This window comes from Homo sapiens, chromosome 14 (assembly GCF_000001405.40).
Source record: "Homo sapiens chromosome 14, GRCh38.p14 Primary Assembly".
Lineage (NCBI taxonomy): Eukaryota > Metazoa > Chordata > Mammalia > Primates > Hominidae > Homo > Homo sapiens.
The window spans coordinates 86882253-86954341 of NC_000014.9; the positions used below are offsets into that span (position 1 = coordinate 86882253).

At 37.1% G+C, this 72089-nt stretch overlaps 1 long non-coding RNA gene across 1 annotated transcript; it reads left to right on the forward strand.

Moving 5' to 3' along the window:
• Positions 1-23525: 23525 nt before the first annotated feature.
• Positions 23526-40503, forward strand: LINC01148 (long intergenic non-protein coding RNA 1148). The gene is made up of 5 exons (NR_038445.1): positions 23526-23797; positions 31224-31307; positions 32390-32431; positions 38009-38082; positions 39213-40503. It is a non-coding gene; the product is annotated as a long intergenic non-protein coding RNA 1148 (long non-coding RNA).
• The last annotated feature ends 31586 nt before the right edge of the window (positions 40504-72089 follow it).

Below are 72089 nucleotides of genomic sequence, written 5' to 3' on the forward strand. Positions count from 1 at the left end.
TCTGGTTGTCTCAGTGTTTTTTGGCATAATCTATGTTATGTCTGCCCACTCTCTCTTTATCATATAGTAAACCTAAGTTCTATATCAGTGATCAGCTTTCTTATGCCTTAAATTCCTCAGTCTCTTTGGATCTCCCAATTTCCACAGCCTAGAAAAGTCTGAAAACCTCTTCTAATTTCAGATTGTCCCAACCAATCAACAGTGTCAGGACAGCCTCTGCGCCCAACTCACTGGGTCTATGTGCATTGTTTTCTTATGTCCTGGATTTGCCTGTCATCAACTACTCAGCCTATTCTCCAGGTCACATAGAAATCCACTCACAACCATCATTTCATGGTTTTGGAAATCTCACTGAAAATTTTGAGTGGTGTGCAGAAGACAAATTCTCATGAAATTCTCATGTGCTCAACAAATGTTAGTTTCATTCCCCTCCTAGCTCCATGTTAAAATCATTCAAAGAAAAATGAATGGGTTAATGGTGGATAACTGCTTTCATAAATAAAACACAAATACAATTGTTTGTACTGTGTTTTATGGTGAGCAATTTGGGGATTATTTACTTCTGTGCTTTAGTAGCTATGTTTCTAACCCATTCACCCGCTTTAAGGTTGCTTTCTTTCAAAGTCTCTGGCTTTCTAACACTAGTGTATCCCCAGAGTGCAGCTGTCAGTCACAACCTTGCTGGTGGCTGAGATTGATCCATGAGTTAGCAGAGTGTCACTGAGCGACTTGGTTCTCCTCTTATCTTGCACCTCATGCTTGCAGAGGTGCTAGGAATGTCACTTTCAGCCCATACCCACAGCTACTCCAATTGTCAATTTCTTATCTGACATGTTTGCAAATCTCTCATCATGTATTTCTTGTCCCCTGAGTTATAGACCTCGGATGGTGATGTACCCACTGAATGTCATTGTAAGGTACCAGAAGCATAACTTGGACTTCATTTCCTTCTCAGTTATATTTTAGATGAAACTGTAAAATCAATCGAGGAAATACCTTTTGTTTTTTTTCAGGACCCACCTCAAACTTACAATCATTTCTTTTTCTTCCAGTTTTACATTTGAGGTTTCAGTGTACTCTTTTCATTGCATTTATTTTCTATAGCATATATTTTTCTTATTCTTTGTCTTCTATTGTTTCTGTGTTCTAAATACACAAACAAACAACAAATAATTTTGATCCTCAGAAGTTGGATTATACTTGGATAACTCAATGTTGCCAGAAATTTGAACAATTGTGTTGGGATTTCTTCGTTTTAAGGCTCAAAGCCACAGAAATTCTTATAATCTATTTTTAACAGCACAAAACTGATTCTTTATTCCATCAGCTCATCCCACTGCCGTACCTGTCATTCAGATCCATGTTGGCATTTGCTAGACCTCACCTCACTGAGCAAAACTCCAACCCCCATTCATCCTCCTGGATTTATCTTTCTAAAATATTCTATTATGTTATGGCCCTGGCCACTGAATAAAACCTTCATCATCCCACATTTTCTACAATTTGTCCCCAAAAGTTTTCTTTCTTTTTTTTTTTTTTTGAGACGAAGTTTCGCTCTTGTTGCCCAGGCTGGAGTGCGATGTCGCGATCTCGGCTCACCACAACCTCCGCCTCCCAGATTCAAGTGATTCTCCTGCCTCGGCCTCCCGAATAGCTGGGATTACAGGGGTGTGGCACCACACCCAGCTAATTTTTTATTTTCAGTAGAGACAGGGTTTCTCCATGTTGATCAGGCTGGTCTCGAACTCCTGACCTCAGGCAATCTGCCCACCTTGGCCTCCCATAGTGCTGGGATTACAAGCATGAGCCATGGTGCCAGGCCCAAAAGTTTTCATAATAGACCCAATGGAAACATTGGTCCTTACTGTTCCTGAATTTCTGGTCACCTTGAACCCTATTAATTTCTCCAACTCAGTTTTTCTTCTAAAAACAGTGGAGACTCTCTAACTGGTACATTTTAGACCTACCATTCTCTTCCATATAACATTTCCAAGATTCTGTAAGCAGAGCACATTATGTGTTCAGGATGATGCACCAGGGGTCTCACTGCACAGTGCTGCTTATCTCTACCTGATTCTCACCCAGTCTTTGCCATTGTTCCAAGAAGGATGAAGTGAAATATTTCAAACTCCCCTTCCTGCAGCTCTGGCCCTTAACATGCATGTGCTGTGTCCACTCCCTTTGTCCTTCATACATACTCACATACACACACCACATACATCACACAAACTACACACAGATACAAGCATGCATGTACACATGCCACATACATACACATACCATACACACATATGCAAATACCACAAAATACACCACACACATAAAGCACATATGTATACATGCCACACACATACACATATACACACACCATGCACATATATACACACATCACAACACACCACACACATATACAAGCACATGAATACACACACATACACACATCACACACACCACACACATACACAAGCACACACATACACATGCCACCCACACACATACACACACCACACACATACACACACATTTATCACACACATATACACATCACAGCACAACAAAGTCATCAAACACACATCACATGCATACACACATATCACACATCTACACACACCACACACACCACATATATACACAAATAATACACACATACACACACTACACACACCACACATACATGCACACCACACACACACAGACACACACACCAAACACCCCCGTACACACACACACACACCTCACCTGCATTAGGACACGTGCCCTTTTAGGTCAGGGTTACTGTGTGTTTTTGTCATTATTTATCCAACATCTCAGATGATGTCTAGGACAGCACCAGTACCTGGTAAACATTAAAGACTCAAGTATTCACATGAACGAATGTGGTGGAAAAGAGAGTAATTCCCACTGCTCTAATTCCACATCTGCCAACTCATTCCTTAGTTCTCCATGCTGAACTTCCAGACTCTGCAAAGAAAATTGTTCCCTCTTCCAAACAGATCTCACCCTGAAACTCCTCTGTGTTGATATACATGCTGCTCCCTTTTTCTCTAATGAACTCTCACTTGTCTCCATCTGGAAAATTCCTGCTCAGCCTTCAAGACTCGGCATGAATGCCATCTCCACTGTGAATCCTTCCTGCCAACTCCAGCAGCTACCTCCCTTATATCCCATAGCATGTCACATGTGTGATAGCACTTGTTTTATTTTCCTGACTTGTACACGTGTCTTTTATATGATCACATGTGTGTGTGTGTGTGTGTGTATGTGTTCTCATAGCGTATCCAATTCCTCAAAACCGTACTGGGAACATGTTAGGTGTTGAGTAAGTAATTGATCAATGGATATAAACCAATTTTGGATGGTTCCTGACCTGAGACCAAGATTCAAACTTAATAGAATTTTATCTATATGTCTAACTCTCCTCAGATGATATAGGAGTTACTCTTGACTCGTTAGCATTGAACATCTTCAACTTAGCTATTTAAAATAATCTGATTCTGAGAAGAATGTCAATGACAGCTTAATGGGAATACCATTGAATCCATAAATTACTTTGGGCAATATGGCCATTTTCATAATATTGATTCTTCCTATCCATGAGCATGGAATATTTTTTCCATTTGTTTGTGTCCTCTCTGGTTTCCTTGAGCAGAGGTTTGTAGTTCTCCTTGAAGAGGTCCTTCACTTCCCTTGTTAACTGTATTCCTAGGTATTTTATTCTCTTTGTAGCAATTGTGAGTGGGAATTTACTCATTATTTGACTCTCTGCTTGCCTGGTGTTGGTGTATAGAAATGCTTGTGACTTCTGCACATTAATTTTGTATCCTGAGATTTTGCAGAAGTTGCTTATCAGCTTAAGAAGCTTTTGGGCTGAGATGATGGGGTTTTCCAGATATAGGATCATGTCATCTGCAAACAAAGAAATGTTGACTTCCTCCCTTCCTATTTGAATACGCTTTATTTCTTTCTCTTGCCTGATTGCCCTGCACAGAACTTCCAATACTGTGTTGAATAGGAGTGGTGAGAGAGGGCATCCTTGTCGTGTGCCAGTTTTCAAGGGGAATGCTTCCAACGTCTGCCCATTCTGTATGATATTGGCTGTGGGTTTGTCATAAACAGCTCTTATTATTTTGAGATGTATTCCTTCAATACCTAGTTTACTGAGAGTTTTTAACATGAAAGGATGTTGAATTTTATCAAAGGCCTTTTCTGCATCTATTGAGATAATCATGCAGGTTTTGTCTTTAGATCTGTTTATTTATTGATTTGCATATGTTGAACTGGCCTTGCATCTCTGGAATGAAGCCAACTTGATCCTGGTGGATAAGCTTATTTATTTATTTATTTATTTATTTATTTATTTATTTATTTTTGAGACGGAGTCTTGCTCTGTCGCCCAGGGTGGAGTGCAGTGGCACGATCTCGGCTCACTGCAAGCTCCGCATCCCGGGTTCACGCCATTCTCCTGCCTCAGCCTCTCGAGTAGCTGGGACTGCAGGCGCCCACCATCACGCCCGGCTAATTTTTTTTGTATTTTTAGTAGAGACAGGGCTTCACCGTGTTAGCCAGGATGGTCTTGATCTCCTGACCTCCACCCGCCTGGTGATCCGCCTGCCTCGGCCTCCCAAAGTGCTGGGATTACAGGTGTGAACCACCCTGCCCGGCCTGGATAAGCTTTTTGATGTGCTGCTCGATTCGGTTTGCCAGTATATTATTGAGAAATTTTCCATCAATGTTCATCATGGATATTGGCCTGAAGTTTTCTTTTTCTGTTGTATTTCTGCCAGGTTTTGGTATCAGGATGATGCTGGTCTCATAGGATGACTTAGGAAGGAGTCCCTCCTTCTCAATTGTTTGTAATAGTTTCAGAAGAAATGGCATCAGCTCCTCTTTGTATTTTTGGTAGAAGTCTGCTGTAAATCCATCTGGTACTGGGCTTTTTTTTATTGGTAGGATATGTATTGCTGCCTCAATTTCAGAACTTGTTATGGGTCTATTCGGGGATTCAGCTTCTTCCTGGTTCAGACTTGGGAGGGTGTATGTGTCCAGGAATTTATCTATTTATTCTAGATTTTCTAGCTTATTTGAATATAGCTGTTTAAAGTATTCTCTGATATTAGTTTGTATTTCTGTGAGGCCAGTGGTGATATCCCCTCTATTATTATTTATTTATTTATTTATCATTTTTTATTTTACTTTTTTCTCTTTTCTTCTTTATTAGTCTAGCTAGCAGTCTATCTGTTTTATCAATTTTTTCAAAAAAACAGCCCCTGAATTCTTTGATTTTTTGAAGGGTTTTTTTGTGTCTCTATCTCCTTCAGTTCCACTCTGATTTTGGTTATTTCTTGTATTCTGCAAGCTTTGGGGTTTGTTTGTTCTTGGTTCTCTAGTTCTTTTAGTTGTGATGCTAGGATGTTGAGATTTGAGACCTTTCTAGCATTTTAGCTTTTTAATGTGGGCATTAAGTGCTATAAATTTCCCTCTCAACACTGCTTTAGCTGTGTTCCAGAGGTTCTGGTACATTGTCTCTTTGTTTTCACTGGTTTCAAAGAACTTCTTCATTTCTGCCTTAATTTCATGATTTACCCAGGAGTCATCAGGAGCAGGTCATTCAATTTCCGTGTAGTTGTGTGATTCTGAGCATAGACATACTTCACAGAATTAGAAAAAAACTATTTTAAAATTCAGATGGCAGCAAAGAATAGCTCGTATAGCCAAGACAAACCTAAGCAAAAAGAACAAAGCTGAAGGCATCAATCTACAGACTTCAAATTATGCTATAAGGCTAAAATAACCAAAACAGCATGGTACTGGTACAAAAACAGACACATAGACCAATGAAACAGAATAGAGAACTCAGAAATAAGATTGCACATCCACAACCATCTGATCTTTGACAAACCTGACAAAAACAAGCAATGGGGAAAGGATTCCCTTTACAACAAAATGGTGCTGGGATAACTGGATATCCATTTGCAGAAAATTGAAACTGGACCCATCCCTCACAAGTGATACAAAATTTAACTCAAGATGGATTAAGTACTTACATGGAAAACCCAAAACTATAAAAACCAAAGATGAAAACCTAGGAAAAACAATTCAGGATATAGGCATGGACAAAGATTTCATGACGAAAACACCAAAACCGATTACAACAAAAGTCAAAATTGACAAATGAGATCTAATTAAACTAAAGAGCTTCTGTACAGCAAAATAATTTATCACTGGAGTGAACGGGCCACCTACAGAGTGAGAGAAAATCTTTGCAATCTATTCATATGACAAAGGTCTAATATCAAGAATCTACAAGGAACTCAAGCAAATTTATAAGAAAAAAACAAACAACCTCATTAAAAGGTGGGCAAAGGACATGAACAGACACTTCTCAAAAGAAGACATGTATGCAGCCAACAAACATATGAAAAAAAGCTCAACATCACTGATCATTAGAGAAATGCAAATCAAAACCACAATGAGATATCATCTAATGTCATTCAGAATGGCCATTATTTAAAAGTCAAGAAACAACAGATACTGGTGAGGTTGTGGAGAAATAGGAACACTTTTACACCATTAGTTGAAATGTAAATTAGTTCTACCATTGTGGAAGACAGTGTGGCAATTCCTCAAAGATCTAGAAACAGAAATACCATTTGATCCAGTAATCCCATTACTGGGTATATATCCAAAGGGATATAAATCATTCAATTGCAAAGATAAATGCACACGTATGTTCACTGCAACACTATTCACAATAGCAAGGACATGGAATCAACCCAAATGCCCATCAATGATAGACTGGATAAACAAAATGTGGTACACATACACCATGGAATATTATTCAGCCATAAAAAGGAATGAGATTACGTTCTTTGCAGAACATGGATGAAACTGAAAGTCATTATCCTCAGCAAACAAACACAGGAACAGAAAACAAAACACTGCATGTTTTCACTTATAAATGGGAGCTGAATGACGGGATCACATGGACATGGGGAGGGGAACAACACACACTGGGGCCTGTCTGGAGGTAGGGTTGGGGGATGGAGAGTATTAGAAAGGACGGCTAATGCCTGCTGGGCTTAATACCTAGGTGATGGGTTGATAGGTGCACTAAACCACTATGGCACATGTTTACCTATGTAACAATCCTGCATATCCTGCACATGTACCCCAGAACTAAAAATAATTTAAAAATAAATTAATTAAATAAAGTCACCTATGATCATCTAGACACATTATTCCAGTTTTAATGGGCCTACCTCTTATCCTATAGGAATCATTGAAAAAATAATAAGCCACAAATATTTTTCCACATCAATTATATTGCAATGCAGTAATACTCCTACAATGTTTGATACCTACTTTTAATTCCAGACAATTTTATTGGGATTTGGGGATGCATAGACTTCTTTTATTTGGTCATCTTTTCTGACATCCTAGAACCCCAGCACTCTACCTGCCCATTAATTAATTTAGTAAGGATGTTCTAAAAGTATAATATGTGTCAAGTACTATTCTATGTGCTACAGAGTCCTTAATAAATATAACAGGCTAAACCCCTGGCTCTTAGCAACTTATGTTCTAGAAGGAAGAAGTAAACAAGAAAAACAAATAAGTTTGTTTACTAGAAGGTGATAGATGTTATTGCATAAATAAAACTGTGGTAAGGAACAGCAATACAAAAGGGATGGGATGGTAGGTGGTTGGATTTCAAGTGGAAGCACGTGAAATAACTTTCAGCAATGCAAGGATTGAGGTGGGGTCTATGCAGATTCTGTGAAGATGACAAAACAGAAAATAGTGTGCTCGAATGTTGTAAAACAGCAACATATTTGGGCATACGTATTCACCGGGAAAAAGAATAGGACACTGTGGAAAATAATAGAATAGTAAAAAGACCACCATGTCAAGAATAGAACAAGAGAGAGGAAGATTATTAGAAATGGGAAAAGATAAGTAACAGAGAAAATAGGTAATTATCAAAGGTTTTGAATCGAAGATTTATGACTGGGCTTAAGAAATTCACTTGCACTATCAAGTTTGTGATAGACTGTGAGGTAGATGCCAGAAGTCCAGTTAGGGAATGATAATCTAGCCCAGAGATGATGGTTGCTGGGACCATTTTGGTGGAAGTGATGAGAAGTAGTAAGAATCTGGATATGCCTTTCAGGTAAAGCAAATGGAATTTGTTATGAGTTGAATGGGAGGAGTGAGAAAAAGAGAAGGGTCAAGAATGGCTCCAAGTCTGATTTCCCTGAACAATGGAGAAATGGAATTACTGTTTAATGCATGATAAATTGTTTTGGGAAGATGGGAATGTCAGAAATTTGGTTTTTAATTTGGTGAGATTCAGTTGCTTATTGGACATTTAAGTGGAGATGTCAAGTAGGTAGTTTTATATATGAGTCTGGGCCTCAGAGAAGACATACGGAATGGAAATAAATTTCAGATATACAGGTGGTACTTAAGGCCATAAGATTGAGGTAAGAGTGAAGAACTGTGTCTCATCTTACTCGATGAAGGGCAGTTGAAGAAGAACAAGCAGAGTAGACTGGGAAAGAGCAGCCAATGAAAGAAGAAAACCAGAAAAAATTGTCATGTTGCAAAGAGAAGGGAATATAAAATTGTGCCCAAGTGAGAGCTCCAGTGAGATGAGGACTAGAAAATGACCATTGCAATCAGCAGTGAGAAGATTGTTGGTGACTCTGGCAAAACTGTTTAATGAAGGAATAAAGGCAAAGACTGATGATAGTTTGTTCCTGAGATTATTTCATTAGTACTCTGGGAAGTAGTGAATCCTATTCTCAGTGTTTGCTTACATCTTCGGCATTGCTCTACAACGTGCTCCTCAGTTCACAGAAATAACTGTCTGTGCATAAGTAACAAAATGGTTTTGAAAAAATAGTGGTGACAGAACATAAATGAAGCAGGTGGTGAAGAGGTGTTTCTGAGGAGAGAAGACGAGACAAATATAAATACTTGAAGAGCTGCTTTCATCAGATCCAATGAGATTCTTCTGGAGAGTAGGAAGACAGTGTTTTGTTGTACAAGTTGTGTACTGAATATACCCTGGAGGTGTCTTCACATCATAGTTTATGTAAATGCCACCATCTAGGGTTGTATAGTTTATCTATGGAATACACATGGTGGCCCTGCTGTAGAGTGGTTTGGGATAGCAGATATAAATCTATTATTTGCATGTTTTTCATTTTTGCACACTTCTTAGCAGAAAATAAAATTTATTTGTTAAGTAAATGTATTTTTTTCATATAGAAAGTAAACCAACTCCTTTTGGAGCACAAAAACAAATATTTTATTAAAAGCATTTTAATATTTTTAAGAGTGGTTTTTGATTATATACCTTACATGTAGACCTTAGAGTTTAACTTCAAATCAGATGAAATTTTTTTCTTTATCTCAAATCTCCTTATTGCCCAAAGTATTAAAATAGGATGGTTTAATTGCATCTTTCATCTGATGATTCAACAAATGAGACAAATTGTCATATTTTATGCATCTTTCCATCATTCAAGAATCTACTTTTTATCTTTTATTTATGTATTCACATAATAACCTGAAAAATAACTGAACATATACTTATATATTCACTCATAAACCTACAACATATGCCAGACTCTGAACACTAGAATTCCACAAAAATAGGCATGACGCACACTGTTCATGTTGTTTAGATTATCTGTTGTCATGTGTTAAATTCTCCCCAAACCTAGTCATTTCTAAAGAATAATCATTTTACTATACCTTATGATTTTGTAGATAAGGAGTTGTGCAGGGTTTAGCTGGGCAATTCTTCTTATTCATGTAATCACCTAGATATTAAACTGCGACATTTGTTGTTCTGGAGGGTCCAAGACAGCTTTACCAAATTTCTGATGCCTCATGGTTAGGGAATGACTGGAAGGCTGGACTTCAGTGGGACCCTCTCCTCCTCTTCATATGCTCTCAGACCCTCTCTATGTGGTCTGTTCAGCAGATTAGGAGACTCTGCATTATGATTCAAGAGCCAAAGAGTGAATGATTCAAAAGAAAGGAAGTCGAAGCAGCCAATGTCTTAATCCTCAGCCAGGAATCTGCTGTTCATCAATCCCATTGTATTCTATTGGTGAAAGAGTTACCTACCCTTCCTAGACTTAAGTCTATGGTACATAGACTCTCAATAGGTTATGTAGCAAAATATTTGTGGCCATTTTCAACCTCCAACATCCACTAATCTTTTAATGGAAAAAGTGTATTTATTAATAGTGCATTATCATGACTGAGAAAAGAACTACAGACATTCTAAGGCGTGGCTGATAAGATCATTTTCTTCTGCCAAATATATCTGGAAGTCCATGTTAGAGCTTAAATGACAAAATATTTACTTTGCAAGTCAAACATGGATAAGACTTAGGAAACCTGAGCCTTAAATTCTTTCTACTCAATGCTATGCTTGTTAAACAAAATATTTCTGAGAAGACAAAAATGACCACCATGAACAACAAAAATGTGACACTTCACTTTCAAGGTCTCACCCAGCTTTAAATAGTATATGTCTCCTGATATTCTCTTAAAACTGGAGCTGTACAACAATGGCATAGCAAGATAACCACCTGGAAAATTCAGGCATGCAAAACATCCTGTGCATAGTGACCCTAGAGTGGAGTGAGTGTGAGATGGGAAAGAACAAACAAACAAACAAACAAAAACTATTGTTCCCTTTTCCCCCATGTAGAAGAGGAATCATTTTGTGGTCATTGAAGATAATTACACTGTTGTCTTACGTGCTCATCATCTTATGCTGTTTAATGACTCGAAGCCATATTAAAGAGAGATGACTTAGACATGTCAAAGGTTAATAAGGATTCATACAAATCATCCACGATTCTACTCAAGTATTTGTAAAATAACCCATACTGTAAAAGAATGCTAGAAGAAGAGATGTTACATATCTAATATGTAGCCATATGTGAAGCAACTGTCTTTAGCAGAGAGCAGCCTCAGAGGAGAAGATTTATTATTTTACAAATAAATGAGGAACTGCATTCAGAAGGCAACAATTCCAGAATTATCTCTACTCCAAAAGCACCAGGACAAGATTATTTTTTATCTGAGGCATCAACTTCCGTAACCTCCTTTAATACTGACTGAGAATTCTGTATTTTCCTGAAGAATTGAAATAGCAGTAAAGAAAGATTGATTTTTAGACCTCTTCTCAAGTTTTCAGAAGTGACAGAGTAAAAAGAAAAGCAACAATAAAATAAAATCACAGCGTAGGTATCCTAACGGAGTCATGATTTTTCAGGCATTTGGATCCTTATAACATTAACTCTACCTTTCCTATGTTACTGAAAAAAGAAAAAGGGGAAAAAAAGTCATATATCAAAGTGGGAAATAACCCATTAAAACAAGATAGCCATATAAATTATCTTGCAATGAAATAAATTATTTTTAACGAGTTACGCATTTTAAAATATTTTTTCCAAGATGAAGTCTTGTCAAAGTGATCTATTTTTTAGAAACATGATTACATAGAAAAATATATGTTTGTAGCAGTACAAACATCATTTTTAACTAGCTAGTTTTCCAGATTAGAAGTTTGATTATCAATTATTGTATTTATTTTAGTATTTGTACAACAACATAAATTAGAAACTAGGTGTTTTCCTTTGTCATAGAAATATAGTAAACTTCAGTTCAAATGTATCTGATATCTAAACTGTAGTTCTAGCAGACAGCATTCTTTTCACTTTCATAGGAAAGCCACATACAATCCTGAGTGTTTAAGTTACAGAATGCACATAGCATCATCAACATACAGTAATTTATATTTTGAAACAGTTTACATTTTTCAAAGGTTTTCTTAACTCTTTGATTTCATTTACTCTTCACAAAGTGAGTTAGAGTAAGTGCTTTAGTGTGAGCTTCATTTTTTCTGATAAAGACATTAAAGCACTGTGACAGTCAAATTAGCAAAGTCAAGTTTGAACTAAACTCTCTTCTCTGCTGCAAGGGTTCTTACCTATGTAAACTAATTTAACACTTAATCCCTCGCGCTTTTGACCCAATTAGAATGCCACACAAGTGGCCCACTGGCTGTTTTATATTTTAGTACCAGATGTTAAATATATGCCTAAACTTGTTCTAAATTGCATCTTATGATGCTCAACTAGAGTATCAACTGGGTACAAGTTCAGATACTATCAGGACTGAAAAAATCCTCCAGTAGCAAACAGAAACCAATACACTCTTTATTTATATTATAGCCAAAAGTCAGACATAAAGATGTATGTAGCAAAAATTTTTAACACTCATTAAATATCCATGGAATCCTTTACCTTTGGCCATCTCCTTAAAAATTATATAATTTGTAATTATTGTTGGCCAGTGAAACACAAGCCGAATTGGCACATGTTACACTGGATAGAGAGTTAAGGGAGTGAAGATTGTGCCTCCTCTGTTATCTTTCTGCATGTTCCAAGCTGTACAGTTTCAAGAGAGAGGAGCATGGCTTGACCTGCATCAGACTGAAACATGAGCAAGAATAAACCGGTATGACATTAAGCCATTAAATCCTCAGAGGTTTGTCTCTCACAGTAGCTAAACTCAAATATTTTAACTAATATAGTACAGTGCTTTCAAGAAACAGAAAATGGTCTCTGGATTGGGTGCAATCTTCATAATAGTGACTATGAGTTGATTGAACAGCAGCATTTCAGCTACAAAGGACATGTTTCAAGGGCCAAGAACTTTTGTACAGATGGAGCACTTAAGGCACAGACTCATCCTGGAAACCCCCCATTCCCAGCAACAGCCAGAGCACAGAATAAAACTCCTCTGTTGTACAACATGGGACATGTCATAAAATGCTCACATCAGAGAGGACCTGAGAGTCAGGGCAGAATGTGACAATGTGACAGTGTCAGTCAAGACAGATAAATGGTGGTTTAGGAAGAATCACTAAAAGCAAATGTTTTGAGATGTTGGGTAGAAAAAATGAAGGCTTTAAATATGTGTAATTAACAACACAAATAATTAGAGCTTAAAATGTAATAGCAGTGAAATCTCTGGAATGACATATTTTTCACTTGGATCAGTTGAAGATTGAAAGATGAAGCCATCTTCAACCTTATGAATTTTAAATACCCAGGAAAAGTTAATCGCTTTCCCACTGCATACTCACTTGGGCTACTGACAACATGAGATATGTCAAAGAATCCACAGAGAAAACGAGAGTTAAAAGAGACATTTTCTACTTTTTGGAAGGATGCCTGGCTAATAATTTTGCTAGGTCCTAAACATAAGAAAAAGAAGTTAATATCCAAACACACTTCTAGCAGATATGTTCTATTTTGTAGTTCGTAGTCTGTGTGTGTTTAAATGACCTTTTCAGTATTATGTTAGCAGTTCCTATTTCATCTGTGAATTTAGTAGTCTCCAATGTATCATTTTTTAAAAATACAGATTTAGGATTACTTTGAGCATTTTTGTAGTCATAAAACTAATTAGTTGGGTCTCAATTAATAGCTGCAGACAACCGTCTTATGAGCAGAATAGACATTCCAAATACCCAGGTAAGCCTACCCCCTGGGAGAGCACTGCTTTCCTCAAGCTCACTTCATCTGTACAGGGGACCCAGTACAGTGAGAACTAGTAGCTACAATCAAGTCCTCATCAGAAAGTTTCTCAGTCCCACGGTTTGATCTCCATATGATACATGTAATAAAGAAATCAGAAAGCTTTGTTCCTAAAGTGTTTTAAATAAATTAGAACTTTTGCCTGAGTTGAACCAATAATAAAACCCGAAACTGGTTCTAGATTAAAAACCATTCCTTGTTAGAATTAGATGAAGATAATTTTTTATAGTGGGCTTGGTTAAGCTGCAGAAGCTAGGCAGATCTTCCCCGCATTGTTTACCTTGCGGGGTTGGGACAACTGGGATTGAAACACTAATACTCTACCATTTCTAAAATACTCCTAAAAGCCATAGTAAAGTATGCTGGGCACTGTCTTCTGGGAAGAAGAGTTCATAGAGTTTGTTCTTTTTTTTTTTTGAGATGGAGTCTCACTCTATTGCCCACCTTGGAATGCAGTGGCGTGATCTTGACTCACCACAACCTCCGCCTGCTGGGTTCAAGCAATTCTGCTGCTTCAGCCTCCCAAGTAACTGGGATTACAGGCATGCACCGCCATGCCCAGCTAATTCTAATTTTGTACTGTTAGTAGAGATGGGGTTTCACCATGCTGCCCAGTCTAATCTTGAACTCCTGACCTCAGGTGATCCACCCACCTCAGTCTCACAAAGTGCTGGGATTACAGGCATGAGCCACTGTGCCTAGCCCCTAGAGTTTGTTCTTAATCACATTTCAGACTTTAAAGTGAAGACTATCTTTGTTTAATGTGGCAAGAGTCCTAGTTGGAAACCAGCATAAAACATAACTGGTTTCAATAACTTTTTCTGTTTTAATCTTTAAAACATCAACAAAGCAAAGAACTAAGAGTATTCAAATAAAATTTACCTCATTTTAAGCAGTATCTAATGTTACCCTAAGGAGCTCTGTTCTCTGAGATAATTCTGAACACACATGCAGATATGTGCACAAGCCCACCTATTCACACACGAGTGCACACACACACACACATACATACACACACGGCTGAGATAAGAACAAAAGGCTTAGTAACGGCTACGGGAGCTCAGAATAAAAGTGTTAATCACTGGGTTAGCTGGGGACTTTGCATTTTCTTTCTATATCTCTTTAAAATGATGCCTATCCACCTTGCCAATAAATTGCCTGTGCATGTTTTATATTAGGTATTTAAAGCTGTGTTTTTTTAATATATGTACAAAAGAGTTCAAAATCATGACATAAGAATAATCTGGGTAGCAATGGCCAGTTTTACTTGTCAAACGTTATAGCCAGATTCATAGGAAAATGAGTCATGAGTGATATTTAGCTGAATGTGGGAAGCTTTTCTAACATTGAAATACATTTGTAGAATGTTCTCTTTTCTCTTCTCTTCCCTTTTTCTATTATTTGAGTTCTTGCATTGTATATTTATTCCAATCCAGACATTATCATGGTTTTTAACTTTGCACATTCTTTCTCCTTGATAAATGTGTGTTCATTGATTTCTCTTCAAAGTGGCATTTCCAATTTAATGAATGAGACATTTACTGTGTGACCTTTGGAAGAACACTTAACCTCTCTGGGCATTACCTTCTTCCTCTGTAAAATGAAAAAGTGGGAATCACTCAATGATTTCCAAGTTCTATTATTGGATAGCATTTTAATTCTGACCACAAAGGATATTTTCATTTGTTCCAAAAATATTTATAACTGCACACTTATCTTGGTAAATTAAAGTACAATAAAATGAATACATTTTTAACAGTCACCCTAATAATCTCAGATTTTTAAAAAGGATATTTGCTTAAGCTCTGCTTTCCAGACATGCACTTTATCTCATCTACTGATGATTCTTTCCTTTGGGGAAAGGAACTAATGCTTAAAAGAAGTATTTACATAACAGAAGTCACAGTCTCTACTAATGCCTGTCCAAGGACGAGAATATATCAGAAAAGGAGGCTTTGTCCTATGTTGAGGTTAAATACTTACCACTCCTAGGGAAAGCTTACATTTCTTTTGTGCTATGTGTCTGTGAATGTTTTATGAATCCAATTGAGCTTAAGAATCAAGTTTCTCTGACAGACACAGTTTATTCAGAGGAATAAAGATACAGCAGAAAGTTATTGATTTTTGAGGGATCTACGCCTTGTGAAAAATTAACCAGACATTCCTTCAAAATCAATACGATTACCCTTGCTGCTTCAGAACTATTACACTGAGTCTGACTAAAGAATGTCTCCATCACAGAGGGCAGTGGTTGGTTTTGTGGGTCTTTTGAAAACCAAGGGCAGGTGATTTTCCCTTATTTTTTCTCTATTTTCATTCCATATTTTCTAACCCTCTCCTCGTTTCCACAAATGCATGCATGCATAAAAATGTCTTCCAGGGCCAGGTACAGTGGCTCATGCCTGTAATCCCAGCAATTTGGCAAACAGAGGCAGGAGGATTGCTTAAGTCTATGAGTTTGAGACCAGCCTGGGCAATATAGTGAGGCCCCATCTCTACACACACACACACAAATGCCTTCTGTTTTCTCAGGATCCATCTGAGGCTATGCTGCCTTAAGTAGTGATGGCATGGAGGCCTGGAACTACCCACTGAATCCATTTCCAGCCCATATAGTTAGTAAAGCATTGAAATTAAAATCCTATATAAATATCAGTTTTTATTGTTGCTTTTACCACTTTCATCTCTATAACTTATCATTTCTGATATTTCTAATTACCTTTTCTTTTTACAACTGAGAAAAGACTGTTCTTTGCAATCTCTGCTCAGACACAAGAGTTCCTATTGTCTCTACCACTGAATCAATATAAATTAATACATTTATGCGTTCTTATCTAGATCACAGACAAGTAGCTGAAGTCCATTTTCAATATGCATTCACTGCCAATTAAGCACTATACTTGCCGCTAGAATACCCAGAGGAACAAAATATAAACTCTGTCCTCAAGGAGCTTGTTGGCTAACAGCATTTCTTCAAGGGGGAGCTCTTGGCATTCAGGGTAAAGAAACCCTTTATTGTGCAAGACTGCCCTGTGCCTTTGCAGGGCATTTGGCACTGTAGTTTGAACCCATCAAATATCAGTAACAGCCTTCTGTTATTGTGGCAACCAAAAATCTCTCTTCATATTTACAAACAAGCATTGGGGAAGTAGTACTGTCCCTGTTTGAGCCTCTGATGAGCTGCTTAATGTCAGCCTGGATGTCTGGATACAACACATCTATCCTGCCTCTGAAAATAGACTCACGGACTGAACCCTTTACTTTGGTCTTTTGGCTCCCAGACGTTTTGCTTTTTTCAGTCCCTGGTCTTTATGGGAACCCTGGTCTCTGGCATGTCAACAGTGTCTTAGGATCTCTAGTCCATCACTTCCACCCAGGTACGTGCCGCCTAATTCACTAGATTCCCTCTTGATGGACAAGATGTAGCCTAATAACATCTAGCCTTTCACAGTAATGTCTTATTCAACTCTGTACTGGTATCAATAATTTCTCTAGAAGCATATTTGGGATACAGGTATACTCATTTCCAAGGTTTTCTCGAATAACGAGCAGTGTAATGTAATGTATTTGTCAGGGTGAAATTACTAGGAAAAAAATGTTTCCTTCCTTCATTAAGTCATTCATTTAACTGTTTATTGTTAATTGAGCAATTACTAAGTGCCAGGTATTTGATTGATCTTTGAGGATTTAGATGTAATCTTAAATGAATATTGCCCTTTCCCTTGAAGATTTTGCATTCTATTGGCAAAGATACTAATCAAATTATCGATGTATAAATGACATTTAGCATGAAAAAGAGATAGAGAGCTCTGAAAGTATATAATGAGATAATTGTCCTTGTCAGAGAGCACTGTGACAATTATCCAGGGGAACTGTCACTAAAGAATGAAAAGGAATTAACCTGGTGAAAAAGAGATGGAAGAGCATCCTAATCAGAAGAACTAGTGGGGCAAAGGACTTCTCCAGGTGGGAGCAGAGTGAGCGCAAGAGAATAAACAAGGCCAGTGGGTTAGAGCAGAGAGGGGCATGTGCAACAAGGGAGACCAGTGAGGTGGTGCAGCTTACCATGAAGCATCGTAGCTTTAAGCATGGGGAGTTTCATAAATTTCCAAAGAGCATTAAGAAGCCATTGGAATGTTTTAAGCAAGGAGCAGGAATTGGGTTGTCACATATGCCTATTTGTATTTGGAAAATATCACTCAGCAGGTTGTGGATGAACCCTAGTACATAGGGGTGCATAGGTAAGAATGATTTTGAATTAATGCAACAAACAAATAATACTAGTTTGATCCAAGATGCTGACAATTACAAGGAGAGGGTATATACACAATGTATTTAGTGTTGGTTATAGGGGTAATCCAGAGCATGGCGTCTGGTAGTGCTAGTTGAGAAAAGAAAAACAAGAAGAAAAAAAACATTGAAGTGGGTTGAGGAGTAGAGAGCATATGCTCAATTTTGGTAAGTTTTTAAAATGTCTTTGAGACATTAAGAGGAATATGTAAAGTAACTGTTAAGATACATGGCTGGCGTTTGGAGGAGTCATCTCACTGTTTTTCAGATTTTGAAGTCATCTGTATATATGTGGTAACTGCATGGACATGAGTAAGATTGTCTAGGGAGGGTGCAGAAAAAGCAAATGACCAAGGACCAAGAATCAAGCTCTGATGAATGCCATAATGAAGCAGCCCAGGCTAGAAGGCTGGGTGGACAAAGGAGTCAGAGAAGCATGGGCTATACATGCATTATAACAAACGCCAGTAGCATGTCATGGCAGCCAAGTAATGGTAATATTTCAGAAGAAGCCGGTAATCCACAGTTTAAAATCGTGCTGAGAAATAAGGAATAGAGGACTAAAAATGTCAGGCAACATACAGGTCAGAGTGAGTATTGCTTTGATGGACAGACAAGACTACAAGCAAAGGTAAATGGATTGAAAAGTGTGAGGGAAGTGAGGAAGTGGGAAGAAGCAGGTAGAAAAATTTATTTAGAGAGACATGATTCTGCATGGATAACAAGTCAAAGTGATACCTGAAGGAGAGTAAATGTTGACTTATGTTTCTCTACATATTTATTTGAAATATTATATATATGTATGAATGTATGTATTTGAGCATCCTTAAGAACCAATACAAAAGAGAGGTTGAATATACCAAAGGAAGATTACTCTAAAGAGAGGAAGTGAAGAGAGAGAGAGAGAGTTCATTGGATTCCAAAGTACAAGTAGAAGAATGTTTCTGAAACATAAGAGATGGTCAGTATGTTATAATCGTATGGAAGGAGGATAGGGTGTGTCTTGAAGTAGCTGGTTTAGGAAAGAGAATCAATGTTTTTGGATTTTGACTAAGAGAAATGTATTGCTGATCTTAGAAAGGGTGGACTAGAGAGATCTATAGGCAGACTGAACTATTTGTAGATAATTAATATCATGGAACCTAGGCAGAGGTAATGAGAATATGTTGTAATTGGTACCCATGGGCACCAATGACCAATAAGAAACAGGCCAATGAGCCACACCTGTGTGTGCCAGACGGTATCTCTGAGTATACCTAACAATTCTGTAGTCAGTCACAAAGGAGAAAAAAGATTTTTTTACTTTTATGCAAAAATCTTCATTTGAATATTTACATGCAGTAGGAAAGGCACAAATGGAGAGTGAACATATCTAGATTTATGCATATTTTTAAACGAATGAACACAAAAGCAGAACTCTTGAGGCCATTTATGGCTTGGGCCCATAAACAGCAATGTGTCACCTCCCTTGTTGATTATATTGAGCCCCAGAGTTAGCCCTGTTTCAAGGGAAGGGACCACATTCGTGTGTGAACCCCAGGGACCTTGCTTCATTAGAAACCACCAATGCAACAGGCTATCCCGGGAGGTTCTAGTTGAGACAGTTCTAGTATAGGGAAGGCCTCTCTGAGAAAAGACCTGAAGCAAAAGTGGATATAAAAGAGCAAGTCATGAAAAGATGTCGGGGGAAGCTTCTGAGCCAACAGAACAGCAAGTAGAATGGCCTGAAAGTGGGACAGTACTGTATGTACAAGGATTGGAAAGATGACTATGAATACAGTGGAAGGAATAAGTACAAGAGTGATAAGAAATAAGGTCAGAAAGAGAGATAGGTTCATATTATGAAGAGTCTTAACGAGCATGGACAGAAGATTACATTTCATAATTTTTCCAGTAGGAAATAATTAAAGAGTATAGGACAAAGAAGTCACACAATTTGATTTTTTAAAAGTCATTCATCTTCTGTGTGAATTGATTGACTGGGGCAAGAGTGGAAGCAGGGAAGTGAGTTAGGAGTTAATTGTTGCCTTCTTCGTGAGAACAATGCAAGAATTGGTTGTGGTGGTGACAGAGGATTAAGAGATAGATTCTTGGGAATATTTTGCAGGCAAAACTGACAAGACTTGGTAATGAATGTGATATGGATTTTCAGGCAGAGAGAGTCATGATCTGAGCATGAATAACAAAGTCAGGATGATGCCATTTATAGATATGGAGAAGGCCGGAGGCACTGGTTGGTGGGAGCTTGAGAAATCAAGAGATCTATTTTGGACTTGTGAAGTTGAGATGCTTATTCAACATTCAAATGAATGTGAAAACGAATGTTACAACTCAGGGACTGAAGAGAGTCCAAAACATTAATCTGGTCTCTACTGCCATTGGACAATATGATATCCCTTAGGGAAGGAGTATAAATTGGTTAAGACTAACATAGAAGATAGAGATTTTGAGGTCAGAAAGAGGACGAAGGACCCACAAACGAGACTAAGGGAGAGTAGACAGAACTCTTATCCAGTCGCATTAACAAAAACTTTAGCTGCAGGGAGAGCTTGAGTCAGATGAAGGAGGCACCAGTTGCAGGGAGACAAATTAGGAGGCTTTTGTAATGACACAGGGGAGAGATAACAGACTTAAATTTAGGCAGTAGAAGCGGGAGGGGGAGGGAAATTTTGGAATCATTCAGGAAGAGAAATAACAGGATTCTGTGCCTTACAATATATGAAAGTTATGCTGAAGCTTTCCTATTAAATTTTTTTCTGCATTGATTAGGGATTTAAGTCTCTGAGATCAAATAATTCTCTTAACTGAAGATTCAGTCATTTGAAAATTATGAAAATGACATAGAACATGGTTTGTATGGAAACACTGAATGAAAGAGCAGTGGAGTGGCTGCTCTTGTAACACAGAAAGAGACAAAACCATTGAAATACAGTTTCTTTGGTACAGATTAGGATGCATCAGGCAAATCCAGATATCATCCATCTGCTTTCTTTGAAAACAGTCAAAGGTGCTTCAAGACTTTCTTCTAGTCTTATTTTGATTGCTTATAGTCTTCTAAAAACCAATCTGCAAAAGAGAAAAGTCAGTGAGAACTCATTACTACACCTCTATTTTGTTACTGCTAGTATGAACATTGGTACTTTAGAAAATACTTTGATTAGGCCAGGCGCGGTGGCTCACGCCTGTAATCCCAGCACTTTGGGAGGCCGAAGCGGGAGGATCACGAGGTCAGAAATCGAGATCATTCTGCTAACACTGGGAAACACCGTCTCTACTAAAAATACAAAAAATTAGCTGGGCGTGGTGGCGAGCGCCTGTAGTCCCAGCTACTCGGGAGGCTGAGACAGGAGAATGACGTGAACGCGGGAGGTGGAGCTTGCAGTGAGCTGAGATTGTGCCATTGCACTCCAGCCTGGGCAACAGAGCGAGACTCTGTCTCAAAAAGAAAAAAAAAGAGAAAAGAAAAAAATACTTTTGATTTTACTTTGTATTAAATAAACTCCTGCTGCCCCCTAGTGGCAATTTATTGGGGAACAGAATCTCTGGGTCTATTGTCTGTTTTGCGGCAGAAACATGTATTGGCAACACCAATGTGGTACATAGAAGATTATCCCCCACATTAAGGCATTTTATAGACATCACAACAATGACCTTGTATTCATAATTGCATAACACAGTGGTTTGTCTGTTATCATTGCAATTAATGGAACTCAATCTGGGATTGTTCAAATGATGGCACCACAAGCCATTTGGCAATTGGAAGTCAGTCATTTCCTGATATGGCCTAGTAATTAGTTACTCGAATTACTTAAATTCTGAGTCTTTTTACACGCAACCAAGGCATCATCATCATGTGAACACCTGTGTTTACTCGACCTTGAGTAGACATAATAGCAAAAGAGTCTGTCCCCTATGAAGTTTAAAAATCCAGGCCGCGTGTTTCAATTCCTTATTTCCTGTCCCATCTTTGAACTCTTCCCAGGTTTATCGATTGTAGGAAATGCCATTCCCTTCAGGAGAAACCCAACTCCCAATCATACTGTTGGGGTATTCGCCTTTGGCCTAAAGGACACAATCACATCACAACACAATAATCCAAGTTTAGTGTTTGCTCAGTCTAGTTCCTTTTCATAGTCTCTTTAGGGTTGAAATAAAGAACAGCCTTCATCACTTTCCTAAGATTCTTCCATCACAGCTTCTCATTTACAAACAGCTGCTCAAAAACAGCTATATACAACTCCATTAGAAAAGTCTAAAATTTAAAAACAGAAGAAAAGTGTTTTAAATCAAACAAAGGTACTATTTTTCCCAAACAGGCATATAAAATTTGCACTTATTTTATATTGAAAGATACATGCAACTTCATTTACCCGGCAGAACAATAATTTGTATGGCAAACATATCTCTGTGTCTGGAATTGGTTGGTTCTTGGTCTGACTTCAAGAGTGAAGCCACCACCCTTGCGGTGAGTGTTACAGTTCTTAAAGACGGCGTGTCCAGAGTTTGTTCCTTCTGAAGTTCGGATGTGTTCGGAGTTTCTTCCTTCTGGTGGGTTCGTGGTCTCCCCGGCTCAGGAGTGAAGCTGCACACCTTCCCAGTGTGTGTTACAACTCTTAAGACGGCGCGTCTGGAGTTGTTCCTTTCTCCCGGTGGGTTTGTGGTCTCGGTGGCTTCAGGAGTGAAACTGCAGACCTTCGCAGTGAGTGTTCCAGCTCATAAAGGCAGTGTGGACCCAAAGAATGAGCAGCAGCAAGATTTACTGCAGAGTGAGAGAACAACGCTCCCACAATGCAGAAGGAGACCCCAACGGTTGCCACTGCTAGGTCAGGCAGCCTGCTTTTATTCTCTTATCTGGCCTCATCCACATCCTGCTGATTGGTCCATTTTACAGAGAGCCGATTGGTCTGTTTTACAGAGAGCTGATTGGTCCGTTTTGACAGGGTGCTGATTGGTGCATTTACAATCCCTGAGCTAGACACAAAAGTTCTCCACGTCCCCACTAGATTAGCTAGATACAGAGTGCTGACTGGTGTATTTACAAACCCTCAGCTAGACACAAAGTGCTGATTGGTGCATTTACAAACCTTGAGCTAGATACAGAGTGCCAATTGGTGTATTCACAATCCCTTAACTAGACATAAAGATTCTCAAGTCCCCACTTGACTCAGGAGCCCAGCTGGCTTCACCTGGTGGATCTCCCACTGGGGCCCCAGGTGGAGGTGCTTACCAGCCCCGCGCCGTGCGCCCGCACTCCTCAGCCCTTGGGCGGTTGATGGGACCAGGCGCCTTGGAGCAGGAGGCGGCGTTCGTCCGGGAGACTCAGGCCGCGCAGGAGCCCACGGCGTCGTCGGGGCGGGGAGACTCAGGCATGGCAGGCTACAGGTCCCAAGCCCTGCCCCGCGGGGGAGCAGCTAAGGCCCAGCGAGAAATCGAGCGCAGCGCCGGTGGGCCAGCATTGCTGGGGGAACCGGCGCACCCTCCACAGCTGCTGGCCAGGATGCTAAGCCCCTCACTACCAGGGGCCGGCAGGGCCGGCTGGCCGCTCCGAGTGCGCGGCCCGCCAAGCCCACGCCCACCCGGAACTCTAGCTGGCCCGCAAGCGCAGCACGCAGCCCCGGTTCCCGCCCGTGCCTCTCCCTCCACACCTCCCTGCAGGCTGAGGGAGCCGGCTCCGGTCTCGGCCATCCCAGGAAGGGGCTCCCACAGTGCAGCGGCGGGCTGAAGGGCTCCTCAAGCGTGGCCAGAGTGGGCGCCAAGGCCGAGGAGGCGCCAAGAGGGAGCGAGGGCTGTGAGGACTGACAGCACGCTGTCACCTCGTCTCTACTTAGGTGAATGATGCCTTTGGCCTGCTTATGTCTTCCATAGCCACAATGGTGAGTACTTGTTTTCTACTCAGCTAATAAGAAAATAAGTTTTGGCGGTTTTCTGAGAGCAAAAGTATTTATTGCTTGCCCAAGATAAATCGACCTCTAAAGAGACAGAAACTATTTTAAAACAGTTTTAAAAACAACATTTTTCCGTTTACACAGAAAGTTTTAGTGTCAATTTCACCCCCTCCCCAAATACTATACCCTTTATAAATTATGGGTGTTTGTTTTTGTTTTTGTTTTTTGTTGTTGGTGGTGGTTGGTTGGTTGGTTTGTTTTGTGCCTCTTACTCTTAAAGTATGGTCATTTAGGAAGTCTATGTAATTTTGTGTCCCCTGATTGCCCCCTCTTAGAAAATTGAAATTCTTCAAGGTGGAAGAAACAACATATCTATATTTGTAATCCAAGTATCTAGAGATAACCTGGCTTATAGTAGGTGATCAGTAAAAGTTTGTTGAATAGAACCAAAAAAAGAGGAATATAGATGATACTGATATTAAAAATAAAATAAAAATGACATCCACTGAGTGTTAGGATATCACCGAGGGAAACCCCAGAAGATTATTTAGTATTGATTGACAAAAATTAACATTTCTAAATGATGCTTTGAATTAAGGATTCTTGGTCTATTCATGACAAGTCTTCCAATGTGAATTTATATCTCAAAATATTACATAACCTGTAAAGCTGAATCCATGAATGTGAAGTCCAGCTAAATTTGAGACTGATTCTAAATACAGTGGTAGAGTATGCAGTTTGCTATTGTTGTCTTCTGTCTTTCATAACAAAATAATTTATTTTCTTCCTATATTGGTCAGGAATATCCTGTCAAGAAGGGAGGTTATCTAATTGTTGAAATATCAACATTTTAAAAGAAGACTCCAGAAAAGAGGGTAATGCTAAACATAAAGTCATGTTATGATAATGAAGGTACTTCAGGTGCATTATGGAGCACATGTTGAGAAGGGGTTTTTGGCAAATAATGTCCCTCAATTATAAGACGTGGGCATCACTTGATCACATCAAATGAGTCTATAGTTTAAGCCAGTCATAATTATTATACCTTGTAGCACATGCAAAGATTTATCTCAGCGCTTTTATAGTTTAACCCTATGTATATTAAAGGGCTAGAAACTCAATGTCATCTTTCCGAATAAACTTCCTCATGCGTCATATTTTTCATTGAAATCCTTTGTTTGTATTAATATTCTTAAAACCTATGATGTAGCTTTATAAATGAACAAAAATATTGAAGATTTATTTTTAATATTTTAAAAGATACAGATATGAAAAGTTCTTTTAAATCAGGAGATGAGAACTCTTGTGGTATATTCAAATCTCAGTTTTCATGGCAGTGATAATCAATGACATATCTCTATTTATCCCAACAATGAATATAAATAATAATAACAGAATCAATAACTAGTTTCCAGTGGTTTTAACAGAATCCATTTATTTCAAGCTTTAGCACTGATTTTTTTAAGTCCTAAAGGAAATTAATTGCGTTAGTTTTCATTTTAATTGATTTTTAAAGTTCTCTTTCATAAAGGAGCAGTTTGCTTCTCATTTTTCCATAAAGATTCCTCTAAATGGCATTTTTTCCTGCTGTTTTTTATATGGCTGTAGAGGTAATTTCTCCATATCACATTTAACTTGAACTGCCTCAGTCAAAAATGGGTTAAGCCCTAATTCCTACAGAAGAAAAGAACAGCATAAAGTACCACGGAGCACAAACATTTTAAGGCACAGCAAACTAGACAGAAACCTCACTGCTGAAACTGGCTAGATGCATGTGATTGGACAAGTTCCTTCACTTCTTCAATTTTCTTCTTAATGTGTTAAGTTATGTACAACATCTTCTTCCTAGAGCTGTTCTGAAGATTAAATAACACCTATGTAAGTACTTAATGCAAATAAATGCAGAAGAAAGATTAGTTTCCACTATTTCCTATCCAGTTATTTTTTGTGACAGCTACTGTGTCCAGGTCTTATGAAAATATTCTATTAAATGCCTCATTAAAATGAACTTTTGCAGTAAGATAAATAATTTATTTACCATTATGAAGAAAGAGAGTAATTAGACAAATCTTGAAAATGTCTTCAGAGAACTGAAATGTGTATTCCACATTTTGTTATACTTGTTCACCAATAAAACATGGCAAGTGATGAGGAAAAAAAAGTTAAGAACAGGGACAGGAAGCTAAACTACAGCAGTATCCTGGGCCCTATATAATGCGTTAGCAGCAATAAAGAAAAGAGCAGAAAATGAATGTAATTTGCTGCCTCTCTGTAAATAAGTTTTCATATGTAGTGCTAGCCAGGTAAGCTAATGAAAGAAAGAAATTTTAATTACAAGAAAATTATGTCTGTAATACCTTAGTGTCTTAAACATGGCCTTATATAAATATACTTTGTATATCAGTTAATTGCTTAAACATTGAGATTCATTTTACTACTTTTTAGGATAAAGTTTGCCTATCTGCTGCATGAAGTTAGCCAGGGAAAAGTAAGTGTAAACTGAGTGTTTAAAAGGCGGGCAGACATAAAAGAATGTATTAACAAGCTCTGCTGAGGTAATGTTTCAGAAATAATTTAGGCTGTGTGAACTGAATGGAATACTATTAGAAATAAGCAAAAGGGTTCGTCAACATTTGAAGCTTGAAGGAATTTCCCTCTTTTACTGAGTTTTGATATATACACATCATGTCTTTTAGTGAGATCACACCACGTAGACAAAGCATACGGGCATCCCTCCTTCCTTCCAAGTATTTAAAATAATAAATAGCTTCATCAGGTCCAAACACAGCTGGTTATTTTCTAATAATATTTGCAAAATCCAACATCAGGCAGTGTTCATATGCATGCTTTCCCAAATATAAACACAGCATCAATAAAGCATAGTTTCATTTATTTGATGGAACAAGGAGCTGGAAGGATAAAGGCAGATATTTCAATCATCTTGTCATTGGCTTGCTCTGTAACTGTCTGTCAGTCAATAGGCATTTGCTGTTTTCTGTTGCTAAAATGGTCAATGGAAATGCAGTTATCTGTACTCCTCTTTGACTCATTTATTATCAGGCAAATTGAAATATAGCACTTATTAAACAAGTTTTGCCAAGTACTCACACACAGAGAACACCACCAGAAACTGAGTGGGAGAAGGCTTGAAATGTTATCCAAAACAGTTTTCTGAGAGACTATAAGATATCACATGGCAGAAAATTATAGGAAATAATTTTGCTTTGTAAATCATGAAATATGGCATTAATTTGCCATTCTCACATATCATGCTATTCCCATATTCTAAATCCAGTCTTTAATTTGTTCATGCTGCCATGAAAAGACTTGAATTAAAGAATCCCAAGGTTGGAAGCAACCTATAAGAAAGTCTCTCAAAATATCTACGTGATGCTCATATCATCTCTAGAATATCCCTGCCAAGCAGTCACCTGATACAATCCTGAACACACACTCCCTATGGAGGCCACTGATTTTACCTGGGAACAACTTCGATGGTGAGAATGAATTTCTCTATATTAATTCCAAATCTAACCACCTCCAACATCAACCCTAATTGTGTTTTGTGAGGGGATAATAAGCAAGCTTAATCATTTTTTCCACATTCAGGAGGCAATTTAACAAATAATAATTATATGCGTGATACAAACCAGATTCTGTTTTAGATACAGGAAATACAATAATGAATAAAAGAAGGTCCCTAATCACATGGAGTTAGCTGTCTTGCTATGCAATGGCTAGGAAAATGATACACATATAGGCAAGTACAGTATGATAATAAGCTCCAGGGTAAGTGTTTGCGCAGAATGTAATAGAATTGCCCAAGAGGTAGTTGGGATCAGAGGTGATGCCTAAGTGAAGAATAGAAGAATGATTTATCCTTTTCTGCCAGGAAACAATCACACTTTCATTTATAACAATTTTATCAGGTATAAAAAACAAATAATCATGGCTAAGCCAAATTGGGTGACTACGGGAGTCTATTATTACTTCCCTCTTCCAAATGAAGGAACTGAGATTTGGAGAGGTCTAGTTATTTGCACAAGGTCACTTAGTGGGCAAGCTTTTCTGCGCATGGCTTCCTTTTGAGTCCTAAGCGCTGCCTGAGCATCCCACCAGGATGGTGCTGTGAATATAAACTCCACAGCAAAGACAATTGATGAGCGAGTTTCCTTCTTTGCCAACCGTTTCCTCTTTAGAAAACAATAGATCACTACTAGAATTGCAAGATAAAATTTTCAGTTCACAAACCAAATCCTGACAATGTGGAACATTTCACAAGTTAATGGAACAAGGTCTGGTGTCTCTCTGGATTCTACTCTGTGCTCAAGTTCCTAAGTGGCTCCTGCTTTAGGCAAGGTCCCCATGGCCCGACCCCTGCCTTCTTCTAAAAATGCTTCACCTCTAAACACACTTTCACAACCTTATTGGACTGCAGTTCACTGGCTTTGTCTCTACTCCCCAAACACTTCCAAAGACCTTCCCACTCCGGACCTTTGCACTTGCTCTACCCTCTTCCTGAAAAAGTTATTTCTTCATATTTTTCCAATAGCCTTTTAGTTCCTTAGGTCTCAGATCAAATGAAGGAAGCCAGCTTTACCACCTTAGAATTCAATTGTTCTTCAAACTCATGACTGAAAGTTCTCTACATCCTATTAGCCTACGGTATTTTCTTCAGCATACTTACCATTTTAACCTATAGTGCATATTTATTTGCTAAATAATTATCTCTAATATTGTCTGAAATGAAAGTACCAGGAGGTCGGCCAGACGCGGTGGCTTACGCTTGTAATCCCAGCACTTTGGGAGGCCGAGGTGGGTGGATCACCTGAGGTCGGGAGTTCAAGACCAGCCTGACCAACATGGAGAAACCCTGTCTCTACTGAAAATACAAATTAGCCTAGCATGGTGGCATATGCCTGTAATCTCCGCTACTCTGGACGCTGAGGCAGGAGAATCACTTGAACCCAGGAGTCAGAGGTTGCGGTGAGCCCAGATCGTGCCATTGCACTCCAGCCCAGGCAACAAGAGTGAAACTCTATCTCAAAAAATAATAATAATAATAATAAAAAGTACCAGGAGATCAAGAGCTCTGGGTGGTTTAGTTGCTGCATGTTCCTAGCAACTAGAAGAATGCTTGTCATATAGTGAGACTACAAGAGATAAAAGAAGGATGCGTTCAGTTTTCTAATGGATATTTAGTAATGTGGTGGACCCAAATATAATTTTTTTAAAAAAGAAAACTAGCCAATACCAAAATAATGCTATGGAGATAAATCTCATTTTTCCCATCTTAAAATGAAAAAAACTGAGGCTGAGAGGTTAAAAAAAATGTGGTCAGAAAAGCAGCCAGCCAGCCTAGTAGATGTGTGAGATGGAATTCAGATCAAATTCTCTCTAACGCCAAAGCATTTGCTCTTGCTCCTATATTTCGGCAAATATGGCTAGTGCTAAAATAGAAGCGTGTGCAAAGAAGAGAAATCATAGAAGATAGGCAACAGCTGACTGCCTGGGAGTGTCAAGGAAGGTTCTCAGAAGTGACTTTTTCCACTGGATTTTGAAATTTGTAGAGGAGAATTTGACGGGTGGGGAAGAGTGTCAGGGAGGCATTCTCGACAGAAAGGAAGCCATGCGCACAAAAGCTCTGGTGGACAAATAAACAAAGGTCCATTTAACACCTGTCTCCTTGAAAATAGATTCTGCCATGGTAGCATGGGTTTTTACAAATTGCTTGTAAGAATATCTACAAAGCAAGATTTAGCCACTAAAATTCAAACCAAGATGTTGATTGCTATCACCCAGCCCACGGAAAGTGTAACAAATTGGCACCTGGTTCTGTCTACCAAGTACAGACAGACAAATTGAACACTGTGTAGACATCAAATCCTCACTAGAATGAAGAGATGGCATGGCTGAGCACCAGAGGTCATGGGCTTGCCCTGTTAATATGTTAGATTCTTTTAAAGGATGCAGATTACAGTCTGTCACTTTCATATTCTAGTTTATTTGAAACTCACCATCAGATCTACAAAGTTAACTGCCCATTTGACAGAAGCATGAAGTCTCAGAGAATATGAGTATTGATTGTCACGCTTCACGACATGAATCAAAGTTAGAAATTTCTTCTGAGAACCGTATAAATATTTGTATCCTAAGGTCATTGGGAATTTGTTCCTGAGATGTATTTAAGATATAATTCAAGGAATTGTCAAAAATATGTCATTACTGACATAAATATTATAAAGAGTGGAGTTACTGAGGGTTCTTGTCTGTGTATTAGCATTAAAACTTCACTCTGCAGAAAAGTCTATTGCCTGCAAGGAGGCAATTTACCGACAGCTTTCTCGTGGTATGAATGGGTGAATGCATCTCAAAACCAAAGTGTGTTTTACTTTCCTGCCAAAATCATTGTCCCTAAACATTTTTCCTACACTGGGCTTGGAGCAAGTCAGTTTTATTTAAATAACTTCATTACAAATGATCTCTACCACCTAGAAATAGGTGTTTTGATGTGTGTGTGTGTGTGTGTGTGTGTGTGTGTTCAAATAATATTTCATTTTGTTTTCTTTTTATAATTAGAACAAAATAGTAAGTCCCAGTTAAAATAAATCAAACAGTATGAAATTCTGATAAATTCTTGTAGTGTTTCTTTTTTAGAGATGTCCTCTTGAATTGCTTGCATTTTAAACATCTGTAATAAGTTATGTACCATTTCTAACTGTATTAGCACTGAATCATTTACTTTTCCAAGAAATAAAATCTTTTTCTCTGTTTCATCACTTTTTATGTCATGATCATGCACATGTAAATGTCTTAGGTATTTTTTTACCCTGAGGGGCTTTGCATACTTACAAGGAATGAAAATGGGAGGAGAGTTAACTAACCCATCAAACATCTTTCTTGTCAGCAGCCAGTAGAAATGCATTTGGAGGCTAAAAAACTGGTGTGGTTTGAACAAGGGGAGTTGTTAAATGTACCTTTAGAACTCTATGTAGGATATAAAATTCTGGAGATATAGCTCTGCTTCTACTTCATCTCAGCCAGCTTTAATTTCTACACAAAGGGAATATTAAATCTTGAAAAGACCTAAAAAAGGACAAAGAATATGTCTTTGAGAGCACATTAAATATACCAGGCTTCCACTTTGTCATAAAACTTGCATGAACAGATAGAAGACAAGGCAGAGAATGAGGGTCATTGCTTTTTCCAAGCCAAATCCACCAGTTCTTTGCTCAACAAGTCATTACAGATTCTATTAAAATGTGAGTTAAAGAATTAAATGAATTATAGTGCTGAATATTCACTGGCAGCAGGATTTTGTTATGCTTTTTAAAATATCCCTACAAACCAATAATTTTAGAGGGAGAAGGTAAAGAAATGAGTTAATTAACAACAGCTCTGTCAATACTTTCAGAATACAGTTGCAGAAACTCTCACTCTTTATGGAAAATAGAAGGGAATATGTACAAGAAACAATTACTGTATGCAGATAAGGCAGGTAAGTGTTAAACTATACAAAATAATCTCCTGGTTAAATATTCAAAGAAGTGATATTTGTAGAATTAAATTTGTCATTTGAACTACTCTTCCACAAGTCTATAGTAGCAAGAATTTCTTTTCCTTTTTTTTCTTTTCTTTTTTTTTTTTTTTTTTTGAGACAGAGTCTCACTCTGTCACCCAGGCTGTAGCGCAGTGGCACGATCTTGGCCACTGCAACCTCTGCTTCCTGGATTCAAGCAATTGTCCTGCCTCAGCCTCACAAGTAACTGGGATTGCAGGTGCACACCACTATGCCCAGCTACTTTTTGTATTTTTAGTAGAGACAGGGTTTCACCATGTTGGCCAGGCTGGTCTTGAACTCCTGACCTCAGGTGATCTGCCCACCTTGGCCTCCCAAAGTGCTGGGATTACAGGTGTGAGCCACTGTGCCCGGACAAGAGGATTTCTTAAATCTACTCTGGAGGTAATTTATAGTCGAATATAGATATATAATAAATAAATCCAACTGCTGCTGGGTCCCATTACTTTAATTTGGGTGTTGAAGAAAGAGAACCATTTCAGATTTGATGAATAAATAAATTAAGGTCTGTGTACAGCTGTACAGTTGAAGTACATCTCTTTGTTATTAATAATATTAAGCCATCAACATGATTATTCTATGGTCTTCCCAAAAATCTGAGTTTAAACACTTCCTTAATATAAAAATAAACCTCAGAATCAAGGTATAAGTTGATCCTCAACCCCACAAGAGTGTGAAAATACTTAATTTATTATTTTGTTCAGTGAGTAATATTGGTATCCAATATTAAAGTATAAGTTTATCCTCAACCCACAAGAATGTGAACATGTTTGATTTCTTATTTGTTCAGTGAGGAAGATTGGGCTCCTTTGGGCTTCTAATATAAATCAAGTGAGAGTCCCACTGCCTCTAAGAGGAGAGTGGGGGTAAACGGTGAATTGCCTTCAAAGGTTTGAATGTCTTCAGCAGCTCCTGTAAGAATGACTCACAACCATACTTGGCACTATAGAAATTGATCTTGATATTTTCGCCATGAGAAATCTACTTTCTTTCCAGAATAGATGGTGTCTTTGACATTTCATCAAGGCAGCAGCATCTGAAAGGTACCTCTGTCACTGGATTTCTTACTTCTTCAAATAGAACCTTACAAAAGCTGCCTACAAAGGCAGAGCTGTATATGTGCAATCTACTCATGCCCTTCCTCTTGTTTCTGATGATTCATGTAATAGAGAAACAAAGAAGGATCCTTTGCCCCCTTTCCCCTCAGTTATTTATGTAGGGCCACGTAAAATCTGCATTACACAAAGCAAAACTAGCTTATTGAAAGCAAACAGGGCTGGAAGAATCCTACGGTTTTTTAAAAAATATATATAATAATAGAAGTATAATTTTCTTGTCATGGACTAATGCATTAAAAAGTGCCTAGTTATAAAATTAGGAAAGAGACAACTTTTTAATTTTGAAAGCCAATAAAATGAGGATTCCTTAAAAGCTTTTTGTTTTTATAAAAAATTACATTAGTAGTATTTTTGTTTGTTTCATCATTTCTTCTTTGCCAGCTCTATAAAATAACCTTTCAAAATAGCTGTGTGCCGCATGGTAACAGTCAAGAATGAAAATTATTTAAGATTGTGTGTGTGTGTGTGTGTGTGTGTGTGTGTGTGTTATGCATACAGGCACATAAAGTGATATTGGCATTCCTTATACTTAGGAAGCTTTTTATTCTAAAACTCTGAATGTAGAGGTTGGGAAGAAAATAGAAAGACGGTTTTCATTCCAGCAGAACTCAACAGACTGGACATTAAGAACTTCTCATGTGCAATTGAGGCCAGATCTGGAAAATTTAGTTTAGCTATACATACACAGCATTTTTATAAAGCAGTCACTCAAAAGCTGTAGTCTATCATATATCTTCATGTTTATTATCTCTGGGCCAGATTTTTGTTTGGCAGCAAATGGAATTTTGACTTGGCAGAAAACTTGTGGTTAGCAAATATTTGGCATTCTATAGAAGCCTCTTCAAATCAGCGAGAAAATAGAAAGCCAAAGAAGAGATTAGAAGTGGAGAGAGGCCTACCATTGTTTGACACTGGTTCTGAATTCATTTACATCATCAGTATGCATCCATTCCTCACTTGCTGAGTGACCATCGGCCTGTGAATTATCCAAGCCCAATCTCAGGATTTCCATCTGTAAAACATAATAGTATAATATTCACCTCACAGCCTTGATGTGGGGACTGGAGCTGGAATGTTTTGGAGTCACCTGTCAAAATGCAAAGCACAGTGTTTAGGATGAATGAATAGTAATTGGTATAGTTGTCACTGCCTGTTCTCTTCTTTCTTTATCATATCAGTATACATATTTTTTCTATCTTCATATGAAAAGTAAAAATATTTGCTTTAATTCTACTGGTCCCCTAGTCCATACGGTCACCGGTTTATCTGCTACCAGGAGAGAGTTATACTAGAAGGAAATAAGGAAGCCCCGATGTGATCACCTCCTATTCTCTCTTCGACCCTGTTGCTACAGGGTATTTCTTCCATTTTTCTGTTACGTTGCCAAATTCCTTGTGTATTTCTGCATCCTCCTATTATGTGTCAGCATTCGATGTTATTAAACAATCCCTATTTTTTAAAACAGTCTTCCCTTGGCCTTCTGATGAATCTGTGTCTCAATTTTCCATCTATGTTGCAGATCTTTCTATCTAAGCTTTTTCATAATGTTCTTTTTTCTTTTAAACACCTTACCTCTAAACGAACATGTGTTTCAATTTTAGTAATGACTGTTTGTCCATCGCTATGTTTGTATATCTATCCTGTGATGCCCATAAGAATGTGGTATCACACATTATTATCTTGAGATCCCAATTCTTATCTTGAGATCCCAATTCTCCTCTGCATCTCAAGCCATACTTATGTTCAAAATTAGGCTCTTCATTCAACACTTCATCTTTACCTTAACTCCTTGATTTCTGCTTTATTCTAAATGACTTTACCATCCACTTAGTTGTTCAAGCCAGAAAACTTACATATCAGTAAGATACAATGACCAGGAACATGGTCTCTATTGTTCAAATCTTGGCCCTGCAATATTATGCTAAGTGACCTTGGACAACTTTTTGTACCTCTCTGTGTCACATTTTCATCACTTGTTTCTTAGTTCAGGCTGCTTTAAGAAAAAGCCATAGACCAGGTGACTTAACAGAAATTTATTTCTCACAGTTCTGGAGGCTGGGAATTGCAGAGCAGGGCATTAATATGACCACTTTCTGGTTTGCAGATGGTTATCTCCTTGCTGTTTCTTCACGTGCTGGAGAGACGTACCTTTCCTGTGTCTATTCTTATAAGGGCACTATTCCATTCTTGATAATTCTACATTGATGACCTAATCACCTCCCAAAGGCTTCACCTCCTAATTCTCTCACATTGGATATTAGAGCTTCAGCATAAACCTTTTAGGGGGACACAAACAGTCCATAGCCACTTGTAAAATGGAGATAATGCTAGTAAAACCTATATGTTGAGGTTATTGCAAGGACTAAATTAGTGACTTGGTTAAGTGTTTTGCATGGTGATTTACTTACAGAAAATACACAATAAGAACTATCTATCATCCTCATCATTCATCATCATTATCATCATCATCACCATCATCATCCTTGGTTTCATACCTTCCACATCCAACCTGTGGTAACTAATGTACATTTCCATACATATTTGAAAATATTTTAAATCTACTCATATCTTCTCTTCTCCTCTACCAGTACTCTAGCTCAAGTCAACATCATTTCTTACTCAGATTATTACAGTAGTCTTCTAGTGGATGTTGCCAGTTTTTACTGCCTTCTACTTTTTTGCTGCTGAAATAAAAAAGAATTTTCAATATGTCACTAATTTGTCTTTAAATAGATTCACATTGTAATTTAGAATAAAATGAAATCTCCTTACCAAGTCTTAAAAGCATTATACATTATGGCCCATATATCAGCTTTGTAACTTCTTTTTTCATGTTCAACTTTGTTCATCAGGAGAATGATACAGTTTTCTATTTGATTTAATTTTGTTTATAAGCATGCTTAGCTACTCTTTGCCTCGAAGCTTTTTTATATCCTTTTTTATATCCATCTTCTTCTCTTTATAATAATATGTTTCTTGATATTAGTGTTCTAAATATTTACAATGAAAATGAAATTTAGTCTGTACACCAATTTATGATAAGAATTACTCAAATTGCTGTTGTAGTATCCAAAATTAGTCACTGGGTCCCACAGAATTGGTTTTCAAACACATTGTGAACATTTTCAGAATTACCCATGTGAAAATACAAAATACACCAAATTGCCAAAGAAAAAGAAGGAATACAAGAGGAAGGAGAAGGAAAAATAAAAATAAAAATACACAGTAAATGGAAAAAACATACTTCTACTCTAAAATGACAATGCTATGTGGCATAAATGTGAATGTCCAGCAAGTAAATTTAGATAGAGATGTGTTTAAGATACCCCGTTCTTAGTATCAAGGGACAAATTATGAAGTCTTTATTTTTCATGAATAGCTGTTTTCTTTCTTATTTGCAGTGAACATTATTTAAGTGTCTTTTTATACAAGAAAACTGCATAATAAAACTAATAAATAAGAAAAATCACAAAAGACAAAAACTCAAATGCAGCTGCTGTTATTTACCATTTCACTGCAATGGCCTACAATTATACTTAACAATATTAGCCTGTACAGATTTCCAGAAGATTCCTGCCAAAGATTAAAACAAATGTGAGAAATTTCTATTAACTCAACATATTGTAGCCTAGTACAATAAAATTGTAGTTTTTCTAACTTCCATTGGAGAAAACTTCTAAGTATAGAGAAGAAACTTCTTTCAAACTTTGTGTACATCAAAATAATTACTTCATAATTGAATCCCCTGCAACAAGACATAGAAGGTTCAGGAGAATCTTTATTTTATATTCTTAAATTACATAGAATGATATTTATTTCAGCTTTGAAACACACTTTTCTCTCAGTAGTTTTGTAGCCTACAGTGATATAAACAGATAAATATTGAAAGAAAATATGGCATGTATAACAAAGTAAATGATTTTCTTTTTTTAGAGTTTTATGATGCTTTATTCATTACACATTTTGGCTGATAATATATGTAGTTTAGTGAGCTTTACTGACTCACATTTTATGTGTTTTTTTCCCTCTTTTTTCTTTAGCAGTAAAATTGTATCATCTTTTGACTAGATAGAAAAATCTGAAGCTAATTAAAAGTTGCAAGTATTTTGTAAGGTCCATTTGAGTTAGTTGAAGCACAATGTTTCCTAAATAGGAGGTCCAGAAATCTAGAGGACCAAATATGATTTCTCAGATGTCTGAAGGCCTCTATATAATTTCAGAGTCTGCTAAAACATGTATTTATGATAGTGCTGGCACAAAATAATTACTTACCCAAATATTCATGCTTGCTTAAGAAAAAGAAAACAGAGGCAAAAATAATACATTAATGATGAATTCAACATGAAACAAGATTAAGTAAGACTAAGACACACTATATGAAGAGGGGTTGTACGCTAGGTGCAAATGAGAGAAATGGTGGAAAAACTGAATTACCGTGCAGTGCATGGAAGTAAGAGTGCACTAAAATAAAGTAAAATAAATTGCATTAGGGCCATCAGAGCTATATTCACATTGTAATCGCTGATTTAGGGTTAACAAAATAACATCATTTGTCATAGTAAACTAATGCTGTTAGTTTGGATTTTATTGTTTGGTTTTGTTAGCATTTAATTTATATATTCTTTTGACTTTATACCTTCGTATAAGCTATAAGTAAATGAGTTTAGACACTTCTTCTATGTTTGCACTTATTTAACATTGTAATAAAAATAATGTAAGTCAACAAGGAGAGCTAACAAATACCATGAATTCTTAAGAAACGTGAACACAAATATTTGTCATAGTATTTTTGTTCATGTGTAATCCACACATATGAAAATCAAGTACAATAGCCAGTAAACAAGAAATCTTACTTTTCCCCTTCTTTTTACCCTTATTTTAAAACTAAACATTTAATTTGAGATAATTGGAATTTCACATGCATTTATAAAAAATAATACATAGAGATCCTGCATACCCTTTACTCAGTTTCCCTCAAAGGCAACATGTTGCAAAACTATACTGCAATATCCAAACCAGGTTACTGGCATTGATACAGTCAATATGTAGAACATTTCATCTCCAGGATTCCTTGTTTCCCTTTTATAGCCAGACCTATTTTCCTCCCATCTTTGCTCTCCCATCCCTTAACTACCTTGTTCACCATTTTTGATATATTTTTTAATTTCAAGAATGTTCTATTATAAATGAAATTAAACAGCATGTAACCATTTCTTTTGCCTTTTTTCACTAAGCATAATTCACTGGAGATTCATTCAGGTTTTGTGGGGATCAATAGTTCATTTCGTTTTATTACTGAGTAGTATTACTGAGTATGGATGTGCCACAGTTAGTTTAACCATTCGCTCATTGAAGGTTAGTTACTAACCTAGGTTAGTTCCAGGTTTTAGTTAGTATGGATAAGACTGCCATAATCATTTGTGTACAAGATATTGTGTAAAGATAAATATTCATAAATGCTCAATAATGCAATTGCTAAGTTCTATGATGTTCCATGTTTAGTTTTTCAAGAAACTGCCAAACTGTTCTCCAGAGTATTTGTACCATTTTACGTTTCCACCAGCAATATACAAGTGGTAAGTTTCTCTGCGTACTCACTATCATCTCATGTTACCATCTTTCTTTAAAAAGCAATTTGATAGCTGTGTATTAACAACTCACTGTAGTTTCAATGTGCATTTTCCTACTGGCTAATAGTATTGAATTTTCTTTTTTTTTTTTTTTGAGACGGTCTCTCTCTCTGTCGTTGAGGCTGGAGTGCAGTGATGTAATCTGGGCTCACTGCAACCTCTGCTCCCGGGTTCAAGCAATTCTTTTTGGGACCACAGGCACACATCACCACACCTGGCTAATTTTTATTTTTACTAGATGTGGGGTTTCACCATGTTGGCCAGGCTAGTCTTGAGTTCCTGGCCTCAAGTGATCCACCCGCCTTGGCCTCCCAAAGTGCTGGGATTACAGGCATAAGCCACTGCACCTGGCTTATGATACTGAGTATTTATTGATGAGCTTATATATCATCTGTATGTCCTCTTGAATAGGATGGTTCTTCATTTACTTTTTTTTCCATTTTCTAATTGGATTTTTTATTACTATTGAGTTTTGAGAATTCTTTTTATATTGTCGACTTTATTCTTTTGTTAGATTTGTGATTTTCAAAACTTTGTCTCAGTGATTAGTCTGGGTTTTCACACTTTTAACGGAGCAAAAGTTTTAATTTTGGTAAATTCCAGTGTATCAGTTTATTTCTTTCTGAAGTGTGCTTTTGGTATCAAGCTTAAGATCCCTTTGCCAGCCTAAAATGCTGAAGATTTTCTCCTATATTTTTTCTAAAAGTTTTATAGTTTTGTTGTACTTTTAAATATGTGATCTATTTTGAGTTAATTTTTGAATAAGAGGTGAGACAGATTAACATTCTTTTTTTGCTTGTGAACATCTCACTGCTCCAGCATCATTTGTTGAAAAGCTGCTGTTACTCCATTGAATTGCTTTGGGATCTTTGTCAAAGATCAGTTGGGTATATTTATGTGGGTCTCTTTCTGGGTGCTGTATTCTGTTTCTTTGATGTCTATGTCTGTTTCTCCACCAGTATCACCAGTCTTTATTACTGTAGCTAAATAGTAAGTCTTGAAGTCAAGTAGACTGATTCCTTCCACTTTTTTTATTTTAAAAATTTGCTTTGGCTATTTTCCTCTTTCTGGAACAGGATCTCACTCTGTCACCCAAGCTGGAGTGCACTGGCATGATATTGGCTCACTGCAACCTCTGCCTTCTGGGTTCAGGTGATTCTCCTACCTCAGCCTCCCCAGTAGCTGGAACTACAGGCATGCACCAATTTTTGTATTTTTAGTAGAGACGGGGTTTTTCCATGATGCCCAGGCTGTTGGCTTTTACTTTGCCTTTCCATAATCATCTTGTATGTGTGAGATACATACATATATATGTGTATATATGTATACATAATTGTATATGTCTATATATATAACCTTATTATATATAATTTTATAATATAATCTTCATCTAATTTTGATGGAAATTACATTAAACTTGTGTAACAATTCAGGAAGAACTGATATATTTACACCTCTTGAGACCAAATCTGGAACATGGTGTATCTTTCCATTTATTTAAGCCTTCTTTGATTTCCTCAACATTTCTTCTTCAATAAAAACATTGTAGTTTTTGTTATATAAATTCTGTATCTGTTTTGTTACATTTGAACCTAAACATTTAATTTTTTGAGTAATTCTGAAATGATATTGCATTTCTAATTGTTTCTCATATATTCTTTGCTAATATGTAAAAAAACAATTTTTTTATGTTTATCTTGTATCCTGTGACCTTATTGAAGTCACTTTTTAGTTCTGAGAGTCCCTTTGTAGATTTCTTGAGATTTTCTACAGAGACAATCATACCATTTGCAAATAGAAACAGTTCTATTCCTACCTTTCTAATACATAAGCATTCATCTCCTTCATCTATCATACTTGCCAAAACTTCCAGCAGATGTCTTTACTTTGTTTCTTCTGTTTACCCAAGACAGTCTTTCTGTCTTTTTCTTTCTTTCTTTCTTTCTTTTTTAGCTTTTCTTGTTATTGTTTCTATATGCTCTTTATCAAGTTAAGAAAGTCCTCCTCTGTCTCTATGTTTCTTGGAATATATATAATGAATGGATGTTAAATTTTGTCAAATACTTTTTCTTGACTGATATTATCATGTGATTTTTCTTTAACTTGTTAATATGTTAGATTACATTGATCTTTGAATATTGTACCAGCCTTGCATTCTTGTAATAAACTTTATTTGGTTACAGTGTATAATCAAATATAGTGAGTTATTTGAATTGAATTTGAATTGTTATAGTTGAATTGTTTTTGTTAATATTTCATTAAGGATTTTGTTTCTATGTATAATAGGGATATTTTTCTGTAGATTTTGTTTCGTTTTGGTTTTTAAGTATCAGAGTAATGCCAGCTTCTTAAATAAATTGTGAAGTGTTTGTTTGTCTTTAATTCTCTGAAAGATACTTGTAGAATTTGTGTTAATTTTTTTAAATAATTGGTAGAAATCCTTGGAGGTGTGGAGAGTTCTTGGTAAGGAGAATTCTTAAATTACAAATTTAATTTCCTTCATAGTTACACAGCTATCCAAATTATCTATTTTGTTTTTAATGAGTTATGATAGTATTTTTTAATGGAATTGGTCCATTTAATCCAACTTGTTAAAATTATACATGTAAAATTGTTTGTAGTATTCCATTATTTTCCTTTTGGTGTCTACATGATCTGTAGACTTATTGCTTGTTCCATTCTGATATTGGTAATTTGTGTTTTCTCTCTCTTTTTTTTTGTCAATCATTGTCAATTGTATTATTCTTTTCAGAGAAGAAGCCATTTATTTCATTAATTATTCTCTATTTTATTCTGTTTTCAATTTATTTCTGCTCTCGTCTCTATTATTTTATTTCGTCTGTTTGTTTTAGGTTTAATTTTCTCTTATTTTCTTGGATTCTTAGTGTGGGAGCTTAGATTATCAATTTGAGTGTTTATCTCATTTCTAATTTGTATATTTAGTTAGGGGTCCCCAACCCTCAGGCCACGGACTAGTACTGGTCCATGGCCTGTTAGGAACTGGAATGCACAGCAGTAGGTGTGTGGTGGGAGAGCAAGTAAAGCTTCACCTGTGTTTACAGCTGCTCCCCATCACTCGCATTACCGCCTGAGCTCCACCTCCTGTCAGATCAGTGGCGGCATTAGACTCTCATAAGAGTGAACTGCACATGCAAGGGATCTAGGTTGTGCAACTCCTCATGATAATCTAATGCCTGATGATCTGTCACTGTCTCCTGTCACCCCCAGATGGGACTGTCTAGTTGAAGGAAAACAAGCTCAGGGGTCCCAGTGATTCTACATTATGGTGAGTTGTATAATTATTTCATTATCTATTACAAGGTAATAATAATAGAAATAAAGTATAAAATAAATGTAATGCACTTGAATCATCCCCAAACAAATCACCCTCACCCCTGGTCTGTGAAAAAATTGTCTTTCATGAAACCAGTCCCCACAAAGGTTGGGGACCACTGTATTTGGTAACACAAATTCTCCCTTCAGCATGGCTTTAGTTGTGGCCCACACATTTTACAAAGTTGCATTTTAATTTTCATCCAGTTCAATATTTTTTCATATCCTTTGAGACTTCCTCCTTGACCAATAGATTATACAAATGTACTTCTTAGTTTCCAAGTGTTTGGAAATTGTCTTCTTGTATTTCTGTTGTTGATTTCTAGTTTAATTTTATTGTAGATGGAGAACACGTGCTGTATAACTTAAATTATTTTAAATTTGTTGGGGTTTGTTTAATAGCCCATGATCTGGTCTGTATTGGTATATATACTATGTCAACTTGAAAAGAATATGTGTTTTTTTCTGGTTTTGGTGGACTTTTCTTAAAAAAGTTGATTAGTCCCTATTGATGGATTATGTTGTCGAGTTCTTTCATACTCTTGCTGAGGTTTTTTTCGCTAGTTGTTCTCTCAGTTGTCTTGAAGGAATGTTGAAGTGTCCAAATATAATTGGAAATTTGTCCATTTCTGCTTTCAGTTTTATCAGTTTTGCTACACATCTCTTTCAGTTTTTTTGGTGTACACATGTTTAGGGTTGCTATGGTTTCTTAGTGAATTGATTCTTTTATTATTACAACATGTCCCTCTCTGCCTCTTTTAATTTTTTTCCTCTGAGCTTTACTTTATTTTACACTTATATAGCTACTCTTTCTTTCATCTCATTAATAAGTGCATAATACATATCTTCATTATTTTACTGTCAACCCGCCTGGATAGTTATATTTCAAGGAAATTTCTTCTAGACAACGTACAGTTGGTTCATGCTTTTGAATCCATGCTGCCACTATTAGTCTTTTGATTGATGCATTTAGATCATTTGCATTAATGCAAGCACTCATATGTTAGACTTAAATCTGCTACTTTATGTTTTGTCTTCTATTTGTTTCCTCTGCTTTTCCTTTCCCTGTTTGCTTTTTCATGCTTATTTGCAGATTACTTGAACACTCTTTGGAATCAATTTTGAATGTTTTCTATAGTGTTTTGATTGCTCATCTTTTTATACCATTTTTAGTGTCTGCTGTATTACATAATACATGGATAGCTTATCACAGTCTAACAGAGTTATCATTTTACTTGTTCAAGTGAAGTATAAAACTGTATCTCCTTGTACACTTCTTTATCCTTTCCCATTTATAATATAATCATAATATTTAATCTATATACATTTATAACAACTTCAGACATTGTTATAATTTTTCCTACCACCAAACAAAATTTTTAAAACACAATAGAAAAAGGAAAGACTAATATTCACATATATTTTTGTTTAACGTCTTCTTCCTTCTTGCTGTCTCTAGAGTCTTATAGTTTGTTTGTTTGTATGTTTTCCTGTTTAGAAAACATCCTGTAGCCATTCCTTTAGGGTAGGTCTGCTAGCAACACACCCTTCTCATTTTTCTTTATCTGAGAATGTCTTGATCCTGTTCATCCTGAAGGATATCTTCTTCTCTGAGTATAGGGTTGGCAGTTCTTTTCTTTCAGTACTAGAAAAACGTATTTACACTCTAGGTAATGTGTTATTTCTCCCTTGCTGCTTTCAAGATTTTTTGTTTGTTTCTTTTTAGTTTTCAGGCGTTCGATGTATCTCAGTATAATTTTTTTTTGAGTTAATTATATTTGGGGCTTATTCAGCTTCTTGAATCTGCAGAATTATGAAAATTTTGTAAGTTGGAGCCATTTTCAAGGTGCATTTTCCTCTCTACCCTCTTTATTGACACCTTCCCCACAAAGATTTTGATAGCAGGAATGCTGTTTCTTTTATTAATCCCACAGATCCTTGGCAGCATTCTGGGAAGGGAGGGAGCATTGCCTCAATATGGCCAAATGCAGGTAGAAGTCCAGCTTTTCCACTCTAATCATTACCCCTGGATAAAGGTTCTGGTTCCCATGGGGCTTCCACTGATTACCCCATGGCTTAGAGTGACAGGAGAGCCTCATTACTGCTCTCCACATAGCCTTCACTGGCGCTTTGGGTGGTAGCCTTCTTACCATTGCCTGATGATGAACATCCTGACTCTTTACTAGGCTTCCTCTGGTATCACTCCAATCACATGGGTGTGGAAAGTCTCTACACTGTCCAGTGGGGGTGAAAAGTCCATGCTCCTCACATGATCTCCACTAACACTGCAGAGGGGTAGAGGCTTATTGTCACATGATGAGAATGAAAGTCATATCTTTCTATTCTGCCTTTCCTGACACTACCTAGTCAGGGGAGTTGAGGTGCCATGTTGTAGCTCAGCAGAGTCAAAGCCTGGGCTTCACATTCAGTCTTCGCTGATGTGAGTGGTAGTGGGACCGGAGTTTTTTCTCTGGTGTTTGGCTAGAGCAGAGTGGTTATTGTTTAAAGGATTTTTGTCTTGCTAGGCTGCCTGTTTCCTGGGTCTTTTGCCTAGAGAAAACAGACTTTTGTTGAACTCTTTTTACCAGCTTAGCATTTTCAGAATGCTGATTTCTTCACCTCAAAGTTTAGTAAATATGAAATAAAAAGAAAACTTACCACCATGCCCTTCCTTGGGTTTTGAGGTTCCTAGCTGGCCTGCCTTATTTTCTATTTTTTAGAGACTATTTATTTATCACAATGTCCAGAGTTTTTAATTGTGGTCTTAGCAAGAAAAAAAATAGATAATATTATGTCTATGCCATGTTTTCACAAAGCAATCTAGTGGCTCATATTTAAAAAATAAAACTCATGTTATTCCCCCCAAAATATGTTTCTTTTCTAGTATGCCCATTTTTAATTTCATGTTCACCAAATGTTTTTGCTTATCTAACCTCCCACGTCACATTTTTCCGATCAGTTTAATTGCTTTCCCACCTGAAATAGCCTGGAATCCTTTTCCCCAACTCTGTATTTTAAATGTACTTAAAATCTGTTGTCATTCTGACCAGCATAACCATCAGCTATTAACCTGGACATTTCTACTTTACCGTTTGTTTTTCTTTTGTTTGCTTACTTGTTTTTTTGCTTTTCTACTGCATTTTGTATTCTGTTCTAGCTTTTATACTGTGTTTAGTTGAGCCAAATCTTGCCTGATAGAACAAATTCTAATGGTGTACATGACAAAACCTTAACTTTTAGCTTTTGTTCACTCCACATTGCATAATCAAGTGCTGCTGAATTTAAGAAACACATAGATCCAAACCTTCTTGAAGGATGAAGCTTCAGAGGATGGAAGGCAAAAGGATTGTGCACTTGGATCCAACTCTGAGCCAGACTCACCTAAATCTTGTACTTCTAACCTCAGAGACAGCCTTTTTTTCTTGGCTTCTGGGGTTTTGAATTTTGACTTACTGTTGATCAAATTGAGTCACTGTTTGAGTTAATTCGGCTTTTAGTAAACACCAGTATCTGCCCCACTCAGTCCTTGTAATGTTCTTTCTAAGCACTTTCTCCCCGTCCTTGTCCACCCTCAGCCAAGCATTGCAATGGCTTTGTTTTGATTATTAAATCACAGCTTTGGAAACCTTAGATTCTGCTAATCCCTCTATAAACTAGTTGTTTTTGTGAGATATATGTGAGTGTACTCGGAAAACTTAAAAAGATCTTTATTGAAGTGCAGGGAATTATTATCATTAGGAATTTATTTTCATGTAATTCAGTACCCAGATGTGTTTGTGGAGTTCAGAACTAAAAAATGGTCAATATATCTTGTGGAAAATGATATATAGTCTTTTCAGGATGAGATGAGAAATAAAGTTCATGTCCCTCTAGTAGTCTCCTTTTACTAAAATAGTATTCATTTATTACCTATATATAATTTATATATGAGTGTGCATTTTTCTTGTAGCAGTTGATATCATCCATTATTATTTTATAACTGGTGAATTTGCATTAAGCAAATCTACATTTATCACTTGTTTGGAATAACATAAAAAGTCAGCCAAAGAAAGCAAAGAAAAAGTGAAATATTTTTTGCAATGCCTAGATCATGATAGGCAATGATATGTAGGATGCTATTCTCTTCCAGATATAATCTGTAGACCCCACATATTTTGATGAGAATGCTCTTTTTACACTAGCACTAAAAAGATGGCACATAGGCAGAAAATAATTGAAATAACTTCCGTTCAATTTCTAATTGAATCTCTCTTCTGTGGGGAAGGAAGTAAAGTACAATTAAAGATGTAGTGGAAAGCTGTTTTTTTTTCTTCCAGCATCAGCATGAATTTCTTTTTCTTTAAAGAACAGGACCCTTGCTTTTCCCTTGAAAAGCTCCCTCCTTTAGTACCAATAATTTTCCTCTGGCTCTTAGGGTAGATACTCAGCTTAGTGTTAGACAGTCAGCAAGCTCCAGTTTTTACAGTTCACTCTGTCCAGAGTGATTGGCCCAAGAGTGGCCATGTGGCTCAAAACAGGCAAATGATGGCCAGAGTTTTCACTGGAAATAATGAGCATGTGATGAATATACATATTAGAAACAAGCAGCACAGACTAACGGTTTTGAACACAGATTCTGGGTCCAGACTTTCTACCTCCAAAACATGTATCAGTCACCATGGGCAAGTTTTATAACCTCTTTGTGCCTGTTTTCTAATCTGCATAATGTGGATAATAATAGTGCCTACTTCATAAGTATTAGCAGGATTAAATGAGTTGCCGATTAAATGAGTTTCTGTGTCTAAAGTGCTTGGAATGATAATCATTAAAACTAATTATTATTTTCTCACTTATGTTTTGCTAAGCTGGAAGGACACAAATATTGAGCTGCTAATAGTTGTTTTGCCACAAACATTCACCAGAGAACAAATCCAACAAAAAGGAAGCGTATAGCCAAGAGATGGAGAGAGACAGGCCCAATCAACATCATTTGATCATCTGAATCCAAGTCGGTCTTAATTTTTCAGCTTATAATTTTTTAATCTAAACCAATATGCATTAGGTAAGTCCTCCCTATATGTAAAGGGGCACCGTGAGGAACATAGGAAAAGGAGGAAATGAGCTGTTTCTGGAGCAGTCTTCCCGTGATCAGCAACATAAAATTCTCTAAAAGAAGAGCTGGCTACCCTATGTAGTCTACACATTCAAAAAGTACAGTTGTCCCTCAGTATTCAGGGAGAATTGGTTCCAGGACCCCCAGAGAACACCGAAATCCATAAGTATTCAAGTGTCTGATATAAATAGAATAATATTTTCATACAGCCTATACATATCCTCCCATATACTTTAAATCATCTCTGGATACTTATAATACCTAATACAATGTAAATGCTGTATAAATAGTTATTATACCACATTTTATTACTTTTACTATTTTGTATTGTTGTATTGTTATTTTGCATTGTTTTATTTTCTCCAAATATTTCTGATCCATAGTTGGTTGAATCCATGGATGAGGAACCTACAGATACAGAGAGCAGGGCCAACTACGTTTTTTATGGGCTTACCATGTGTCAGATACAAGATAGGCATTTAAGATACTAAAGAAAAGGAGTCATCCCCGGACTAGAGGAGGTTACTCTTTAATGGGGAGGTAAGATGTCAATCATTTTAGGCTGCCATAACAGAATACCACAGACTGGGTGGCTTAAACAACAGACATTTATTTTCTCAGAGTCTGGAGGATACAGTTCAAAATCAAGGGACCAGCAAGGTGGCTTTCTGATGGAGACTTCTTTGTTGCAGACAGCTGCCTCCTCACTGCATCCTCATATGGCCTCTTCCCTGTGTATTCACAGAGAGATCCCTAGTGTCTGTTTCTTACTTCATAAGAATACCAGAGATCTCCGGTATCTCTTCCTCTTATTTTAAAAACACCGGTTTTACCAGTTGAGGGATTAAGTCCCCACATTTTTAACCTCATTTAACTTAAATATTAGGTTGGTGCAAAAGTAACTGAGATTTTTGCCATTAAGGCCTTATCTCCAAGTATAGTCTCATTGGGTGTAGGTCTTCAACATATGAATTTGAGGTTCGATTCAGTCCATAACAGTACCTAACAAAGCCATCTGAGTTCAGGGTAATTCACGATTAAATAATAAGTCTTCTATTATTTTCTGAAATGATCTGTTCATTTAATAAAATGCAATTCTTGAAGAAGAATACACTCAAAGGCAGCTCTTCATAAGCAAATGCTGAATGTCAACCATGTATTGTCAGGATAATTCTTAGTGAAAATAATTCTTCCATTCTAAAATGCATTTTTTAGGAAAAATGTTTGCAAGATAAATTGAAAAGCATGTTTATTGCATGCTTTATAAGGTAAAACTTATGGAGTCAGCTATGGATACTGAGACAGAATTACTACACAATAACCTATGAATAGAGTCTATCCTGTCTGTTAACTTTTCCAGGTGATTCTGCTGTGCTTGCAAATGAATGCAGTGAAAAGCAGAAAAATAAACCAAATCAGGAACTTGATCAAAAATTTTTTTTAAATAAATAAGCATAAAAATCTATTCATTGATCTGACATCAGATTGAATTAATAAATGTTTGCATCAGTTAATTGATTTAAGCCTTTCCAACTTCCAGTTCTAAAAAGATAAAGCTTCAAGTCAAGTTGGCAATAGAAATGCCAAGGGCTGCAGCTGGAAACTGCTGCCTGGGGAGTCACATTTGGTAGCAGAATGCTGACCAAGAACCAGCCACTCTAGAGGTACTTTCCATGTCAAATTGCTTTAGGTTTTCACTACAACCCTAAGAGGTTGGCATTATTGGCCCTACTTTATATAATAGATGCAGAAAGGGCAAAAGACTTTTGCTCTCCAGGCTCAGCCACAGGCCAGTTGCATCTTGGCTGGATCTAAGGGCTTCCTCTTTCCTAGGCAATATTAGGTTTTCTATTGTATAACAAATTACCACAAACCTAAATTAGAAATTTGGCATGGAATAGCTGGTTTCTCCACTTGGGTTATCACAACGTAAAAATTATGATGTTATTCTGGCTGAGTTTTCATCTAGAGTCTCTGTGGACAAGTTCACTTCCAAGCTTATTCTTGCTGTTGGAAGAATTCAGTCCCTGTGGTCTTAGGGTCTAAGATCCATTTCTTTCCTAGCTGTAAGGAAGGGAAAGCCCTCAGCTCCTAGGGGCTGCCCGTATTCCTTGACACTTCATCCCTCCATCTTTAAACTGGCACCAGTGCATAGAATCCATCTCTCATACTTTGAATCTCTGCACTTCTCTTCAATAACCAGCCAGAAACAGCTCTCTGCATTTAACAGGCTCATGTAATTAGGTCAGCCCACCTAGGTAATCTCCTTGTTTTAACATCAATTATGCCATAGAATATAAAATACAGTTATGCACTGCACAATGACGCTTCGGTCAATGACAGATCCCATACACAAATGTGGTCCCGTAAGATTATAATGGAGCTAAAAACTTTCTATTGCCTAATGAATTTCTATTCCTAGGAAATTCCTATTCCAGGGAAAAAAATTCCTCTTGCCACATCATAGCCAATGTGACATCTAAGTGCAAGGCATTACTCATGTGTTTGTGGAGATGCTGGTGTAAACAAACCTACTGCATCATCAGCTGTATAAAAGTACAGCACATACAATTAGGTACAATATATAATGTTTGAAAATAATAAACAACTATGTTATCAGTTTATGTATTTACTATACTTTTTATCATTATTTTAGAGTGTACTTCTTACACTTATTAAAAGAGTTAACTATAAAACAGCCTCAGGCAGGTCCTTCAGGAGATGTTCTAGAAAAAGACACTGCTCTCATAGGAGATGACACCTCCACGTACGTTATTGTTGCTGAAGACTTTCCAGTGGGACAGGATATGGAGGTGGAAGACATCCACAGTGATGCTGAAAATCCTGACCCTGACCCTGAATTAGGCCTAGGCTAATGTGTGTGTTTGCACCTTCTTTTTTTGAGAAGGAGTCTTGCTCTGTCATCCAGGCTGGAGTGCAGTGGTGCCATCTCGGCTCACTGCAAGCTCCACCTCCCGGGTTCACGCCATTCTCCTGCCTCAGCCTCCTGAGCAGCTTGGACTACAGGCACCCGCCACCAAGGCCAGCTAATTTTTTTTTTTTTGTATTTTTAGTAGAAACGGGGTTTCACCGTGTTAGCCAGGATGGTCTCGATCTCCTGACCTCGTTATCTGCCCTCCTCGGCCTCCCAAAGTGCTGGGATTACAGGCATGAGCCACCGCGCCCGGCCTGCATCTTCATTTTTAGCAATAAGCTTGAAAAGTAAAAAAATAAAATAAAATTAGAAAAAGTTTATAGAATAAGGGTATAAAAATATAGTTTTATATAGTTGTACGATGTGTGTGTGTTTTAAGCTAAGTAGTGTTACAAAAGGGTCAGCAAGTTAAAAAATAAAAGTGTATAAAGTAAAGTTACAGTAAGCTAAGGCTAACTTGAAGAAAGAAAAATATTTTTAACACATTGAGTGTAGACTAAGTTTACAGGGTTTATAATGTCTGCAGTACAGTACAATAATGTCCTAGGCCTTCGTATTCACTCACTACTCACTGACCCACCCAGAGCAACTTCCAGCTCCATTTATGTATGTGCCCTATACAGGTGTATTACTTTTTAACCCTTTATACAATATTTTTATTGTGCCTTCTCTATATCTGGATATGTTTAAATAAATAAAATTTACCAGTCTATTACAATCACCTACAGTAAAGTACAGTAACATGCTACACAAGTTTTTTGCCTATGAGCAAGAGGCTATATGATATAGTCCAGGTGTGTAGTAGGCTATTTCATCTAGATTTGTGTAAATATACTCTGGTGTTGGCACAATGACAAAAGTAGCCTAGTGATACATTTCTCAGAAAGTATCCCTGTCATTAAGAGATGCATGACTATAACTCATGGGAATATCATCCATCATATTTGGAGTTCCATGGGTTATACAGGTCCTGTGCACCACATGGGTGGGAAATCTTAAGGGTTATTTTAGGATTTTGCCTCCCATTAATAACATAAAATCCTGTCTTATTTGTCTTTTATTAAACCTATTATTTGGAACTACTTTAAACTTCTAGAAAGGTTGCAAAAATATTTCATGCTCCATATGTCACTCATGCAACTTCCCCTGTGTTAACATCTTATATAACTGTAGTAGAATCATTAGAAGGAAGGAAATCATTTTTAATAAAATGACTTATCTACCTCTGTATCCCACAAGAACTGGCATTATAATCATCATGTACTACCTTTTCTTAGAATTCTGATTCATCTTTCAAGAGTTAGCCCAAAAGCTACCTCTAGGGGAATCTCATTTTCCACTCTCTGAATACACCATGCCCATTTGCAAAGTCCTGCATTATGACACTTACATAAACAATTAGAGAATAATATATGTTTGTTTCCTGTATCTAAAATATATATTTATTAATCATATATTTTTTAAGAATTTCCATGGTTCTGTATGTCAGACAAAGAGCTAATAAAAGCAGAAACCATAGTTATGCGCCTTCTCTCTTTCCCACTTTCTATCTAGTATAAATCCTAGACTGTAATATGCCATTCATTAATATCTGGTTGAATAAATAAGGTGTAATATGAGAGTATTCACAAAAATTGTGATTAAAAATTCTTTGGATCTTCAAATGTGCTCAAAGATTACATCATTACATGTTAACATACATTAAATTAAACTGAATTTGCCATATGCAGCAAAGGATAACCTAACTTATATGAACAAATCACAATTGAACTTGAAAGTATATTATTGTAACGAGTAACCAAGTCTCAGTCAATCCCAGCAGCCGAGCTTTCAGCCAATCACAGGCTGTTGACTGCTCAGGTATGTCCATATAAGGCAAATATCAAGCTGTAACCAATCAGGTTATATCTGTATGCCATTTTCTTTTCCTGTCTATAAATACTGTTTGTCATGTTGCTGAATGGAGCTTTCTGAAGCTTTACTGGTTTAGGGTGCTGCCTCATTTATGACTCATTTATTTGCTCAAATAAACTCTGCTAAATTATTTTTTCTTAAGATTTTCTTTTAACACATATATAGCATATATTTTTTAAAACAAGTTTGATAGTTATTTTTTTCTTTAGGTTACCACATTGGTGTGCAATTTTTATTTTTCTGATTTGGAAAGTAAATATCCACCTCCATAGTTATATGCCTTTTTTATTCCATGCATATTCTCACAGACCTCTTTGTAAGATTAATGGAGCTTCAAAAAATTTCTATATGCTAAAAATTATTCTCTTGATAATAATGCTCTTAAATTCATTGCATAGGCAAAGCTTTGCAGATACCTCTGGGTACTAAAAAGAAAATGCGCAAGTTAAGAATGTAATTCCATGACATTCCACTCTTCCTTGCACAAACAAAATGATGGAATGAGGCTGATGTCTGCCAAGCGCAGAGCAGGGAAAAGGTGCCCATTAGAGCTCCACACTGTAAGAGCAGAGTGCTCGTCAGGAAGGATCTCAAAGCAGAAGGGCACTTTCCCGCGTAGCATATGGAGAACATCACATAGCCAGCAGGATAAATTAATGGCCCCATAATAAAATACATTTTCACGTGCTATTAAAGCTGTTGTCACACTTCATTGCATAGATGACTGGAAGCTCCTAGTGATGGAAGGTGAGGTCAGCTTCCTAAACCATCCTGAGTTAATGAGTGGGCAGTTCTTTCCCATAAAGTTTCCTGGAGGTTGGGGGTTCTCTGTATTCAATTCGGTCACTTTCTTTGAAGGGAAATAAGTAATGGCCCTTCAACACAGAGACCTGGAAATAGAGGAGCAAAATGGCCCTTCCAGGTAGGCACTACTAACTGGGGTTTCATAGATGACAAAAACAGAAAGGTGTCTGGACTATAAGCCATCTTCCATAATTTCTGTGACGGGGAGTGGATTGACATTTTTTGACACTAGTGACTTCCAACATGTTTATATTAGCATTATGAGCAAAAGTAATCTATAGAAATTTGCTGGTTGGACCTATGTTATGGACCACCAAAGCATTTCAGTAAAAAGTGCAACTTATTCCACTCAATGATCATTTAATGACATAGTTAGGTGTCAGAAAGCATGGTTTTTTCACTACCTATCTATGTTTCATTGTTGAGGTTTCACATTTTTGAAGAACCTAAACACTTAAAATAAGATGGTGCCTCATTCATGTTTTACCACATAATATATGCTCAGTAATATTTGATATTTTAGTATACAGATGCCAGAAACAGTGTCAATGTGTGTGGTAGAAATGACAGCATGTCAGGAATAAGAAATCTTTGTGCCAATACTGGATCTACATCTACCTTTCTGTGTCACCTTGAACAAATCATCCCATCTTTCAGAATCATAATTATCCCCTTGTAAATAAGAATACCAGACAAGATAAGCGGTCAGATTCCTTCTTCCTCAAAACTTTTATGATTTTTCTGTGGTATCAGCTAACAGCAACTTTTTCAGCACTGAGGCTTCAATATGCTAAAAGTGTTTTAAAATAATAAAATGGTAATTATAAATATCAAGCATCATTGCTTCATAATCTGCCCTTTATTTCAGGATTCCTCAGGCGCACTCTTTGTATTAAAAACCACAGACCGGTTCATCGCAAAACTATTCTGGTTAAAGAGACAAAAGCTTGTTTTGTCTAGATGGACCACAACCACAACCACTGTAGTTGACCTGGCACATAATTTATTATTGCAAAAGGAGGTATCCAACTCACAGGAAAAGGAGGCAAGCCCCCTTTTTGCATTCCAAGCATTAACAACGTTTGCTTTTTTCCTCTCCTCTCAGACTTTGAGCTCTTTGTCTCTTTTACTCTTCTAAGTCTCCATTTCCTGAACCTAATCTTATAGATGTCTGCATTCAGCTGTGACAAGACCGTGTAAGGATTGCAAGGTCATGTTATCAGCGGTCAAAGTATAAGCTGACAGGTTGAAAAATCAGACAGTGGGTTCACAGACCAATGTGTAGTTAATTCCACTCTTAACGTGGACCTCACACAATCTTTCAACCCAAGGACATACCGAAGGAACAATGGAAAGAAGTGTTTTGATTTCATTATGTTGTCATAATATTTTCTTAAACTTCAAATGGATTGCAATCTCTACTTCTACACATGCAAATATCATACATTTGGGGGCTCAAAATCATGTTTCTCAGCCTAAGTTTTCGTCAAATAAAATGAGAAAATCTAGCTATTTTCCCTATTTAAAAAACTCGTAACAGTCATTTCCATAAAATATATATAGTAAAGAATACAGATGGCCAAAGAAATATATAAAATTTATTTCACCAGTGCTTAAAAACCTGCAAATTAAAATACAATATCATTTTTTATTTTCTTAAATAGGGCATTGAAATATGCAATGTGTAGGATTTAGCAAAATAAGCATAACATTTCTGTCTTTCCCTCACAGCATTATTCCACTAAAGAGTAATGGATTTGGATACATGTTGATTTCCTTAAATAGATCTATAAAATCACAAACATATAAAATATAGAGACATTGTTCACAATAAAATACAACTATACAAAAGATACATTGATGACTTCTGGAGAGATATGGTTAATTAGATACACATAACATAAAAGTTTTTTTGATGTGTTCAGAAATAGGGAAAATCAAATCATACATCTAAAAAAAGTGAAAAACACTCCAAGAGAAAGTGAAAAATGATTATTACAAATGAAATAATAATTTCCCCTGTGTAAGTTCCGCCTTCTGTCCCCTCCATTCTGATGAAATTGGCTCATACCCCCTTTGTTACTCTCTGTACCCTGAACCTCTATCCCAGCTCCAGAAATTATTTATTATACATATATTTCTATATGTAGCTCTCTATATTTAGTGAGGTTTTTCAAGGGTTGGATCAAATTTTATTTGCCTCTATTTTCCAATACCTAGCAGAACAGAAGCATATCCCAACTTGTCCGGTCAAGGGAATCATCCTCTGGAGTGCTTTTGGTGAATTACACAATATCCACCAGCCTTTATGAGAAGTTATTTTGTTGGCAGAGGGCTGCTCTGACATCCTGTGCACCTGAGGTACGGTTCTATTTCCATTCTCTCAGGGAACAGGTTGATGCCATGCTTGGAGAGCTCTTGGTGAGCATGTGTCTCTGGGTTCTATTCCTTTTCTGTTCACCAACTTTTGCCAAAGGAGTAAGCCCAAAGGCTGACATCATGTTATCTCTCTTAACATCTGAAGTAGCATTTGAGATGGGGACAATGCTGTACTGCTATGTAGTTTTGTGCCATTCAGCAACTGATAGTATAAGAGATATCATGTTTGAGGGGTGGTGAGTCTGCATCTGATTATATAAGTGCCTTCAAAGAGTGAGCATTTTCCACTCTGCTCGTTGAAAGAATAAGCTCTAATCCTATTTCATTTTTTATTGTCAAATAACCAGATTTCCTTGACTTTGCACACCTTATTTTGGTGCCTTTCTTTGGTAAAGAAATGACATTGCAAATAACTTTTTAGATCACAAATTGTTCTGTGCTTTATAATATTTCATCCCAAGAAAACCCATTACCCCTTCTTTTTAAAACAGATAATAAAAATAGAGCATGAAAAAGCTAAATGTCTCCCAAGACCACATACTTACGAAGAGTTGCTAGAAAGAAGGGTCATCATTTACCCCTCTCCCCAAACAGTGTGTGGCCCTTTGCTGAGATGGTCTGGACAGTTGGATGGAGACCAGATTCCTTGCTTGGTCAATCATCCTGGCAGTCACTGCCCTGTATAATTTCCCATCTGTTAGTCTGTAGTGATACCCTAGCAAATCAAAACTTGTAGATTTTTAAGCATTAGTTGGGTTAATTCCTCAGTTGAGGGTTTGGAAAATAGAGCTCTAGGTTAAGTATGAGGCTATGGAGAGAAAAGAAAACTAATTTGATTAAAGGCCAAGAAAGATATTTAACTAAAGAGTAAATTTTTAACTCATAACTTTTAATAACCAGTCCCATATTTTGCGTTGTTTTTCCTATTACATCTGGGATATTTTATATTTCCTATGAATCATATAAATAGATGTTTTCATATAAAGTCTCTTTTCCTGTTAAACCTTACAGAAGTAAAACCTAACTTCTTCAGAAAACACGTTTTCATCATCTTTATTATTCAACATTTCAATTATTATTCGGTTATTATTTTACTCCAATGATTAACAATTATGTGTCTGAGCTCACTGACTGAAATTATATGTTTCCATTGCTCTTTTTACTAATGCAATACTAGGTTAGTGCTTATGTAAATATATTTTAATTTTCCAATTTGTTAATTCATTATCTCTAGCATTTAAGATAAAAAATTTCGAGGTACATTCTCCAGAGCAGAATTCTATTATATTTTAGCCAAGATCACCGTAAGTGCATTAGAAAAGGAATGCCTTCTCCAAGAACATATTCCTGTAATTGCTGTCACTTCCACCACTCCATGCCCATCTCATCATTAAATCAAGTTTAGATTGTGCTTCTCGGCCGTCTCTGATACTATGCATCACTCCATAGAAAAATGTTTATAAATGAAATTAAATCAAATATTCACACACACCCCAATCATTATGAGTGATTAATTTTCTTTTCTAGACTGCATTAAGGTCCTTCGTTGATATTCTTAGCAGAGACTGAGGCCTCTAATTCATTGCTCGCCCCTCTCTCCCTGCAATACCCCCTTTTTAATGGGCCAGGGTCGTGCTGGGATACTCATTAGTTTCCTGCTAGCTGTTCTGCCAAGCAGCTTCTGAGGCCTTAGCGTCACCTCAGAAATCATTAACGGAACTGGTGCTGCAATCTCCACCTGCCAGGCGTAGGGTAATCATTTAGAGACTGAAACTTGTTTCTCCATAAATGAGCATTTTGGGAAGGGAAAGCTCGTGTGTTACATTCATTTTCTCCAAACAAACGAGATTTTGGTACCTGAGGTGTGAAGGCAGATGTTTGCACGTATCCTGGTCATGCTTGGGGAACAGGAATGATTTGGTGTGGAGGCTGGTGTGATTTACTTTTGGCTAAAAAAGTAGAGACAAGGATATATGGAGAACCAAAAAATGTCTAATCACAGATGTGATTTTCCAGAGCTGCATTTACCTTGCACCATACAGGTTTTATGGTTAAAGATAGAACTACTGGCATTGTTTCTTATGGCATCATTCAAAATTATGTCTCAGGCCCTCAGGAGTTCAGGCTTCATGTAGACTTACTGACCCCCGTGTAGTTCTAAGAGAAACAAAACAAAACAAGGCTCAGCCCACATGGGGTTTTCACCTTACTGAATGCATAGACAATATAAATTTTACATGGAGAAAATGCGGAGTCTCTACTTTGAGAGGTTCCTATGGACAAGAGCCCTGCCTTTTGTTTTCCTGTAAACATCAGGATCGTTCTATCTGCCTAGTGTGTTTGGCCACTGTAGAGTCTGGTTTAGTTCTGTAGCCCATGACAGCAGGAAGGAGACGGATATGGTGGAGCAAGAGGGCTCTGTGTGTACCAGAGGCCAGACAGGATGGAAGCAGTAAAGAACAGTTTTTTAAAATACGGGCTGGGCATGGTGTCTCATGCCGCAATCCAAGCACTTTGGGAGGCCAAGATGGGCAGATCACTTGAGGTCAGGGGTTCAAGACCAGCCTGGTCAACATGGTGAAATGCCCTCCCTACTAAAAGTACAAAAATTAGCTGGGTGTGGTGGCGGGCACCTGTAATCCCAGCTGCTCGGGAGGCTGTGGCACGAGAATTGCTTGAACCAAGGAGGCAAAGGTTGCAGTGAGCCGAGGTCGCACCACTGCACTCCAGCCCGGGCGACAAGAGCAAGACTCCGTCTCTAAATAGATACATAAAATAAAATAAAATAAATTATGGACTATAAGAAGCCATAGATCAAAGTTTGGGGCTTGTTCACTAGCTGTGTGATCTTAGGCACATTTCCTTGATTCTTTTAAGTGTTGCTTTCCTTATTCATAAACTCAGATTAACAGCAGTGTCTCAGTCATAGAGAGATTTTGTAATAGCTAAATGCTATAGTTCATGTACTTAGCACATACTCAGCACCCAGTGAATAGTAACCAGAGCCAACTACATAATTGCTAGGTCGAGTGCAAAATGAATATTATGGAGCTGTGATGTTCAAAAAACAGAAAAATGTGGCTTAAAGTGCTAAAATACAAACTTTTGTTTTATCTTGTTTTTAAAATTCTGGGGTCCCTCTGTCATTATGCTATGTTTTTTGTTATTTGCTATTTTAGTGCCATGAGCTTTTAGGCATGGGAAGAATCACCTGGAAAGTATAAAACTTCACAGGTGCCTTAGGGTCCTGCTCGATGCCTCAGTAGAAGGTTACCCCTCCTGCCAGCTAACATTCTGACCTGGCACGAGAAACTCAAGTCTTCTCTTCTCACAAAACGTTTGTTCTAATCCAGGACTGGTCAGTGAATCTTAATAGATGGCAATTTCTGCCTTGGGAAGTGGAGGATGGGTAAGAGGCTTGTCCCTGCTGAGTCACCCATCAAATGTAATGTGCCTCTGCCAGCCTAGGGCAGATATGACAACTCCCTACCCCTGGTCAAAAACAATGCATGGGGTGTGAACCATTCCCTGAACCCTCTTTGTGTCCCCACCCAGCTCCTTACCAAAGATAAAGGGCAGGCATTGCAGCTAAGCAGGAGAAGGGAGAGTATGGCTGGCTGGTTCCCAGGGTCACATGGGGTGGGTAGCTGACAGCCCAGAGAAGGTATTGGGGAGGCAGAGTCAGGAGTACAAAGAAACACACTTGACCAGAAACTTCAGTTCCCCAGCATATACCTTGTTGTCCCCGAGGACTTCACTTAAAAGCACTGACTCAAAGATGAAATTGTTAAGTATTGCAAGACACCAGCTGCAGAACACCAAACCCCAGTGTGGAATCCCTTTGCGAGCAGGCAGGACCTTGTGTCCTGGCTGTTCATCCATGATGCTGAATGCAGTTGCTACTACCGCTACCTCTATTATGGGCTTCTGATGCCAGTTTGGCCATAAGAAGCCAATGATTTTGGGTAAAGCACTTCCTTGTTCAGATTACTAGAGCTCCATCAATGAAATGAAGGTTTTTAATGGTGTTTAAGACCTCCTTATTTCTAAGAAGCTTTTCTTAAGGACAGGGACTATTCCATAATTATTTTTTTTAAACCTCATAGTGTCTTGTCCACAGAAGTATTCAGTAAATATATGCTGATTTACATTCAATTAAGAGTCCTATGTCTATAACAAGATTATCATTTCCTTGATGGAAAATCCATGTCTTAAGTCTCTTCAGGAAGGCAATTTGTATAGTAATAAGAAATCAGAGCATGGAATCCACCAAAATGAATTTGTATCCTATGACTATCACCTGCTAGCTGTGTTATTTGGAGACAAAACTCTCTGAGCTTCTTGGCTCCGTATCTGTATAAAATAAAATACATATTGTATAGCAACGTTCAGGGATTTTATAAGATAACCCATATTAGACACCAAGCATGTCATTAGGTGAATGATTTATTAATGGCAGTTATCTTGTTAAAACGTAGCTACAACATGGAAATTGTCTTCATCTGAATTAGCCAACCACAGAATCCTTAGCATTATTGTCTCAGCTATTTTATTTGTATGTCTGACTAGACACTGTGTTCCCAAGCAGATGTCTTGGATACAGACTGATTAAAGAGACTTTATTACTAATTTCTCTATGAAATCCTTGGAAACCACTTGAGGTTAGTTCAGTGTCAAGTTCTAAAGCTGTTGTACATACTGTTTCTGTCAAATGGCGGGTAGGACAGAAACTTCACATGCAGATAGCATTAAAGCTGGCATAACAAATGATCAGCTGGCTGTATTGAATGATCCTTCATCTGGCCCCCTACTTTCTTCTCATGCTCCTTTACCAGAGATTCTTTAAGAAATTCTTTCACTTGCAGGCCCCAGAGAGTCACTATCCTAGAACTGCATGGAATTCTGTAGGCCTAACTGATAAAACCACGCTCTCCAACTTCTGTAGTCTTCTTCTTATTCCCAATCAGATGCTGACTTCTTAGTAAAACAGTTATCTCCATTGTGACAAGTATGAGAGCTGCAAATGAACTTGGCCTGTGTTAATGGATGAGGAAGCTCGATTCTGATTCCCAGCTCTGCAGTCAATGATATCTGCGATGTGATTTTTGAACTGTTGAGGTGCTAAGGTGTTTATGCCATCAGAATAATGTAAAAGAATGTCAGAAGAACTCCCCTCAGCCTTATCATGCCTGCTTTTTATTGTCTGGCTTTGCACACAAGATAATTAGTTTGATAGCACAATTATGTATTTACTTCTTAGTAAATCAGCCCCATAAGACAGTAAGTCATACGGAGGCCAAACCCTACCTATTTAGCTCATTATTGTATTCTAATTTGTTAATTCAGTCCCTGGCACAAGACAACTAGAAAGGAATAGATGGAAGGAGGGAGGAAGGAATGGGAGAGAGTTTTGTGAAGTTTTTTATTAGTCTTTAAGGAGACACAATTCTCATTGGTATGAAACAGTTGGACTTGGTTTAAACTTTGGATAGTTTTGAATACTTTCTCTTTTTGGTATAATACATGTGCTTTGATGCATATGAAAACATATTGTACAAGATTAACAATATCATGGTTTCAGATACCCTTTATAGACTAATTATAACACAGCAATATGCATATATAAACTTCATCATTTGTACATAATCCAGGTGTTTGATATATAAAGCAGAGTTGAAGACTGCAAAGGACTTTCAGTTTACTGCAGAATACCTAGTTGTGGATTATTAACTTTATAATATTATAGCTCTCTTTCCTTTTCTTCTTCTCCAAATAAGTTGTTAGTTGGCAAGCAGGTACTGAGCTGAAAGAGGTACAAGGAACTAGACTGAGCACTAAGGGAAGATAGAAACTAATACAAAGAAAGAAATCTGATTGCAAGCAGCTTCACAGACTATCAGTGAATAATGTTCAATGATATGATAAGCATCTTTTTACTAGAAAGTGAGAAATTCCAGCCTGCATTCTTATCTCTCAGTTATCAGTATGTTCCTTTCAGCCATCTATACATGATGGTGTGGCATGAATGTGTGACGTGTGTATGTATGTGTGTGTGCACGTGTCATATAAACTAAACCACTAAACTATAGGCTTTACAATTACTGGGTTTGGGTATGAGGAAGTCACAAGTGACAGAATAACAACAGTGAGAAAAATGATGCATTGAATGCTGGAATAATTATTTTCTTAAGAGAATTACATATGCCACCAGCCTCTGTGGCAGAAGTCATTGGATGGCTTTTGCATTTAGCTGAGTCTGCTGCAGGCAGCCTGTGGCAGTGTGGTTATGCTGAGGTTATTCAGTGGGCAATGGTATCCGGGTTGCCAGAGATACAAATACAGGAAATTAGATCGAAACATTGAGACCACAAATTAAGTGCCTTATTTACAAATTTGTGAAGGCCGTGAAAAGAAGGAAAAGCCTTACCTGCTTGATGTTTTTCTCAAGGTGAATTTCCTGTTTTATCGTTTTGTTTTGTTTTGTTTTTTTTTTCTGGGAAGGAAAGAAACAGAACTCCATGAATTTACCTGTCTCTTCTCCCTCGAGTAAAACGGGATGGGGCAGGGGGTAGCTGGTATTCCATTTCTGTTAAGCAGTTTGCACCACGGCTAATAGAAAGACGTTCCAATTTCATAAGCATTAAAACAGGAAATTCTATGTAATTAAAATGCATAAAGTGCAGTTGAAATGCTTTTGGCAGTATTGAGTCTAGACAAGAATAGGAGACTTAAAAATAGGAGAATATTAATATCTATATGGTAAGTTGTATATTTGAAAATTTAAAAGTATAAAAGGGAATTCTTGTACATTCTAAAAGGAAATGGAAAAGTAACCGCTGTCTTCAATTTGGGACTTAATAGGAAACATAGCATTTACCACAGACATTGTTAACTCCTTTCCTTTCTCCCTTCCTCTCTGCCTGCCTGACTTCCTTCCTTCCTTCCTTTCCTTCCTTCCCTCCCTCCCTCTCTCCCCTCCTTCCTTGCTTCCTTCCTTCCTTCCTTCCTTCCTTCCTTCCTTCCTTCCTCTCTGCCTGCCTGACTTCCTTCCTTCCTTCTTTCCTTCCTTCCCTCCCTCCCTCTCTCCCCTCCTTCCTCCCTCCCTCCCTTCCTTCCTTGCTTCCTTCCTTCCTTCCTTCCTTCCTTCCCTCCTCCCTTCCCTCCTCCCTTCCTTCCTTCCTTCCTTCCCTCCTCCCTTCCCTCCTCCCTTCCTTCCTCCCTCCCTCCCTTCCCTCCTCCCTTCCTTCCTTCCCTCCCTCCTCTCTTCCTCCCTTTTTCCCTTCCTTCCACCAGGAAATCTATCATCAAACTTTGAGTTAATATCTACTGTACGTCAGTCACTTGTTATATCCTTAGGACACAAATATTAATAAATCAGTAATCCTTACACTTAAGAATCCTGGAGCCTAAAAGCAGCCTTTTTCAAATGTAAATGCATATCTCACATAAGTGAGGTACAAGCTAATTAAATATGTGTCAGATCACTGGTATTTTTTGTTTATTCTCCAGCATTCTTAGGCTTATGACTGAATTGTTCAAAAGTCCTTCATAGCATTTTGCTACTTGTTAATATAATTACCATTGAGTTTGGGGAAAGGGCTGAAAAAGCCCAATTTAATTAGCCTGAGCTGGAGATCAAGATATGCTTTAAACCTTCTACTAGATGCCTAGTATAGAGACTTGAGGCGATGTCCGCAGTCCTTGCTCATCTCCTCTGGTGAAGACTTCATTGCTAAGATAGGCACAGTGTATCACTGGAAAGCCCTACTAGAGAGACACCTCCTGCATCCACCAGCAGAGGCACTTGGATAGGTGTCTAGAGGCATTGTATCATCACAGATTTGCCACTTACTAGCTGTTTGTCTCCTACGGGCTTCAGGTTTCTCATGTGCCAAATTGTTACGGTGATCCTAATATATATTTTGCAAACTTATTTTGAGGATTATGTGGATAAACATTTGTAAAGCGTTAGAACAGTGCCTAGCACATGACAAGCAACTATAAAAGTGATTGTGTTAAATAGTCCACCAGGTAAGATAATATTCTACTGAGTATATGTCAAGAACACTTTATTCTTCTTGGTTGGACTATTTTTTCATTAATGGTGGAATAAGTTACTGGATTCAAAGAGTAAATACCAACTGAATTGCCTTAGAAAAAAGCTTTTCTGATGAATCTAATGGTGTTATATTTGGGGATGTACTCCACAGGGGTGTAACATACTATCAATTAAAACTCACAATGGTATCAGTATCCTAGCAGGACTGACTGTGTTTCATGAAAGGCATCCCAGTGTATCCCTTAAAGGGAACTGTGAGGCATAAATTAAGAGCATAAAATAGTTACATAAAAGAATGCTTAGGAGTGATTTCATACACGCATTCTGGCCAGGTTTATCTGGTTTAAATTTACCTTGAAGAAAGACAACAGGGAGGAGGAGAAGGAGGAGGAGATCCACATATGTAATATTAACATTATTTTATTTAAAACTATATTTTGCCTCATTTATCTGGTTAGTTACCTGAAGTCTTTACTTTGTTGGATTAGTCTTTTACATCTAAAGGAGAAATATTTAAATAGCTGGACTTATAAATAGCTAAATAAGCACTAGTGAGTTCTTAAAATCTGAAGGTAATAAATAACAGATATACAGATATTGGAGGCATCATTTGACCTTTTATGAAATTGTAGTTTATATAGGAAGAAGGTAGGTTAATACTATAATTGTAGGATAGTTAATCCACAAATAATTCTTCAAAGAATTCACTTGGAATGAATGAGCCTTCAGACTTGCAGGGAAGTAAATCTAATTACTTATTGAAATGATAGAAAAATAATGAATAAAGTCATAATTAAGAGCAAAGATAATGGAATCATAGAAAACAAGCAGCATGAGACTATAGCTAATAAATCATATTATACTCATCATATTATAAAATTAATAAGACAATAAATACAAAAAGAATGTAGTTAATATTCCATATGATTTTTGCATTTTAGGGAGAGATTTGAGGTTGTTTAAGTGTATTTTAATTTTGACATATTTCTCAGAGCAAGTGATTAGTTTCTATTTTATTGCTGACAAATTTGTGTGACATGTACAGAAATGGAATGAAAGAACAAATATGGTATGGTGAGGAAAAAAGTTGCATTTCAAACCAATCCCATGTCAGCATGGAACTAGAACATGAATCATTTTCCTTCCTTCTTTGCTGTACCACTCACAAGACATGGAAATATGATTATATCTAAGAGCTTTTTACATTTTATTGGGCTGTGTGGTCTATAAAGTTTCACCCACTCCTTATTCTCTATGTCTACTCTTCCATCATCAATCTCATTTCATATCCACAGTGAATGTATGTCAGTTAACTCACCCTATGTGATGTGAGGTTCAAATCCACTAAGAACATTAACGTTTCCTTTTTCTCTTTTCTTTCTTTCTCTTTATCTTTCTCTCTTCTTTCTCTTTCTCTCCTTCCTTCCTTCTACTTTCTTTATTTTCCTTCCTTCCTTCCTTCCTTCCTTCCTTCCTTCCTCCCTCCCTCCAGTCCCTCTCTCCCTCCCTCCCTTCCTTCTTTCCTCTCTTTCTCTTTCTCCCTTTCTTCCTTTTTCTTTTTTTGGGACAGAGCCTTGCTCTGTCAACCAGGCTGGAGTGCAGTGGTGTGATATGTGATCTCTGCTCACTGCAACCTCGCTCCACCTTCCAGGTTCAAGCAATTCTCATGCCTCAGACACTCAAGTAGCTGAGATTACAGGCATGTGCCTCCATGCCCAGCTAATCTTTGTTATTTTTAGTAGAGATGGGGTTTCGCCATCTTAGCCAGGCTGGTCTCAGGCTCCTGGCCTCAAGTGATTCACCCGTCTCAGCCTCCCAAAGTGCTGGGGTTACAGGCATGAGCCAACACACCTGGCTGCATTAAGATATTTTCAATTCAATTCACCAATCACCTACAACTCCTTGTCTTCTTGATTCTTTCTTCTCAAAATATGTTTATTTCTGTTTCAAAATAAGTTATGGTATCACAATTGTTTGTCTTACAGGATTAATTTTTAAATCTATTTTATAACAGCTTTATTGTGATATATGTCATATACCATACAATTCGTTCTTTAACATGTATATGTCAGTGCTTTTTTATACTCTGAGATTTGTGCAACCATCACCACTATCTAATTTTAAATTATTTTTATTACCTCTAATTTTATTTTTTAATTATTTTTAAATCTTGTACTCAATAGCAGTCATTTCCCATTACCCTCTACCATTAGTCCCTGGCAAATATTATTCTATTTTCTTTCTCTATGCATTTGCCTATTACGGATATTTCAGATGAATGAAACCATACAGTTGTGGCCCTTTCTGAATAGCACCTTTCACTTAGCATAATGTTTTTAAGGCTCATTTATATAGTAGCATGCTTTCTCTATTTCTCTTTTTGCTGAATAATATTCCATTGAATGGATATACCATATTTAATTTACACATTCATTAGTTGGTGGACATAGTATATATATAGTATATATGTAGTATATACTATATATACTATGTATACTGTATATATACTGTATATATATAGTATATATAGTATATATACAGTATATGCTATATATAATATATAGTATATATAGTGTATATATATATGCTATATATAGTGTATATATACTATATAGTGTATATAGTATATATTATATATACACATAAAACTTCATAGCAGCATTGTTTATATATACTTGCTAGACATATAATATACTTGCTAGACATATATATATATACTTGCTAGACATATATATATACTTGCTAGACATATATATATATACTTGCTAGACACATATATGTATATTATATATATATATACTTGCTAGACATATGTTTTCATCTTCTTGGGCATATGCCTAGAAATGTGATTTTTGGTTATGTTGGGTCATATTGTAAAACTGTTTAATAGTTTCAGGAACCATAAAACTCTTTTCCGTAAAGCCTATGACATCTTACAATCTTACCAATAACAATATATGAGTGTGCCAAATACTTTCTACATCCTTGGTACCACTCATTATCTAGCCATACTAGTGAGTGTGATGTGGCATCTTGTTATGGTCTTAATTTGCATTTCTCTAATGATAAATGTAATTGAGTATCTTCTCATATGCTTATGGACCATTTGAATATCTTCCTTGGGTAAATATCTACTTATTTGTGTATTTTTAAATCTAGTTGTCTTCTTATTATTGAGTCACAAGTGTTATTTATGTCAGCAGTTCCCAACCTTTTCAGCACCAGGAACTGGTTTTGTGGAAGACAGTTTTCCACAGACTGGGGGGAGGGGGTGGTTTTGGGATGATTCACGCACATTACATTTATTGTGCACTTTATTTCTATTATTATTACATTTTCATATACAATGAAATAATTATACAACTTACCGTAATATAGAATCAGTGGGATCCCTGAGCTTGTTTTCCTGCATTTAGACAGTCCCATCTGGGGGTGATGGGAGACAGTGACAGATCATCCGGCATTAGATTCTCATAAACAGCTCACAACCTAGATCCCTCACATGCACAGTTCACAATTAGGGTTCACACTCCTATGAGAATCTAATGTTGCTGCTGATCTGACAGGAGGCAGAGCTCAGGTGGTAATGGGAGTGATGGGAAGTGGCTGTAAGTACAAATGAACCTTCATCTGCTTGCCCGCCATTCACTTCCTGCTGTACTGCCTGGTTCCCACCAGGCCATGGACCAGTTCCAGTCCATACCCAGGGTTTGGAGACCCCTGCTTTATATATTCTGGAACTATTTTTCTTAGAAGATACATGATTTTCAAATATTTTCTACAGTTTCATAGGTTGTTACTTGAACCTCCTTACGTTGTCTTTTAAAGCACAGAATTTTAAAATTTTTATGTGCTTCAGTGTATCTAATTTTTGTTTATTTACACTTTTGTTGTCATAAGATTCATTGCCAAAACCAAGGTCACAAAATTTTTCTCCTATGCTTTTTCCAAGACTTTTATAGTTTTAGCTCTTATGTTTACATATATGATCCATGTTTAGTTTTACTACATGGATTTAGGTAAGGATTCAAATTTATTCTTTTGCATGTGTATATCTAGTTGTTCCAGCACCATTTGTTGAAAATACTACTATTTTCCCCATTGAACTTTCTTGGCACTTTCGTTAAAAACAATTGGACAGGCCGGGCATGGTGGCTCACGCCTATAATCCCAGCACTTTGGGAGGCCGAGCCGGGCAAATCACAAGGTCAGGAAATTGAGACCATCCTGGCTAACACAGTGAAACCCCGTCTCTACTAAAAATACAAAAAATTAGTCGGGCGTGGTGGCAGGCGCCTGTAGTCCCAGCTACTCGGGAGGCTGAGGCAGGAGAATGGCGTGAACCCAGGAGGCGGAGGTTGCAGTGAGCCCAGATTGCGCCACTGCACTCCAGCCTGGGCAGCAGAGCGAGACTCCATCTCAAAAAAAAAAAAAAAAAACAAACTATTGAACATAAATCAGGGCTTATTTATAGGCTGCCAATTCTAGTCATCTTTTTGCATATCCTTACATCAGTGCCACACTGTCTTAATTGCTATAACTTTGTAGTAAGTTTGAAATCAGGTATGTGAGTTGTCCACATTTGTTCTTCATTTTTTAAGATAATTTTTACTATTCTGGTTCCTTTCATTTCCATTTGAATTTTAGGGTCAGTTTGTCAATTTCTGCAGAAAAAGACAACTGAGATTTTGAGAGGAATTGCATAGTATCTGTTGATTAATTTGGAGATGCTTGTCATCTTAACAATATTAGATCTTCCAATCCATAAAGACAGGTAGCTTTTTAATTTTATAATTCTATAATTCCTTTTCACAATATTTTATCATTTTCAGTGTATGAGTTCTGCACTAATTCTGTTAAATGTATTTCTAAAGATGTTAATATTTTATACTATTGTAAATGAAATTATTTTCTTAATTTCATTTTTATATTTTAACATTAATTTAATTTAAATACAGGTTTTAATCCTGAAAAATTTATGAAGTAATTATAAATCTATAACACAATATTCTGTAATTTAAATATAATAGTTAATGCTTATGTATTATTTATTATGTGCTTGGTGGTGTTCTAAGTAAGTTCCATATATTCATTAAGGTAATCTTTATAACCACACTGTGAGGTACCATTTTACAAATAAGCCATAAAGAAGCTATCTTTTCTTATTAAAGCAATAACAACTATAACACTGTGTTCCTTTACATCTCTCAGAATATCAGCTATAGTTTCATTGAATTTGTTCCTTTGCTCCCTGGATTCTCTCTCTTTGCTGTGAGGTCTTGTTTTCATGTTAGTTTCTGTTTTTCATATTTTATGAGGCTAGACTGTTGAATGGAACTCTTTATCCATGTGTAAGACCATTAGGCCTCCACATAGGGAGATCCTGGATCTTCACAGGGAAGCCATCTTACCCTAGGTACAAGCACCCATAGGAGGGTATGTGAACTGGCTGCAGGAATTTTTGGAACAGATTTGAAGAAAGGGATAGAAGCTGTCAATATTCAGTGGTTCATAGATTTTTCACTAAGTCTTCCTTTTCTGTGGGAACCTCATATTCACCCTGTTTTGCTTGTATCCCTGAACTGTAAAGCTCTGGCATTCAATACTTTCAGCGAATATTTCCAGGGGTAGGTGGCTGGCTAGGAGGGAAGGGGGAATGAAGTGAGGGGTCCCTAGTGGAAGGTTTTTTTTTTTTTATGGATTTTTAACATCATCCTCTGTTAGCCTGATGTGTCTTCCTTATCTTCTAAAATACATGTACTTTCAAATGCTAAGCTGCTGTGGTCTATTGACATCAACCTGCTCAAGACCTGTGTTTCAGCTGTTTCAGGTACATTGTCAATTACCATGCCTCTACTTGTTTTTCATTCTTCCAAAAATAATTTCACATCTTGCTATGTTTTTCTCCTTCCATTCCTTACATCCCAGTGTGTGTATATATTTTCCTCTTATTCACTCTCATTAGTGATGTTTGAAGAGGTCTTAGAGATGAATGCATATCACTCATCCACCACGATTAACTACAATATCCCAGGTATTCACACTTCTTTTTCTCATGAAACCATGAAAATGCCTGGCAAATAGAAGTTATTGATAAAATATTTGTAAGTTAAATTGAATCAAATGGAATTGAATGTGACCTAGTTTGGAAAATTATGAATAACCAATTTAACCAAACATTATAATTTAGTAAAATTAAAATTACTACAGAATGACTTGTGAAAAAACACATTTTTTCTTGAATTGTATAAATTTACTGCTAATGTAGCCAAAGTACATGAAATAAGAAAGCCACTGGAAATAAAGACATTTAGTCAAAAAGATCTAGAATCCAGCTTAGGTGCAGTGGTTCAAGCCTGTACTTTGAAGGGCTGAGGCAGGAGGATTGCTTGAGGGCAAGAGTTCAAGACCAGCCTAGGCAACATAGAGAGACCTCCCAGGTCTGTAACAAATAAGACAAATTAACCAGGCAGGATGGCGTCTGCCTGTAGTCCTAGCTACTTGGGAGGCTGAGTCAGGAGATTGCTTGAGCCCAGGAGATCGAGCCTGCAGTGAGTTATGATTGCACCACTGCACTCCAGCCTGAGCAACAGAATGAGATCCTGTCTCTAAATCAATCAATCACATGTAAATCTAGAATCCTAGTGCACCCATGAGTACATATTCACCACCATTCATGTTCTTCCCTTGTGGTAAGATTGTTGCCTGAAAGCTGCAGCCCAGGCATTGAATACATTCATTGTCCCCCCTGCATCCTCCTTAAGACGTTGTGACTCAGTTCTAAACAACAAAGTATAGAATTAATCAATATATGATACAGCCAGTTTTAACCCATAAAAAATTAATTTCTTCTTTAGACTGGATATTAATGTCCAGGAAAGCCACATGTTGAAAATCATGAGCCTACATTAGACTTAGTTGCCTGCACAGAGGACAGTTCCCTCATCCCCAACTCCTTAGCCAATTGGGCAAAATAGGAATACAAAATCAACTTCTGTTATCATATGGCATTAGGACTCAAGGGTTTATTTATTACTAGCATTGCTGGTAATAAATATACAAATACAAAAAAATACAAATACAAAATAATGATACAAATAATACAAATATATTTGTAATAATAATAAATACAAAATAATTAAAATACAAAAGAAATTCAGTATGTTTTTAATAGGAAATGAACAAGTGTTGGTTTGAAAATGCATTAGTATATAATATACAAACACTTAGTATATAAGAAACTTAGCAAAGTCCATCTGTGTTCCTTAGTGATGATTTCCACTAGGGAATTCCAGAAGGGAAAGCATTTTGATTAAAATGTTTAAAAATAAGTGGGAGTTGAACAATGAGAACATATGGGCACAGGGAGGGGAACATCACACACTGAGGCTTGTCGGGGATGGGGAGCAAGGGGAGGGATAGCATTAGGAGAAACACCGAATGTAGATGACGGGTTGATGGGTGCAGCAAACCACCATGGTACATGTATACCTATGTAACAAACCTGCACGTTCTGCACATGGATCCCAGAACTTAAGTATAATTTAAAAAATATTTATTTCTCTTTATTTCAGTGTGTACGTGTGTGTGTGTGCATGTACTCACAGGCATGTGCACATTTGGATGTTGTTTTTTATAATGTAGATTTTTTCCCACTTAAAAAGACAAATCTTAAAAAAATTAAATCTTTCCTTGAGGTGGAGGTCACAAGTTATTGGCACAAAATCCAGATAGAGACTCTAAATATTATTTAATTGAATAAAATTGGAAGCTATTAAGAAACTTCACATCCAAATCTGAGATGTTCAGCTTTTGCTTAAAATGCAAAGATCTGACAAGCTTGCTGCATTCCAGCATGGCTGCAATCAACAGGAGCCAACTAGCTTCTACCTTGATGGGGCAATCGCTCACTCAACGTATGCCTGCCCCCTTGTACCAGGCCTCACTTATGTTACCTGTCTAGTCCCAATAGGAATTTGGATTGCAACCACTGTTTCAGTTATGCCAATTAGCTGGAACATTTAGTCACAAAACTAAATACCTTAAGTTTGTTTTGTGGCATTTTAATTTTATAATTTTTATACAGATCATTATTATCTATCGTGCTTGTACCTGTGATTATTTTAGTGTAAGAGAGATAGATTTCTATTATCGTACCTGCATATTAGTTCATATTGAGAAAAAATAAACATCTGTTACATTTCATCTTATCTACTTATTTGCTAAGGGAAAACATGAAGCAGTGGTTGTGTTTCATCTTGAAATGGATAGTAAATTTAAGAAATATAAACTGTTAGCCATATGTTAACGTACATGAGTCTAATAGGAAGAATATGTGTATTATGGATCAAATTTCCAAAGGTATTTGGAAGAAGTTGTCATCAACTCACACACCATGTGCCCAAATTTCTAAATATTCTTAATAACTATTTCAGATGTGAACATGGGGAAATCAGTGTCTGTTTACTTTTATTTAGTGTTTAAAATAAAAGTGACTTTATTTATTTTCTTTTTAAAATTATTGCCTCTCCAGGATCTGGGAAATTCTCCATTATACAAGTCAGAATGTGCTGAGCTTCAAGTAATAGAAAACATGAGTTCAAAGGCCTAAGAAAACAAGAGTTTATTTTCCTTACATTATAAGAAGTCTGTATCTTGTTTCTGCTGGCATTGATTCAAGGGCTCAATATGATCAACATTTGCATCTCTGTTATTTTCCAATTCCTGTTACAGTCAAAAGATGATTGCTACAACTCTAAACCTCATACCCACGTTCATAGCAGGGTAAGAGGAGGAAGAGATAAAACCAGTTGAAATTATCTTTAATATCAGGAAAAGCAAAATATCCTCATACATGTATCAGCATAATTCAACATATGTTTCATTGGCTATAAATATTTTAGATGGCCACTCCTAACTCAAAAAGAGGGTTGGAGTGAAAGTATTTAGAGATGATGGTCAAGGGAAAGAGACAAGAATGGATGTCCAGTTAGCCAACCTATCTGAACATGCCTAGAAATGCATACGTAGTGATGGGGAGGCACAAACCACCTACCATAGAATCTGAAAGCACCATATACAAACTTACCCAGTCAATCTTGCCAAGCAGTTTCTCCCACTTCAGTCTTTTGACTGGTGTTTGCTAAGGAGCAGAGATGGTGGAGCATTCATTCTACCAGTAGCAGTCACACTGAAATTCTAGGACCAGCAGTATCAAAAATGGCTACAGACCAGTGGGCATGTTGAAAGTAACATAGTTATAACAAGGAGTGATCAGCATCATTGACACTAGACTGTTTTGTAGCATGGTTTTGCTGTGGTCCTGGCTACTACTCACTCTTTCTTACTTTTTGCCCATTTCTCATGCCTAATTCTATAGCTTTCCTGGGTATTCTGTGAATTACCCATATTCTTTTGTTAAATCCATTTTTCTGCTT